The sequence below is a fragment of the Dendropsophus ebraccatus genome, chromosome 14 (assembly GCF_027789765.1).
Source record: "Dendropsophus ebraccatus isolate aDenEbr1 chromosome 14, aDenEbr1.pat, whole genome shotgun sequence".
NCBI lineage: Eukaryota > Metazoa > Chordata > Amphibia > Anura > Hylidae > Dendropsophus > Dendropsophus ebraccatus.
Window position 1 is genome coordinate 45835535 of NC_091467.1, and position 72089 is coordinate 45907623.

The 72089-nt window shown below is 41.8% G+C and overlaps 1 long non-coding RNA gene across 1 annotated transcript; it reads right to left on the reverse strand.

Annotated features, from left to right (window-relative positions):
- Positions 1 to 9052: 9052 nt before the first annotated feature.
- LOC138772993 (uncharacterized) lies at positions 9053 to 37172 on the reverse strand. Its single transcript, XR_011359859.1, has 3 exons — positions 37105 to 37172; positions 9209 to 9291; positions 9053 to 9114 (listed from the first exon to the last, which is right to left on the reverse strand). It is a non-coding gene; the product is annotated as an uncharacterized lncRNA (long non-coding RNA).
- Positions 37173 to 72089: the final 34917 nt, after the last annotated feature.

Genomic DNA, 72089 nt, shown 5'->3' on the forward strand with positions numbered 1-72089 from the left:
CCAAGTAGTCATTGGGCACCTCGCAGAAGATCACTGACACTATGTCCCACATACTCCACTTGAGGGGTAAAACACTTCTTTAGAAAACAGAGGGCTTTTCTTGAATACCATTTTACATCTGCAGAGATAGAAGAACTTATGATGGGTAAAAATACTTTGGGTGAATTGCAATTACCAGATAAAAGACCTTCTTGAGGTACACTTTCTCTGGATGAGAGGGGAAGGGGAAGGGGGGGGCAGTTTTGGAGGAGCGATTGAGTTGGGATGGGGGGGGATACATAATTTTCTGCTATTGTTTTCTTGTTACAATGCCAACTACACAACCTAACTTGGCAGGAACTGGACCTTTAGTTCTTTATTGTCATTTGATGTACCATCATTCAATATGTATCTTGTATTTTTTCGGTTCACTCTTGGCCTTCTGTCAGGTCTTCTACATACTGTTGTTGATGCTGCCAGACATGGTATCTCCTTTGTCCATTTTTCAATAAAAAAGTTTTTGACAAAAAAAAAAAAAAGTAGTCATTGGGCAGATATTGAGCAATAATAATTCATGGCTCTCTGCCTATAATCAAACTGTGCAGGCATGATTGACAAGCAGACACGGCAGTGTTTACACCTCACACTTACTGCAATAAAGACATTATTATAAACATTATTATGGCATGTATTACACATTGCCCTTAATGCTATAGGGAACATGCCGATCAATTCTTTTCAGGACAACCACTTCATATGCCAGACACATCCCTTTTAAGAAATGTTATAGTCTGAATGTAATAGGGGAAATTTACGTATGAATAAAGCACTTCTCACTAGGAGGATGATCAATGTAATCTTCTTCATTAAGCGCACAAACAGACAATGCATTAAAGGACTGGATTGGCCTTTTCATCAAATCATAGCGGCATTAAAACTCATCATATTTATAAACCAAACACAGGGAAAGTAATGCAGGTCAATTAGCATGACTGAAAAGCCATCTCATTTGTGGATTAAAGGGGTAGTGCGGCGGTAAAAAATTATTCACAGACTAACACACATTACAAAGTTATACAACTTTGTAATGTATGTTATGTCTGTGAATGGCCCCCTTCCCGGTGTCCCACCACCCCCACCTGTTATAGCACTAATAGCGATTTCTTCCTCTTTGTGCGGTATCCAAATTATATCAAATAATAGTATGAGCGCTCATACAGATTCACACAGACACCAATAGCAATTGGTATCAATGCAAAAGAATTCCGCTTTATTACACAAACAACAGTTCTTATACTAGTTATGACGTACAGGGAAAGGGTGGTTACATCATTTGGTTAATACTGGCACAATTGGCTATTTGCCTACTCGGGAGGGTCTTATGCTGATGAGTTCCTAAGTTATGTGACACCCAAGACCACTCGCTTCCCCCCTCCCAACTCTTAAGAGAACAAAGACACATTCAAGTATATATATAATGAATACCATATGGCAGTACGAGCTATACCTGAGTATACATATACATATAGATATTTTTCAGACTATATCTCTCACACACCCGTGTACCCGGAAGTGTGGTGCGCTATACTCACCTGTCACGTGCCGACACCCATCTCCGATCTTCAGCAAGTGACGTCTTCTTCGGGCAGACGGCGAACAGCTCCGACTGTTCCGAATGCCGGCCGCCCTCTGCAGCGTCATTCGATGCTCAGCCGCGATTGGCAGAGCATAACTGTGTATTGGGGTAGTAGTAGATTAGTATTAGGAGCAGTATTAGGAGTAGTAGTAGAGCAGTATGGGGGTAGTAGAGCAGTATGGGGAGTAGTATTGGCGATAGTAGTAGAGTAGTATTGGGGGTAGTAGTAGTCTTGCAGTACTGACTGCACTGACTAGCACCACACAGTACAGTATGGAGGCTGTAATATGTGAAAACATGACAGGTCTTCCAGAAAGATGGCCCCACCAGATGCACACAGTGACAGGCACACTACAAACACCATGAAGCAGGCACCAGCTCCATGTCTCTAGTGCTCTAAGGAGCCGTCTTGTTCCCCGTCTTGTGGGTACGCGGGAGCATGTTGGCCGGTGGGGACGGCCGACGGTAGCTGCGGTACTCCGTGTGCAGGAGGGCTGCGGTGCTCCGGGTGGGCGGGTGGCGGCTGCAGTTCTCTGGGTGCGGGCGTGCGGTCCTGCTCTAAACTGCAGGAGGGTCAGCTTGACCGGAGCGCCACCTCTCCCCCTGCAGGTTGGAGACCATTTTTTTTCTTTTCCTTGAAAATTGAATTTACAATTTTCAAAGAAATTGAAATCGATTCTCAAAATCTAGGAAGATTAATCGAATTAATTTGATTAATCGCCCAGCCCTACTTCAAAGCCCCGCAGACTGATTAGCAGAATGCCAGAAGGAACAAAGTGATTTGCTTCATTCCCACTGTAAATTCGTTCATCCCTAATCCCTACTATCAGAAATATTTCAGACAAGATGCTTCAGAACAAGGTCCTAAATTAAATAAATAATATATTCTTCTTCTTAGATTTGTACACGTCATAAAGCAGACTCTTGGAACTTAAGATAAAAAAGGCTTCTTTAATCTCAGAGATATAGCAATAGCAGACTCCTCCTGAAAACCATGAAACTTGTGCATCTCTAATGCCAGGCACTCGCCTAATAATCCCTTCGAAATAATGAATAAAAGTTGGTTTACTAGTAATAAGGTGACAGCAGCGCATTTATTAAAGTTAATTGAGAGGTTGTTTTTACATGAGAAATTTGTGTTCTTGGCATTCATTACTTTTACGCAAATTTTTACTGCATGTTCATTTATGCATCACGAGCGACCCACAGTTCTCTCGTCCTTGTCATTTTTCAAAACTGAAGTCAGGGGCTTTAAAGCTGATGGACAATTAATCATATTAAATGCTAAAGTTTGGCGCTGTAAAATCATTTCCCTGATAGATGGATCAGAAGAGAACATTTTTTTTTTTCTGGCGGCAATTGACTTCATGTTATGATAGTCTCAGACATCTGTAACACAAATATAAGGAAGTGACAGGCATTAGTGTTTGTACTGTTTACTTGGCGTAGAGAAATAGGCTGAGCTAGAAAACAGGCTTTGGCTATGTTCACACAACGCTTTTTCAGCTCCTTTTAAAATGACGTCCGTTATTTTGAGTCTAAAATAACGGACGTTTTTTAGCAGCCTGCCTCCCCTTAGTGCAATGACAGCTGTTGGTACATTATTTTAGTTTGGGATTACTGATTGCCCTTTGGATGTGTCATAATTTAAAAGTCCATTTAATTTAATAGTAAAAACGGAGAAAGAACAGTTACAAAAGAAGAACTGTGTGTGAACAACTAATAAAAAATGTCCGCTGTTTGGAAAAGACATCCGAAAATAATGTTCACGTTCATTATTTTGACATCCGCAGCAAAAACGTCCGTCTTCCCATTGGCTCCAATTGCCATTGCAGTCAGTTAAATCGCGGCAAAAACTGACGTTTTTGTTAATAGCGAAATCGGGCGTTTTTTCTCCATTTTTGACGTTGTGTGAACATAGCCTTTTAAAGGCTTTAAAATGTATGATGAGTAAATGTGTAAAAGTAAAAAAAAAAAAAAATTCAAACGCACAGACATATATTGTATAGCATTGCCAAAATAGTAAAGACCCATGCAATAGAGTAAACACTATACTGGTATCATATTGTGAACACTGTTAACCCTTTGAGGACCAGACCCAAAATGACCCAGTGGACCACGCAAATTTAATTTCTGTGCTTTCTTTTTTTCCTCTAGCACTTTCAGTTTTCTATCTACAGGGCAATGTAAGGGCTTGTTTTTTTTTTTTACAGGAGTAGTTGTACTTTGTAATGGCATCTTTTATTTTACCATAACATGTGTGATGGAACCCCAAGATTAATATTTATGAAGATTTAAATTCGTGAAATGGTAAAAAAAGAATGCAATGTGGTAACGTTTGGGGGGTTCCTGTGTCTATGTAATGCACTATATGGTAAAAGCGACATTACACCAATATTCTATAGGTCAGTCCGAACAAAACCATATGCAGGTTTACACAGATTCTCTAATGTTATAAATATATTTTTTTTTTAATGAAATCCTTTTTTCCCCCCAATTATTATTAATAAAATGGGCCTATTGTGACGCTTATAACGGTTTTATTTTTCCACGTATGGGGTTGTATGGGGTGTCATTTTTTCCACCATGATCACTAGTTTTTACTTATACCATATTTGTGAAGATTGGACGTTTTGATCACTACGATATATTATATGTTTATTTATTTTTATATGTTTTATTTATATAATGGGAAAGAGGGTTGATTTGAACTTTTATTGGGGGAGGGGCTTTGGGGTAGTGTAATAATGTTTTTTACTTAATTTTTTACAAATTTTAAGTCCCTTTGGGGAACTTTTATATACACTTGTGTGATTATTCACACTGATTACTGCTATGCCAAAGGCATAGCATTGATCAGTGTGATAGGCGATCTGCTCATTGAGCCTGTTTGTGCAGGCTCAGTGAGCAAATTGACGATCGGACCGTGTGGAGGCAGGTGAGAGACCTCTGGGGGTCCGTTACAATGATCGGGACCCCCACAATCACACTTCGGGGGTCCCGATCGTTATATCACAGGGGACTCCCCCTGTCACTTACACTTAAACGCTGCGGTCGAGCAGCGATAGCGGTGTTTAAGGGGTTAGTGACACAATGCAGCATGATCGCTGCAGCCTGTCATTAACGCTGAGGTACCAGCTGCTCACTGCAGCCGGCCCCCACCTCCTATGAAGCATGCTCTGCTCCACAGCGCGCTTCATAGGTCAAGGCGTACAGGTATGATTTGTGCTGGTTGAAAAAAACAGACTAAACACAGGAATTCCGGCCAGTACAGAGAGTCACCGCTCAATGTGTCCCTCAATCACATGACTTCTTTCTCTCTGTGATCGCTCAGATGGCCTGGCATACACAGGACTTCCTGTTTTCTGACTGTTTCCTGTTTTTTGAGAAAAAAAAAAACTGTCAGAAAACAGGAAGTGCCGTGTTTTCCATGATAACTAAAAAATAATGAATGTATATTGCAAACTTGGTTTATATCACATCTACTGTTGATTTAGATTTTGAAAATTATAACGACAGTGACACTTTAAGTAGAGCTGCACCACTACCTATGAATTACTGTGATGCTATTTTGTTTGACAAAAAGTTTTTTTTTTATCTCTTCAAATTATTTCATCTTTTCTAGCTTGCTTTTACAGAATCTCATGTTATAGAATGACTGTGGCGTCCACTTATGGAAACGAGAACAACAAGCTACTCTATTATTTCTGGCTGGATACAAATAATGTAACCCTTTATAATTATATATGATAAACTATCAGTGTTTCGATACCACAATGACTAAAAATGTTCTCCTAAATAATTGTTTATTCTCCATAGAGTCTGCAATGGCCGAACACAAATGTATCTTCAGTTTGTATCTTCAGGCAAAATGGTCCTTATGTTTTTTTAATGGGCCTATAAAAATATATTTTTACGGCAGGTCAGGAACGCGCCTATACATTCCTCGCACAGGCCAGCAATGTAAATGGTATTAGGGTCATTAAAGATGCTGTGACTTTTCCGAGAGAGAACCATACTTGTACACACCAGAGTGAGCATTTCAAGGACCTGTACAAATGCTATAATGACAATGCCATTTCACTGTACTCTGGAAACGAAAAGCAGCGACGCAATTATTGTAGAAATAATCATGCTTATTTATAGAGCACTTTATGTCAAGGCAATTTCATCTGCGGAACATTATGTACACATACACAAATGAAAACAAATAAAGCATGTTACAGTCACCTAGTGAAGGCCTGCAGCGCTCCAATGATACCGGCAAGCTACTAGGAGGGATTTTATTTTTCTTATTATTATTATGACAGACTTAAGTTTTAACTCGGAGACAAAGTTATGTGTTTACTTGTTTACACAGAGCATTATTGTATGTTTTTATGCTCAAGGCTCATGTGTTTTGTAGGCTCTTTCTTCTTCTGTAGTGTACTGCTTTTGCTTTCCTGAACAGAATTATTGTTTTTTTATTATTAGGTGGCTCATAATTAGAGATGAGCAAACCGCACTGCATAAACCCAGGTTCGTTGAGAACATTGGTTCATTACAGTTTGTAAAAATGGTGGCCATGTATTTTACTGTACAAAAAAAACAAAAAAGAGCCTGTGCTTACCTGCCCATGCTCCCCCAGTGTCCTACTATGGGTCTCCGGTTTCCCATGCGGAGTCCACTGTTCCACAGGACTTCAGCCATTGGTTTCCCTCCCTAAATTTCCACTGTCTCTCCTGTGTTGTGCATTGCACAGGCCAAGTTTAAGAGAATGCAACCCTAGATTCAGTAGCGTAATTTGGTGGGGGCAGAGGGGACGGCCACTCCCGGGCCCACACAGGCAGGGGGACCACTGAACATTTTGCCAGTTAATGCTGTCCGCAAAAGCTATTGCTTTTACAGACAGATTAACAAATGTTTATTGGCTGTAGGTGGCCCCCTGGCCAGCAACCAGTGCTCCTGGGGGGCCCACACGACTACTGAATGTTGTGTCTGACCATTTAGCTGTATACGCTTGTATGCGAGGAGAACATACAGTTGAATGCAGCAAGGTGATTGACAAGGTGAGGAGAGCATTGGCTCTCCACCCTACCAATCACTATTGTGGTCACAAAAGGCCATTCCGTCCCTTAGAGCTGTGGTACATGAGTGATGTCACTTGTGCACTCACAGAGCAGGGAGAGAGTTGGCATGAGAAGATTACAGTACTGCAACTAAACGGCAGGTAAGTATATGGCTTTTTTCCCATAGTTAGGTTATGTTCACACTGAGCAAATACGGCAGAATTTCGCTGGGGAGCTTTCTGCCATGAAATCATGCCGTGCTCAGTTTCCCGCTGTAAGTGAATGAGAGGGCGCGCACTCCTCCGCTGCCGCCGCTCTCCGCTCAAGAAAGTGACATGTAACTTTTTTGAGTGGAGAGCGGCGGCTGCGGAGGAGCGCGCGCTCTACCATAGTCGGGCTATGGGACACTGAGACAGGCGGGATTCCGCCTGTTTTACTCTGTGTGAACATATCCTTATAGAGGAGGAGACCTATAGGGGTTGGGGTATGGGATGTGCTGGCTAACTGAAAAGGGGGCACCTAATTTGAAGATACAGTCTACTCACAGTGGTGGGGGTGGGGGTGTCTAACCACCAGGAGGATTACTGGGAGATTACTGCTGGGGAAGGGGGTGGCTGCATAAGGGAAAACATACCAGGGGATTACCTACATGAGATGGTGCTGGAGGGGATGCCTACATGAAGGATACTACCTTTTTTTTGAAGGTGTGGGTAGGGATTGCCTGCATGGAGAGGTCTAAATACTAGATAGATGCACAGATGGGAGTCTAACTTCTATATGAGGGCACAGAGGGCCCAAACTACTACTAAAGGGAAACAGACGGAAATAGTAACTATATTGGGGCACAGAAGGCCTAACTACTATATGGATGCACAGAGAAGCTGAACTTTAATATGGAGGTACAGAGGGGCCTCACTGCTATATGGGGGTGCACAGGGAGGGTCTGTCTTCTATATGGAGGAACAAGGGGGGATAATCTACTATGTTAGGGTATATATGGTGGCCTTTTTACTATATGAGAGCATAGAGAGACCCTGCAAACTATATAAGGGCTAAAATACATAAAATACTACATGGAGGCATAAATTGGCTGCTCTCATATACCCTCTACACCATGATTATCCGGGCTGATTTCTACTATGTTTCTATGAATTAGTAAAGTAATTATTCCATTTACTGTTTCTAGTAAAAGGCAGCTGTGTTTTTGCAATGCTGGATAACCCCTTTAATTTTTACATGGTCATACAGTATATCTGAAATGTACTGTAGAAAGTCTTTTCCACTGCTCTCTGTCCCTGTTCACTATAAATATTGTAGTAGAAAATACCCTTTATTATTCGAAAAGCATTGTCATCTACTGAGGTTCCCTATGGGTAACATAATCGGTTGGGGGCCCACTGAGACTCACTCGCCCCCCAAGGCTGAACCCCTAGGTACGCCCCTGCCTAGAGTTTTTCCCTTCAGCTTGGTTGCTAGTTTTTCAAAGGACCTCCATCAGGTACAGTATTCTGTTATCATGTCCTATATGGACCACACCACCCTTTCCCAGTAAATTGTCCACCTTTTCCACCACATGCTAAACCTTGGCAAACCATTTGGTTGAGTGAAATTATTCCATCTGTCTTCCTGAAGCCATAACTTAGTTGCTGGGCAAGGGCTTGTGTTTTGTAGGATAGATTGACATGTTTTTTGGTGCTTTTTTTTGTTCCTCTTAGGGACTATCTTTTTTCTCATATTATAAACGGCAATAATTCTGTATTGCAGTGTTTTATGCCAGTAAGAGCAACACTGACAGGCAACACATCACATTAGGACCTTCCCAAAGGCTGTTGGCTCATCTCCCTATTCCTGTAATTGTCCTATTTAATTTATCTTTTTCTAGGCCTAACTTATTCACCAGGGCCCCAATACAAAATCTATAGCAGAACTCCTACCATATAATATTATAATACCACACCATATAATATTTATAATACTAAGGTATTCCTATGAGGAAAAAGATCTTTGAATCCCTTTGGGCACCAGGGCCTGAGTATAACTTCTACATCTGCACCCGATATATTTATACCCCTGGTTATGCCTACATACCGTGTTCCCCCTGAAATAAGAAGTTCTCCTAAAATAAGACACCCCAGCTACTTTACCCTCTAGTCTGAAGTAAAGAACCCCCCTCAAAAAAAAAAAATAAAATAAGGCACATCGTACTCTAAACTAGGGCACCCCCTTAAAGTAAAGGGCCCCCCAAAAGTAAGGCCCCACCCGCACCCCCGCTACCTTAGACTCACCTGATCCCCTCATGGACCTCCTAAACCGGCACCGCAGGCAGCCTGGTCCATGGCTCCCACGTCTTCCACACATCCCGCCACAGGTCATACCGCAACCGCGCTGACCGCCGCTGATGTGCTCTTCCAGTAAGTATTCCGGGGAGGTCGTCTTATTTCTCTACTTCCACTGGGGGGAATATAAGGCAGCGTCTTATTTTCGGGGAAACACGGTACATTCGCGGGCAGGGTCCTCATCCCCCATGTATCAGTTTGCCATTTACCTTTATGTAATGTGTGTTGATCTTCTATTGTTCCTGTTTGTTACCCCCTATCTCTTATATAGAGCTCTGGAATTAAGGTCACTCTATAAATAAATAAATAATAATAATAGTAAGAAAACCAAATCCTGTTAATTAGCTTCATCCAGAAACGGCAGTAATGTCAGATCATAAATAATTTGCAGTCCATGTGATATAATCGCTCCAGCATGCAGAATATGAAACCTTTCACGTACTGTATTTGCTGCAGTTCACAAGGAGCATCCTTATAGTAAATCATGAGGGATCGTCTTGATTGAGAAGCAGAGGCGATTCCCCTATTACTCCAGACCAATTTATTGTCTGTGCTGTCAGCTTGTAGAACAAGCAGTTCAGGCATCACTAAACCTAAGCCCAGTGCCTAGAAATGAATGGATTCTATTGTTTCCAGATAAATTCTCCTTTTTATAGTTGATATCACTTTGTACTTTCACTGTGAGGAGCTATTAATATTTATTAACGCTTGTAGACAGGCTGACCACAGACATTTAAGCATTACTTACGGCTTTTGTGGCACAATTACAGCACAGTCCCAGTTGCAGCAGAGTTGTAGCCTATCAATTTGGCTGTCCCTCAAAGGACCATAAGGTTTTTCACAGCTGAAACTAGTAATACATCCCGCAGGATGAACAGATTATTAAGATAAGGAATTCTCTAGGATAACCAGGTGGAAGCATTCAATAAAAACACATGTATCCTCTAACCATATGAATTGTGCCTATGGAGCTTTGAGTACATGTCCTTCCTCCTACTGCAATGTTCTATTGTGTATTGACCAATATTTTTATGCTTTTTATTGTGTCAATCTATACAGATGGATAATTTTAATCATGGAGAATTCGACAATATCAGTAAATAGAATAAATAGGTTTGTAACATTACACCTTTCTAAGCTTTACAGCAAAATCTATTGTGTTCCAACTACTGTAGTAAAAAAGGGGGAAAAAGGGAAAGGAAATAATGTACTGTACACTTTAAAGGGGTACTCCAGCAAAAAAAAAAATAAAAAAAAAATTCCAGTACTTATCAGCTGCTGTATGTGCTGCAGGAAGTGGTGTACTCTTTCCAGTCTGATACAGTTCTCTCTGCTGCCACCTTTGTTCATGCTGGATCTGAACAGAGCAGAAGAGGCCAAAGACAGAGGTGGCAGCAGAGAGAACTGTGTCAGATGGGAAAGAATACACCACTGTCTGTAGGACAAACAGCAGCTGATAAGTATTGGAAGACCAGATTTTTTTAATAGAAGTAAATTACAAATCTCAATTTTTTCGCAATTTTTGACACCAGATCATTTGAAAGAAAATAGTAAATCAGTAGTGAGAAAACAAATAGGGGGAGATTTATCAAACTTGTGTAAAGTAGAAGTAGTTCACCAGTTTGATCAATCTCCCCCATGGACATTTGTTCACAGTTTTGGCATAATCCTCACCCCCCCCCCACACACACACACACACACACACCACCACCACCACCAGTGGTGTAGCTACCATAGAGGCAGGGAAGGCGGTTGCTATGGGGCCCGTGGAGGGAGGGGGCCCAGGGAAGATAAGAGCCTCCTGTGTCCTTTTGCTTAACCCCTTATTTACTGCAGTGAGTAAGTGACCCAGTGTTCTCTAACATGCTGCAAAACAAAAAAGAGTTAATACAGAAGACAAGTAGCTCTCTGCCTGACTACTCTGATAACCTCTGACCTCTACTCTGATGACCTCTGAGTTCCTGCAGAGGTCAGGGGTTATCAGTGCAGGAGTAGCAAAGAAGAGAGCTAATTGTCTTCTGTATAAACCCTTTTTTGTTTTGCAGCATGAAAGAGAACACTGGGTCACTTACACACTGCAGTAAATAAAGGGTTAAGCAAAAGGTAGTCTGCTCTTGCACCTATGTATATAACCATAGGATTCTTCCTCTGGCCACTAGAGAATCACCGAGTATGTATATATAGGGGAGGGGGGGGGCCATACAGTTTTTTGCTATGGGGCCCCATGAATCCTAGCTACGCCCCTGACCACCACCACCTACATGATGAAGATGACAGACAACGGACGGGGACTGGAGTAGTGTAATGGGGCAGGTGGAACAGGAGAGGTAAGTAGATGTCATTGTTTTCAGGCACCTCCTTCCCGCCAATTGTAAACAAAAAAAAGGGGGTCCTGGACTGAGTACCCCTTTGAATATATGTTTTTTTTTTATATGTTATTGCACACTGGCTGAAAACAATATAAACATTAAGCAAGATATCCCAGCAGGCCTTGAGATTAGAACAACAACAGCTGTAGGCCATAGCTGTACTACAAGTAGCTGTAATATATCTATAATAGGGATGGCTCAAACCTGCCGAGGTTCGGGTTCGTACGAACCCGAACTTTCGGCAATGATTCCTGATGTCTGCCTGCTCCGTGGAGAGGGTGGATACAGGGGGAGGACCGCCTGGAAAACTGGGATACAGCCATAGCCATAGGCGGGAATAGCGGGAATCTGATGCCGAGCATTCGGGTTCATACGAACCCGAACCTCAGCAGGTTCAGACCATCCTTAATCTATAAGTATTAAGCAAGAAATAAAATGTGACTGAGGTATGGATGAGTACCATATTTACTCTTAGCATTATACTTTTTATTCATCTCATTAGTTTCACAATTGCAATTTTAATAGAAAATAAAATGTTTGATTCCCACTTTTTGTAAGGCCTGAACCGGCAATCCTCCCATATTATACTGCAATCCTATTGTATTGCAATGTATTATGACACTGACAGGCAACCTATTAGACCTTGCCTGCGGCACCTGCAATTGCAGGTTCAGTCAAGCGTATCTCTACACTGTGAGAAGGATGAGCGGCAGATACTTGTTCATAGCCAGTGGTTGCTAACAAGGGTTGGCAGAGGGAGGCGATCCCTTACTGTACATTTAGACAGCGTTTACTAACAGAGATATAAACCCTATCAAAGGTGATATAACTGACAGCAAGGAGCTATAAAAAATTATAGAAAGCAGCTGACAGGTCATATGGGGCTGAAAATCTCAGGGAATCTCAATTTCATCTGTAAATGGCATCCCCAAGAAAAGGAAAACAAATATACCATTGAATAGACCACCATGGAGTGTAAAAAATAAGCCCTTAAAGGGGTTATTCAGCGAAAATCTTTTTCTTTTAAATCAAGTGGTTTCAGAAAGTTATATAGATTTGTAATTTACTTCTATTTAAATATATGAAATCTTCCCATACTTATCAGCTGCTGTATATCCTGCAGGAAATGTTATCTTTTCAGTCTGACACAGTGCTCTCTGCTGCCATCTCTGTTCGAGACAGGAACTGTCCAGAGCAGCAGCAAATCCCCATAGAAAACCTCTCCTGCTCTGGACAGTTCCTGTCTCGGACAGAGATGGCAGCAGAGAGCACTGTGTCAGTCTGGAAAGAAAACACGACTTCCTGCAGGACTTACAGCAGCTGATAAGTACTGGAAGACTTGAGATTTTTAAATAGAAGTAAATTACAAATCTATATAACTTTCTGGAACCAGTTGATTTGATAGAAAAAGATTTTCGCTGGAGTACTCTTTAACCTCCTTAGACTGAGAAATAATTTACAATTAACCCTTTTACTACACTAGACCAACAGGGATGAAGACATCTGAATCATTCCCAGCTGAGCTTAATATAAAGTTTTTATTATTATTATTATTATTATTATTTTTATTATTCGCAATAAGTTGGTTAGCATAACTTATATTATTAGAAATATCATCATTTTTACAAGACAGGAACGGGAGTACTGAGCAAAATATCTAAACCCGTCTTCCCTTATATTTTACCTTTCACTAAACAAATAGAAAAGCAATTTATCTTTTTAATTTCGATCTATTCAGTGTGGAGAGGTAAACTTTTCAGTGGAAAGACTTCACTTTTTGTGCCATTAACTCCTATTATACAACCATTTGCCGTGGCTCAATGAACAGAGTAGATTTTGACAATCAAGTACCTAATCACTGAAGCGCAATATTGAATGAGTGCAATGTAATAAGTGCATTTCATGACAGGCTGCTTTTATGTAGTTATACTAAGGGTGAATGCTTGTTTAAATCATTCAGTGAATGTGTTTTTCTACATGGAATGTGTCGAACTTTCCAGAACTCACTATTGCTAAAAACAATGAACGCCAAGATTAGAGTAAAAAAATATATATCTTTAAATGAAATCTATTTTTATGTCAAATTTTCTACTGTTTTTGAAGTCACTAGCGTCTTTACAACCTATTCATTTTCTCCTCATAGTTATAATTCAACACATATGTGGAATATTTCTGCGTGCCCATGTGAGATGAAGGGAACCTACGTGAATTAGAACGTTTCGCCGTCACCGGAGCCACACAAATACATAAATTGTTGAATTTTATTACACCTATTCTTCAGACAAAAATGAGTGAAGTACCAATGTACATGCTATCATGACATGAGATGAGATGGTAAAGAGGTTTTCAGATAGAGAACATGAAGTGTGTTTTAATTAAAGAAAATCTTTACAAATTATTGACTCGTAGGTAGAAGACTGGTGAGGAACGAACATGTTTGTATGTTCATATGAACATGATGCTAATTGTTCGTGTTTGGCGAACATGAACAATTTGTTCAAAGATTAAAATGGTTATAACGATCATTTTACGCATGTGCGTAACACTAGACCAAAATGTACAAAATCTGAACGCAAATGCGTACACAACTGCGTAATTGACACTTTGCACCTGATAAAGTTTGGTTCACACTGCGTTTTTGCAATCTGTTCAATGTATCCGTTTTTAATTGATTACTTTTAACAGACAGAGAACGTAGTCAACGCTACTTTTGTGTTTGTTAAAAAAATACGCATCCTTTTCACAACATTTTATTTTTTAAAACAGAATTCAATGGAAAAAACGGATCAAAATGGATGACACACAATGGCATCCGTTTTTTCTATAAGGCTATGTTTACACTACGTAAAAGTACGGCCGTTGTTGCCATCGGCAAAAACGACCGTACTTTGCATGTGTATGCACATTGCCTTTCCTTCTATGGGATCCCGGCCAGAGCGTATACACATTGTATATGCTTTGGCCGGGTTCCCATGCGGCGCCGCAAAGAACTGACATGTCAGTTTTCTGCGTCCGCAATTCAGTGAATTGTGGCCGTAGAAAGACCTGTCAGTTCACACAATGAAGCAAGTGGCTCCGGACGCTTGCTTCATTGTGCGCTATGAGAGTTCTGATGCACGCGCGCTGATGTGCCCGCATCAGAACACTGCGGCCGGAAAGATCATCAGTACCGGCCGGGATGATCTTTGCAAGGACTGACCGTTCCGTCATGGAAACATAGCCAAAAACGCATACGTTAAACGGATTGCAAAAACATAGTGTGAACCCAGACTAATCTGTATGCATGTGCGTAAACTGAAATGAACACTTCTACTGTACGTTTGTTATTTGTTTGTGAATGTTTGGCAAACACCAATCGATCACAATCAGTTTTTTTTTTATGTTCGTGTTCGGGATCCAATCCGAACATCGGGATGTTCGCTTATCACTATATAAGATCCCTCAATATATGTTCGAATGGGCTTAGCAACGTCAGATGTGTGTTGGAGGTGTAAACATAGGGTGGGTACATTATTGCCTATTTGGTGGTCGTGTCGACAAATAAGATATGGATAAAGGTGGAAAAGGAACCAAGGTATATTCTAGCAATAAAGTTAAGATTACCACTGAAATTGTGGCACTTGAGTTAGACTCAAAAATTATATTTAAAGGGGATAACACACTACTAGCACAGTTGATAGCAGCTGCTAAACTTTTAGTACCTCTTTACTGGTTAAGCGCAGTGATTCCTACAAACCAACAATGGCTGATAAAAGATAATCAAATCAGTAGATTAAAGGAACATCATATACCCATCCTAAGTATGAAAGGATCTGAGCTCCTTGGATAGCCTATAGAGCTAGGAATGAGACTGGATAAGAAAACAACATCAAATGATGATCTATAAGGGAAATATTGTCTCTTACACTTCTGAGTTTTTCAAATCTTTTTCTTGTTTTTTTTTTTCTTGTTTCATTTACCTTTTTACCTTGTTCTTTCTTTTTAGTTTTTTTTTTTCTTCTTTTTTTCTTTTTCTTTTTTGTTACACTTTTTTTTTAATTCTCACTTGTTCAATGTGTACTTTCTATACATATATATCAAAATCCAAGTGTCTCTTTTTGAATTATTATATAAAAGCTGAAAAATGGCCATATAAATGCTGAGTGTACTTGTTATATATTATGCAATGTTATATGTATATGCTATACATACATATATGCATATATATATATATATATATATATATATATATATATATATATATATATATGTGTTGTTATGGAAATTGTTGATGGACTAGTCTGCTTCCGAACGAGAAACTGTAAATACGTTTTATGTTGACATGAAAGACGATTAAAATAAATAAAGAATTGTAAGAAAAAAAAAACAACTGTATTACAACAGATATACCACCTACAAGTAACATATGGATAGAGTAACATCCAGGAATCAGGAAATGAAACATTTGACATTAGAATCATTAGTATCATTAGACATTAGTATCATTAGATACTTAAAGAGGGGTAAGAAAAGAGTGAAAAGAAGAGAAGAGAGGGTAATGGGGTACAAAACATACTAATTGCATATCAGGCACATAGGTCTAACAAGGGTTATTACTGTCAAAGGGAGAGGGGAGTTTAGTTATCACTTATGAGGCTCCGCAGGACACAGAGCTGTAAGCTGCAGCCATAAAAAAGCTTGAACTGTACTTCGCTATACTCTACCATGTATCTCCATCACCCATGAGGCTCTTCAGGACACAGAGCTGTAATCTGCAGCCATGATGGAGCCTGTACTGTACTTCTCTGTACTTTACCATGTATCTCCATCACCTATGAGGCTCCTCAGGACACAGAGCTGTAATCTGCAGCCATGATGGAGCCTGTACTGTACTTCTATTTACTCCACCAGGTATCTTAATCTTATAACAATTTTTAGCAATGATTTTTTTCTGACATTTTGCCACCTATAGAGACAAAAATCTCATACTCGGAGCAGGGAATTATGCTGAAAAACTATTTCTGATCTAAAAGAGACCAAAAATAAAAATGCCATATGGGTATGAGTGGTATCAATGTGGGTATGAGAGGTATGAATGTGTAATGAGGGGTATGAATATGAGTATGAGGGGTATGGATGCAGGGCCGGCCTTAGGGGTGTGCGACCTGTGTGCTTGCACAGGGCGCCTCCCTCCCGGCTAGCTGGGGGGCGCTTCGGGAGACAGAGAGCTGCTCTGCATATCTAACTAGAAATAAAAGTTAGTTGTGCTGCCTGTCTGCCGGAGCGCCCTCCTCCCCAGGCAGCACAACTAACTTCTATCTGTCTGCCTATTAGGGCCAGGATCCGGGGCTGCAGTGTGTGAGGAGAGGGACCTGGGCTGCAGCTGCCGAGGATCGCACATTCTGTGGCTCAGTCTAATGATTTGCCTGTCCGATCTACACTCACCAGCCACTTTATTAGGTACACCTGTCCAACTGCACGTTACCACTTAATTTCTAATCAGCCAATCACATGGCGGCAACTCAGTGCATTTAGGCATGTAGACATGGTCAAGACAATCTCCTGCAGTTCAAACCGAGCATCAGTATGGGGAAGAAAGGTGATTTGAGGGCCTTTGAACGTGGCATGGTTGTTGGTGCCAGAAGGGCTGGTCTGAGTATTTCAGAAACTGCTGATCTACTGGGATTTTCACGCACAACCATCTCTAGGGTTTACAGAGAATGGTCCGAAAAAGAAAAAACATCCAGCGAGCGGCAGTTCTGTGGGCGGAAATGCCTTGTTGATGCCAGAGGTCAGAGGAGAATGGGCAGACCAGTTCGAGCTGATAGAAAGGCAACAGTGACTCAAATAGCCAACCGTTACAACCAAGGTAGGCAGAAGAGCATCTCTGAATGCACAGTACGTCGAACTTTGTGGCACAGAAGACCACACCGGGTGCCACTCCTTTCAGCTAAGAACAGGAAACTGAGGCTACAATTTGCACAAGCTCATCGAAATTGGACAGTAGAAGATTGGAAAAACGTTGCCTGGTCTGATGAGTCTCAATTTCTGCTGCGACATTCGGATGGTTGGGTCAGAATTTGGCGTCAACAACATGAAAGCATGGATCCATCCTGCCTTGTATCAACGGTTCAGGCTGGTGGTGGTGTCATGGCGTGGGGAATATTTTCTTGGCACTCTTTGGGCCCCTTGGTACCAATTGAGCATCGTTGCAACGCCACAGCCTACCTGAGTATTGTTGCTGACCATGTCCATCCCTTTATGACCACAATGTACCCAACATCTGATGGCTACTTTCAGCAGGATAATGCGCCATGTCATAAAGCTAGAATCATCTCAGACTGGTTTCTTGAACATGACAATGAGTTCACTGTACTCAAATGGCCTCCACAGTCACCAGATCTCAATCCAATAGAGCATCTTTGGGATGTGGTGGAACGGGAGATTCGCATCATGGATGTGCAGCCGACAAATCTGCGGCAACTGTGTGATGCCATCATGTCAATATGGACCAAAATCTCTGAGGAAGCTTCCAGCACCTTGTTGTATCTATGCCACGAAGAATTGAGGCAGTTCTGAAGGCAAAAGGGGGTCCAACCAGTCATTAGCATGGTGTACCTAATAAAGTGTCCAGTGAGTGTATGTACACTCTGCACAGGCACTGAGACTGGGTAGCAGTAATACATATCCTGCAGCTACTTAGTGCCTGTACTGTAGTCATGTATTTTACTGCTGCCAAGCAGTCTCAGTGCCTGTGCAGACTGTACATAAATCGGACAGGCAATAGCTAGGCTGCTCCTTATCAACCCTGACAGCTCCCAAGGACCCCTGCACACTGGCTGCTCCTGTAGCTCCCAGAGCTGCTACAAGTGGATAGAAAGTCTTCAGAGAAACTTTATGTAGGGGACAATGGATCAGGTAACGATCTGCTGCTCTGTCTGTAGCAGCCACCACATCCCCCATGTCAGCCCTGCATTGCCTGATCTCACTGTGCCAGCAGCCTGCAGCAGAATATACCCCCAGAGATACCAGCTGCTAAAGACTGGCAAGATGGCAGCCCATGTCACCAGCAGGGGATCACCTCATCTCCTCTGACTGCAGGTCACCCCCTCTGATCACTTGGTTATACAGCCCCAATAGTCTATCTATCTATCTATCTATCTATCTATCTATCTATCTATCTATCTAAATTCAAATATGCGGCAGCACTCCAAGAATTCCAAAAACAAAGTGAAAATTTATTAGCACTCCATGCAAAAATACAGCGACGTTTCTGACTGCACACCGCAGTCTTTTTTCAAGCTCAAGTGAACACACTACCCATACCGGTATATATACGTGATACAATCAAGTGATCTGACGTGAAAAAAAGGCATCAACAGGTGTGCTAGGATTGACACATAGATCCATATGTCAAAGAATATAGTGATAATAGATACAAAATCATAGTGTATAGTTTCTAATAAACTAATTACATAAATTCAAGTGTATGTGAATATAAAATAAGTATAATACAAAATATCAGATGTAAAAGAAATCAGGATTGCTCGCTCACCGTTAACCGACAGAAGCCGTATGAGGCTGAAGGCTGTGGAGCGCACGCCTAGATGGAACGCAAACATTGTGCGTGTACGTGTAGGCTGCGCATGCGCAATAAGCATTGTATTACGCCCACCCCTATTCTGACAGATCAGTACAATGGGAACGCCCACAAAAACAAATAATGAGAATAAGTCCATACATAGGTAAATGCCAGGGATTATCAGTGTGTCAAATCACGTGTTGAGCAGACTTCATGGCTTCTCCCAATATTGCGGGGGGTGAGAGAGCAGGACAGTGAATCCGTCGGCGCTCTCCCTCCACTATCTTCCGCCACCACCAACTAGAACTCCACAGCAGCTCAAAGCTCCGATTTCATTCCTCAGGTAGGGCATCAGACAAACCCGTAGGGACCACTCATCTGAACACATATAACACACACCCTTCTGCTAGTCACCCGGACTTGAAAAATATTCAGATACGGTCTGTCAGGGGGATCATCAAAATGAATTCGGCTTTCTGTTTTCCTTCTAAGGCGAGCGTGCATCCATGATTTCCACAAATAGCTTGATGTCAAATCTGAAAAATGGAAACAGATATGTACAAGGTAAGTATATTGTATATAAAAAAAACTGTACAAATATTAATAAAGTGTTTTTCTCTGTGTTCACCTCCCATGTCACAAATAGCCAGACCAGAAACACATCACAAGAGTCCGAATTCACCACTAATCCGCCATCTCCATAATAGATGCCATTATCTAGATCAGTTGCAATATTTAGGAAGGATCTTATAGTCAGCATTGAGGCCCCTAGGTCTCAGCGTATCCAACCTAAAGATCCATTCCAACTCCTTACGTTTCAATTTCGAATGTCTATCTCCTCCGTGGGGTAATGGTGCTATCTGGTCAAGCACCAAAAATCTCAAATCACGCTCCGTATGACCAGCCTCCACAAAATGTTTGGGTACAGGGAGGTCCAATTTACCCTTCCTGATTGTGTACCTGTGTTGGGTGATTCTTGTCCGCACATCATATGTTGTCTCCCCAACGTATAATAGTTGACATGGACACATCAGTAGGTATATTACCCAATCAGAATCGCAAGTGAAATACTTGCGAATATCAAATGTTTTGCCAGTTCTGGGGTGTGTGAATTTATCACACTTAAACATGTATTTACAATTCACACACCTCCAGCAGGGATAAGAACCCGTCTTACGGTTATCCACCTGTGCAACCATACGGTCCCCGGTTTTCACCAGCTGATCCTTTAAATTCCTAGATCTCCTATAGGAAAGCAAAGGTTTCAGCTGGAATTCCGGGATATCAGGAAAAGTATCCTTCACAACTGTCCAATGTTTATGAACTATTTGTGCAATGTCACTACTACATGTGTTATAAGTAGTGACCAGTGGTATCCGTGACGGCCGTGCAATTTTTGTTGTAGCAGATAGAAGACTACTCCTGTCAAGTGTATCTACACTCCTACAATGTTCATTGACCACACATCGTGGGTAACCCCGTTCAATGAAGTTGTTAATCATGGTGTTATATGCCTTACCCAATCTAGCTTCATCCGAGACTATGCGTTTAGCCCGTAAGAATTGACTCTTCGGCAAGTTCCGCTTCATAGTCGGAGGATGACTAGATTCATATCTCAACAACGTGTTGCGATCAGTGGATTTAGAAAAAATGTCCGTCTGCAATTTTCCTTCATGTATATATACTTGTGTATCCAGAAATGACACCGATGCATGTGAATGTGTCATCGAGAACGTGATATCACTATCCACATGATTTAGGAAATGCAAAAAATCAAGCAGTTCATTCTCTGACCCTGTCCACACGAGGAAAATATCGTCTATGAACCTCCACCACCCCAATAAATGACGGGAGTGGTGTGATCCATAGACGAATGTCTCCTCCAATGCCTGTACAAACAAATTAGCATAAGATGGGGCCACATTGGACCCCATCGCCGATCCCATCAACTGCAGGAAAAAATTCCCTTTCACGGTAAAAAAATTACACGTAAGAACCAACTCAAGTAACTCCAAGATAAATTGTTGACACTGTTCAGACCACTCAGATCTGGCCAAGACCCCTCTAACCGCTGCAATCCCTTTCTCATGTTTAATAGACGTATACAGACTCGTGATATCCAGAGAGGCCAAAATTGCTCCCTCTGGTACCACGAGTCTGTCAATTTTATTGATAAAGTCCGTGGTGTCCCTTATGTAGGACCGCATCTGAAGAACACTCGGCTGTAACACTTTGTCCAAAAAAATGGAAGAACGGCTCATGAGAGAGTCACGGCCAGACACAATAGGTCTGCCTGGTGGGCATTGAAGATTTTTATGGATCTTCGGCAAAGTGTACAGCCTGGGGACCTTAGGATGCTCGGTCCACAGAAAAGTCCTCAGTTTCTTATCAATGATGTGATTGTTGTATGCTACGTCCAATATGACCTTAAGTTTATCCTTAATTAATATTGTTGGGTCTTGAGTCAGTGGTCTGTAAACAGATGTATCACTTAGTTGTCTGCTGATTTCATTGTCATACATAACTGTGTCCATAATGACAATCGCCCCACCTTTATCGGCTGGTCTGATGGTGATTTTGTCATTATGGGCCAGCTCAGTTAAAGCCTGTGCCTCCTCCCTCCTAAGGTTTGGATGTCTCAAAAAACCATCCGGAGTGTTCCTACGCAATCGGTCAATGTCAGTCTTAACCAGGTGAGAATATGTTTCAATAGCATGTACCGTCTGTGTGGGTGTGAAATCACTTCGGTTATACAAATCAAACTCATTCAATGACATTTCAGCTTCACAAGGTGTCACTGGGTTATCAGCTATGGTCTCACCCCATACCCTTAATTTTAACCGTCTAAAGAATTGAAAAAGATCCAACTCCAAATTAAACCAGTTAACATGGGCCTCGGGGCAAAAAGAAAGACCCTTACTTAACACAGTCACTTGATTGTCCGATAACACACAAGACGATATATTTACCACTGTCGTAGATTCAGTTAGTTCACTTTCGATTCGTCCTTCCGTTTCTGCGACCCCTTGTTCTGTGTGCGTGTTCTGGATACCTTGGTGGTTGTAGATGCCTTTGGTGTATCGCCTCCTCCGACTGCCCCCTCTTCTGGTAGGTTTTTTCCGTCCGTCAGGGGGCGCTGCTCGAAAAAAGGCTTCCTCGGTGTATTAGGGACAGTTGCATTGGAACTTTGAAGACGATCCTTGCGTTTCTGATTCTGATTCTGTCCATCTTTATTCCACGCATATAGATTCCCCGAAATATAGTCCTTTTCATCCCTGAACCATTTCCTCTTTTTGGTCTCTTCTATATCTTTACGATATTTACTCAAATAATCATTTTGTCTTTGTAGATAGGCTGCATATTCATCCGGAGTCAAGCCTGCCTCCAATGTCCGCTCCAATTCAGTACGTCTATCAGTCAACAAAAGTAAGTCTTTTTGTAGAAATTTAATATTAAGCAACAATATGTCTTGACCATAGCAATTGGATATGTGCTCAAACATACGTTTAAACTCATCATGAGACGTGTTCAATGAAGGTCTAAGCTGGGATCGTAGGCCCCTGGGGATCCGTTTGTATCTATAATATTCACCCAACGTAGTGAGGTGTAGCTCAAGTCCAACAATCTTTCTAGTTTCCATTTCGTACTCACGTTTAATGTCAATAAGAGCAGGAGTACGCAGAAATGTGGGATCTCCCGTCAGACCTCCCATGATGTGTCTAGCCTCGCCATCCGTGAACACAGGTGCATGGGTGTAGGTAGAATCAGCCGGTAAACCAGTCGTAGCAAATGAGGAATCGGTGCCTGCGTTAGGATCCATTTAGATAATCACACAAAAGTCGCAGCACTCGGTAAAAAATGTAGCTGGTGGGTGCACTCCGCGTACCCCGATCCAGGTGTACTCCAATATAAATTCAAATATGCGGCAGCACTCCAAGAATTCCAAAAACAAAGTGAAAATTTATTAGCACTCCATGCAAAAATACAAAAATCCATGCAAAAATACAGCGACGTTTCTGACTGCACTTATTCTCATTATTTGTTTTTGTGGGCGTTCCCATTGTACTGATCTGTCAGAATAGGGGTGGGCGTAATACAATGCTTATTGCGCATGCGCAGCCTACACGTACACGCACAATGTTTGCGTTCCATCTAGGCGTGCGCTCCACAGCCTTCAGCCTCATACGGCTTCTGTCGGTTAACGGTGAGCGAGCAATCCTGATTTCTTTTACATCTGATATTTTGTATTATACTTATTTTATATTCACATACACTTGAATTTATGTAATTAGTTTATTAGAAACTATACACTATGATTTTGTATCTATTATCACTATATTCTTTGACATATGGATCTATGTGTCAATCCTAGCACACCTGTTGATGCCTTTTTTTCACGTCAGATCACTTGATTGTATCACGTATATATACCGGTATGGGTAGTGTGTTCACTTGAGCTTGAAAAAAGACTGCGGTGTGCAGTCAGAAACGTCGCTGTATTTTTGCATGGAGTGCTAATAAATTTTCACTTTGTTTTTGGAATTCTTGGAGTGCTGCCGCATATTTGAATTTATATTGGAGTACACCTGGATCGGGGTACGCGGAGTGCACCCACCAGCTACATTTTTTACCGAGTGCTGCGACTTTTGTGTGATTATCTAAATGGATCCTAACGCAGGCACCGATTCCTCATTTGCTACGACTGGTTTACCGGCTGATTCTACCTACACCCATGCACCTGTGTTCACGGATGGCGAGGCTAGACACATCATGGGAGGTCTGACGGGAGATCCCACATTTCTGCGTACTCCTGCTCTTATTGACATTAAACGTGAGTACGAAATGGAAACTAGAAAGATTGTTGGACTTGAGCTACACCTCACTACGTTGGGTGAATATTATAGATACAAACGGATCCCCAGGGGCCTACGATCCCAGCTTAGACCTTCATTGAACACGTCTCATGATGAGTTTAAACGTATGTTTGAGCACATATCCAATTGCTATGGTCAAGACATATTGTTGCTTAATATTAAATTTCTACAAAAAGACTTACTTTTGTTGACTGATAGACGTACTGAATTGGAGCGGACATTGGAGGCAGGCTTGACTCCGGATGAATATGCAGCCTATCTACAAAGACAAAATGATTATTTGAGTAAATATCGTAAAGATATAGAAGAGACCAAAAAGAGGAAATGGTTCAGGGATGAAAAGGACTATATTTCGGGGAATCTATATGCGTGGAATAAAGATGGACAGAATCAGAATCAGAAACGCAAGGATCGTCTTCAAAGTTCCAATGCAACTGTCCCTAATACACCGAGGAAGCCTTTTTTCGAGCAGCGCCCCCTGACGGACGGAAAAAACCTACCAGAAGAGGGGGCAGTCGGAGGAGGCGATACACCAAAGGCATCTACAACCACCAAGGTATCCAGAACACGCACACAGAACAAGGGGTCGCAGAAACGGAAGGACGAATCGAAAGTGAACTAACTGAATCTACGACAGTGGTAAATATATCGTCTTGTGTGTTATCGGACAATCAAGTGACTGTGTTAAGTAAGGGTCTTTCTTTTTGCCCCGAGGCCCATGTTAACTGGTTTAATTTGGAGTTGGATCTTTTTCAATTCTTTAGACGGTTAAAATTAAGGGTATGGGGTGAGACCATAGCTGATAACCCAGTGACACCTTGTGAAGCTGAAATGTCATTGAATGAGTTTGATTTGTATAACCGAAGTGATTTCACACCCACACAGACGGTACATGCTATTGAAACATATTCTCACCTGGTTAAGACTGACATTGACCGATTGCGTAGGAACACTCCGGATGGTTTTTTGAGACATCCAAACCTTAGGAGGGAGGAGGCACAGGCTTTAACTGAGCTGGCCCATAATGACAAAATCACCATCAGACCAGCCGATAAAGGTGGGGCGATTGTCATTATGGACACAGTTATGTATGACAATGAAATCAGCAGACAACTAAGTGATACATCTGTTTACAGACCACTGACTCAAGACCCAACAATATTAATTAAGGATAAACTTAAGGTCATATTGGACGTAGCATACAACAATCACATCATTGATAAGAAACTGAGGACTTTTCTGTGGACCGAGCATCCTAAGGTCCCCAGGCTGTACACTTTGCCGAAGATCCATAAAAATCTTCAATGCCCACCAGGCAGACCTATTGTGTCTGGCCGTGACTCTCTCATGAGCCGTTCTTCCATTTTTTTGGACAAAGTGTTACAGCCGAGTGTTCTTCAGATGCGGTCCTACATAAGGGACACCACGGACTTTATCAATAAAATTGACAGACTCGTGGTACCAGAGGGAGCAATTTTGGCCTCTCTGGATATCACGAGTCTGTATACGTCTATTAAACATGAGAAAGGGATTGCAGCGGTTAGAGGGGTCTTGGCCAGATCTGAGTGGTCTGAACAGTGTCAACAATTTATCTTGGAGTTACTTGAGTTGGTTCTTACGTGTAATTTTTTTACCGTGAAAGGGAATTTTTTCCTGCAGTTGATGGGATCGGCGATGGGGTCCAATGTGGCCCCATCTTATGCTAATTTGTTTGTACAGGCATTGGAGGAGACATTCGTCTATGGATCACACCACTCCCGTCATTTATTGGGGTGGTGGAGGTTCATAGACGATATTTTCCTCGTGTGGACAGGGTCAGAGAATGAATTGCTTGATTTTTTGCATTTCCTAAATCATGTGGATAGTGATATCACGTTCTCGATGACACATTCACATGCATCGGTGTCATTTCTGGATACACAAGTATATATACATGAAGGAAAATTGCAGACGGACATTTTTTCTAAATCCACTGATCGCAACACGTTGTTGAGATATGAATCTAGTCATCCTCCGACTATGAAGCGGAACTTGCCGAAGAGTCAATTCTTACGGGCTAAACGCATAGTCTCGGATGAAGCTAGATTGGGTAAGGCATATAACACCATGATTAACAACTTCATTGAACGGGGTTACCCACGATGTGTGGTCAATGAACATTGTAGGAGTGTAGATACACTTGACAGGAGTAGTCTTCTATCTGCTACAACAAAAATTGCACGGCCGTCACGGATACCACTGGTCACTACTTATAACACATGTAGTAGTGACATTGCACAAATAGTTCATAAACATTGGACAGTTGTGAAGGATACTTTTCCTGATATCCCGGAATTCCAGCTGAAACCTTTGCTTTCCTATAGGAGATCTAGGAATTTAAAGGATCAGCTGGTGAAAACCGGGGACCGTATGGTTGCACAGGTGGATAACCGTAAGACGGGTTCTTATCCCTGCTGGAGGTGTGTGAATTGTAAATACATGTTTAAGTGTGATAAATTCACACACCCCAGAACTGGCAAAACATTTGATATTCGCAAGTATTTCACTTGCGATTCTGATTGGGTAATATACCTACTGATGTGTCCATGTCAACTATTATACGTTGGGGAGACAACATATGATGTGCGGACAAGAATCACCCAACACAGGTACACAATCAGGAAGGGTAAATTGGACCTCCCTGTACCCAAACATTTTGTGGAGGCTGGTCATACGGAGCGTGATTTGAGATTTTTGGTGCTTGACCAGATAGCACCATTACCCCACGGAGGAGATAGACATTCGAAATTGAAACGTAAGGAGTTGGAATGGATCTTTAGGTTGGATACGCTGAGACCTAGGGGCCTCAATGCTGACTATAAGATCCTTCCTAAATATTGCAACTGATCTAGATAATGGCATCTATTATGGAGATGGCGGATTAGTGGTGAATTCGGACTCTTGTGATGTGTTTCTGGTCTGGCTATTTGTGACATGGGAGGTGAACACAGAGAAAAACACTTTATTAATATTTGTACAGTTTTTTTTTATATACAATATACTTACCTTGTACATATCTGTTTCCATTTTTCAGATTTGACATCAAGCTATTTGTGGAAATCATGGATGCACGCTCGCCTTAGAAGGAAAACAGAAAGCCGAATTCATTTTGATGATCCCCCTGACAGACCGTATCTGAATATTTTTCAAGTCCGGGTGACTAGCAGAAGGGTGTGTGTTATATGTGTTCAGATGAGTGGTCCCTACGGGTTTGTCTGATGCCCTACCTGAGGAATGAAATCGGAGCTTTGAGCTGCTGTGGAGTTCTAGTTGGTGGTGGCGGAAGATAGTGGAGGGAGAGCGCCGACGGATTCACTGTCCTGCTCTCTCACCCCCCGCAATATTGGGAGAAGCCATGAAGTCTGCTCAACACGTGATTTGACACACTGATAATCCCTGGCATTTACCTATGTATGGACTTATTCTCATTATTTGTTTTTGTGGGCGTTCCCATTGTACTGATCTGTCAGAATAGGGGTGGGCGTAATACAATGCTTATTGCGCATGCGCAGCCTACACGTACACGCACAATGTTTGCGTTCCATCTAGGCGTGCGCTCCACAGCCTTCAGCCTCATACGGCTTCTGTCGGTTAACGGTGAGCGAGCAATCCTGATTTCTTTTACATCTGATATTTTGTATTATACTTATTTTATATTCACATACACTTGAATTTATGTAATTAGTTTATTAGAAACTATACACTATGATTTTGTATCTATTATCACTATATTCTTTGACATATGGATCTATGTGTCAATCCTAGCACACCTGTTGATGCCTTTTTTTCACGTCAGATCACTTGATTGTATCACGTATATATACCGGTATGGGTAGTGTGTTCACTTGAGCTTGAAAAAAGACTGCGGTGTGCAGTCAGAAACGTCGCTGTATTTTTGCATGGAGTGCTAATAAATTTTCACTTTGTTTTTGGAATTCTTGGAGTGCTGCCGCATATTTGAATTTATATTGGAGTACACCTGGATCGGGGTACGCAGAGTGCACCCACCAGCTACATTTTTTACCGAGTGCTGCGACTTTTGTGTGATTATCTATCTATCTATCTATCTATCTTCTGTCTATGTCCTATCTATCTCCTGTCTGTCTGTCCGTCTGTTTATCTTCTATCTATCTATCTATCTATCTATCTATCTATCTATCTATCTATCTATCTATCTATCTCCTATCTATCTATCTATCTATATAGAAAGGATACTCTGCAGCACTCGAAGTTGCTTCAACAAACGTGACGTGGATTTATTTGAACATCGTTTTCACAGCAAACAAGTAATAAAGCAGACACGACGTTTCGGCGTACCTAACGCCATTTTCAAGTGGCGTTAGGTACGCCGAAACGTCGTGTCTGCTTTATTACTTGTTTGCTGTGAAAACGATGTTCAAATAAATCCACGTCACGTTTGTTGAAGCAACTTCGAGTGCTGCAGAGTATCCTTTCTATATACCTCTTTGGTCCGCGGTCCAGGACCCGTCTGCAGGCACCCACCATGCTGCCTCAAGGTGCTGCCTACATCCCTAGATATCTATCTATCTATCTATCTATCTATCTATCTATCTATCTATCTATCTATCTATCTATCTCCTATCTATCTATCTATCTATCTATCTATCTATCTATCTATCTATCATTTATGATCGCACCACCCAAAAATGATCAATAATCAGTAAACACTTATGAGGACACTTAGGGCCCTTTTACACGGAAAGATTATCTGACAGATTATCTGCCAAAGATTTGAAGCCAAAACCAGGAATGGATTTGAAAAGAGGAGAAATCTCAGGCTTTCCTTTATTACCTGATCTCTGTTTATAGTCCATTCCTGGCTTTGGCTTCAAATCTTTGGCAGATAATCTGTCAGATAATCTTTACGTGTAAAAGGGCCCTTACACAGCTCTGCTACAATAGTGTGTCAGTAATACAACACAGCCGGCATCCATAAGTGATAAGCTCCTGTGTCCATACCATCAATCCTCTGTTATTATATGGCCACCCCTCCATGTTACTAGCATGTAATGGCCTCTATCTGCATTGTTTGGTGCCTGTCTCTTCTCCGCTGCCATAGACATTAGTGGGAGCTACAGAAAAAGCATAGACAGCTCGCACAACTGTATTTGGAATCCCATTCACCTCTGGCCACCGCTACGTTATGGGAAGCATATTGGTGTTTGGGCAGTGGACTGTAATGGTGGTATTACTGATTTATTATTGAGTGATCATGGTATTATGTCAAGTTGCAGCGGTTTTATCTGTTTTGTGCGCTTTGTTCAGTAACAATATGGAGGTGATAGAAATGAGCGGATTTATAGTACAAAGCAAATTGCTTTGTTAGCTCTGCAATCTGCCTATTAGCCGGCTGCCTTTGAAGTGCCTGGAAAAGCTGGGAGAAGTTTCCCAGGACTGGATGCAGCTTTTCCAGGCACTCGGTGGAGCGGCACAGACTCCAAAAGCAGCAGGGTAATAAGCAGATTGCCAAGCTAACAAAGCGATTCGCTTTGTACTGTAAATTCGCTCATCTCTAGTGATAGTTTATCGCTGTATGGCAGTAAAATACGCTCTTGGTATATTGGTACTGTATGTACAGTATATAAAGATTTGTGTGTATAGGAAATATGTCATTGGTTTAGAGGCCGAGGAGGCTATGGTACGCTATTTCTGAATAAACTGAGTGTGTCCGTTTTGCTGGTGCAATATTTTAGCATTTGAGGCCCCACTTTTCATTTTGCCCAGGGCCACACTTTGCCTAAAACCGGCCATGCTGCCCAAGCGCCCCTGCCGCCCTCCTCCCCCCACAGTGGTTAGCTTCTCTTCTCCCTTGTGCACAACGTCCATCCAATCAGTAAGGGGACGTGCGGTCCGGGTGAAGACATGCCATGGTCGGCGCTCTGGTAAGAATTCTCGGCTGTGGCTGGGGGCTGTAGTTGTGTGGGAGGCTGGGGGTGGTAGTTGTGTGGGGAGCTGAGGGTGGTAGTTGTGTGAGGGGCTGTAGTTGTGTGTATGGAAGAGAGGTAGCTGTGTGAATGGTGGAGGGGTAGTTGCTTGTATGTTTGGGGGGTAGAGTAGTTGTGTGTATGGCAGAGAGGTAGTTGTGTGAATGGCTGGCGGGGGGTGATGGGTGTTTGGAGGGGCGGAAGGCTCAAGGAGCTTTATGTTACCTTAAGGGGGGGGGGGGGGGGGAAGGTTTCGCACAGGGCACCATTTACCCTAAGGCCGGCCCTGTATGAATGTACATAAAACCATAATTTAGCAGAGTTCAGTCTGACCATATGAGCTTGTTGTATAAGTTATTGCATTCGTAAAAATAATAATAAATGAAATGTCATCATTTTACCATAACAATTTCTCATCCAAGCAGCCGACACTGAAGGCTCCGAGTGTGATAGAGAAGATCTGTTTCTAGTGAATTCTTATCATTATCCTAGAGCTGGCGATATAATGAACTATATGAACTAGATGATCTTCTGAACTACCCTTTTAAGTGAACTAGATCAAAGTGAACTAATCCCTAAAAAGAACTACTGTAGATTTCCCATCACTACAATATAATAGGGCTCATACACACAGCCATATTATGGCTCCATTATGCACAGAGCTGTAATAGGGTTCTATTAGAGGCTCATAAGCCATCTACTGTAACTGTACGCCCATAGAAGAGCTATCTAGCCTTTGTACATTATAGTATAGGTTCTGTATTCATGGCTTAGCCATGTGCTTCAGCCCTGAGGGCTATACGCACTCAATAAGCCATTTTATGAAGTTGGAATAATGACTAGTGTCCACAGTCTAGTACTGAGCCTAATTCATATGGGAGCTGTAAATTGCCTGCTGTTCTTTGCATAGTTATTTTCCTAGGGACACACAAGTATAGGCAGAAATAGCTTGAAAAAAAAAAAAACATGTAGATTACAGAAGAGTGTTACACACATCTCTATCTGCAGTCGGACACAGTCTATCGGCATTGATTAAGATGCTCTGTCATGTAAGGTTTATAGCAGCTTTTAGGCAATATTTCATTTTTTGACCATTTATAAATGCTACATAGAAAATGTAAAGTTACAGCTGACTGCCCGGCCTTTCATCCTCTAATAAGAACAATTATTCTTCGAAGTTTCATTTAATCAATAACATAGTTCTTTTTATTTTAGTTCCTTTACCCTATTTTACTTATATAAACTATGCACACATTTACAGCATGTTATATTATTGCTCCTATACATGTACATGGTCACTTTTGATTTAACAACATCCTTCTATTTGATTGCCTAAGCGAATAACAATTTTTTTTACATTTTATTTATCAAAAATGACTCCTTGCCCTAGAGAAAAGGTATTGTAAAGTTGGGACCGTTTGGCCTATCAGGAGCTGGTGCAATGTGCAGGAAACATAGAGAGAGCCTGGGTTGTGTACTGTACCTGCAATCTGTCATCCTCTGTCTCCTACAGAGGGTCCATACTGTGCCTAAAAGGTAAATTAAGGCTTCTATCTCATCTTTGACCTCTGATACAGTTCTATCCCCTGTAAAAATACCTATTCCTCCTTTCTCCAGCACTATATCATGGGATAGCAGAGAGGAGTATGTGCTGTCCTATGATTGGCCAAACATTATATATACAATATACTTATCACACAGGTGATAAGGTGATTTTTGGGGTATCATTGATATTATTGAGTGCCTGGGAGAGCACAGCTATTTCTCAGGTGCCTGAACAGGATCAGCCTGTTTGTCAGCAGCACCCACACCTCATTTTTTTTTTTATTAATCTGGCCATTCAAAGCATAGCACTACTCTACTCCTCTCTGCTATGCCAACATACTGTTGAAGAAAGTGTACTGGAATTAAAGAGACACTGTCACCCCCTTTTTGCATTATGACTTCTCTACACAGATGTAAAGGGTAAATTTTGCAGTTTTCATACTTTATTTTATATAATACATCATGGTGCTTGTTCCAGTAAAAAAAACAATCTTTTATCATCTGGGGATTGTGCTACCTGGGAGGGGCTTCACGGTTGCAGCACCACTTAGCCCTGCCCATATCGGCACCATAGGACCTGCCCCCGTGAAGTCATCTGCGCATAGACCCCCCCCCCTCGACAGCCACTGGAACAGGCCAGCTTAAAGGTCTAGGCCTCATCCCTTCTAGGTCGGCCCATACCAATGCGGTGATGGGACCATAGTGGCAGTGTGGTTGTGGCTAAGTGGTGCTTCGGCTGTAAAGCCCCGCCTAGTTAGCAACATCCGCAGATGATAAAAGATCACTTTTTACTGGAACAAGCACTATGACGTATGATATAAAATAAAGTACACCGATGTAGAGAAGTCACAATGCAAAAAGGGGGTGACAGTGTCACTTTAAGCAGGCTAGCATAGTGCTGGGGGAAGATTTACACAGTGCAGTTCTACAGATGGAATATGGGGTAGACAAGGATAATTAATGCAAGTTGCTAGATTAACAGAATGGAAAACTGCAACAGTAGAGAAAGGGTTACATCAAAATACCATCCCTGGTCTATAGCTCCGCTTGTAGTCATGTGAATAATGTCCTGCTGTTACTGCTGATGTTGATAAATAGTAAAAAAGAGGGTGAGAGAGGGTTACAGCAAAGACAGGCCTATATCTCAAAGTAGTACTGGTCCAAACAGTGTTTTGCTGCTGATAATTATGACACGTGCACAAAGAATGGATGCCTAGAACTTTGTGGATTGTCAAAGATAAACAAAGGTAAACAAAGACTTCATTTTCAGGCACAGCATGGACCCTCTGGAGGGGGCAGACAGGCTTGGCTTGCATGTACAAAGTCTAGGTGCATTCCACCTCAAAGCACAATCAATAGACATTGGATGGAAGCTTAGTGGCTGGGTTAATGGGTCATTTTTGTTAACTTAAGTAAATTACAAATACGTGAGGTATCACATAGGCATCAAATGGCGGAAAGTCTTTGAAATTACAGTGACCATTTAAGGATTGCAATTTCTCATGAAAGCTCTTAAACACAATAACACATCATACATAACATTCCTCTAGTCTCCTTTCTTAGTTCACACTTGACAGAAGGTCATGGCTTTATGTTGCTATGAAAAGCTATAATCTCTTGAGATGCATCACGGAAGAGATTTAATGTTTCAAATTCGGACACAAAGCGTTACACATCTCTTATATGGCTTTGTCTTCTCCATTAAGCCAACCTTTAAAATGAATTATGACCAGATCAAAGGTCAGTTTTGACGTCATCATAAATTAACTTAGAAGTTCTTTAAGGTGAGAAGGAAGAGTCTCATAAGAAGGCCCTATTACACCAACAGATTTTTCAAGCCAAAGCCAGGAATGGATTTGAAAAGAGGAGAAATCTCAGTCTTTCCTTTGACCTGTTCCCTGTTTATAGTCCATTCCTGGATTTCAAAATTTTTTACTACTGATAGGGGAGAGTTCTTTCCGAAACGCGCATAGCACGTTAAGACAGAAGCTACTACTACACCTATCAACAACTGCATCCCAACAACTACAATCCATAACCTCCGCAGACAGACCTCTTTAACTTCCAGACTCTGCTACCATCTGCTGCCGATCGTGCGCGCTGTGGCCACAGCACGCTACTCTGCTAAAAAACTTGTTAGACTAAGTGAAGATTACAACTACACTATTGCTGCATTGTCTCCACACCCAGGAGAGACACATTGTAGCCTCTAGTAACTGACTGCAGTGAACAGGTCCTGTATTACAAGCTGTTTGCTACTCTGCCTATGTATGAATACACACCAGACTGGTAAGCCATCATCAACTAGCTGTTGCGTCTTCTCTTTTGCATATGGATCTGTTATAGACTTTTTATTATCCTTATGGACTTTTAATGTGGACTCGATGATGACCTTATTGGCCTTTTACTTTTGCTAATTATACAAACACTATTATGTTCTACATTTGCTAGTTTTATATATGTAATTTATTAATAAATCCACCATTTTGGTCATAGTATGTTTTTTTCCTCAAGGACCCTCTCAGTTCTATATAGTTTTCGTTTTGCACCCAATGTGAACAGGGTCACACATTTGAGAGTTACTCGGTTTTAACAGTAGTAACAATAGTGGTAGGACGCACCGGTTTCTTACTCATATATTACTTGTGCCTACCGTAAAGGCTTCACCAACCATTGTATTTTTGTATCGGCCCTACATGCTTCCCCTGCTTGCCCGATGGGTGGGCTCGGGAGGGGCTCGGCAAGGCGGGGAGGAGGTGGGGCCGCCTCCTGTGTCGCATTTATCATGATTTACGCCAACTGGCAGGAGTATATCATGTTCCAAATCTACACCCGCCGGAAGCATGCGTCTCTTCGGCATCCTAAGTTAAGACAGTTGGTCTAAATAAATTACGCTTAAATTACGCCTCAGCCGCTGACAATTTGAACCTGTTATTATAACTTGCACCAGACATGTGCAAGAAACAGATCTGTCATGCTCAGGACTTATGTCTCACCAGTGCACATCCTGGCTCGCTTAACAGTGTAACTAGCATGGAGCAGTGGTAGACATTTGCATCTTACTATAGTGAAGTCATATGGACAGCTCTTACACGCCTATGTCTTAATTTTTTGAACAGAATTGGTATAATTACAGTATTCCTAATTCCAAACCTAATTCCTATCCATTTGTTTGAAATGGTTAAGAGAAAGCTGTTTGCGACTAGTTGCATTTTATATGAGCCCGCCAGTCGTCTGTACTTCTGCTTGTCAAATAAATGAGCAGAATTCCAGCAACTGTTTTTCTCAGGAGTGAGTTGGCTTCAGTGACATATGGATAAACATTTCATCACTATAAAACTTTGTCACTGCCTTGTCAGATCATATGACCTAGTTTTCCTCTAACATATTTTATAAGAAGCTGTTTTTGGAAGTCAGAAATCCCTATTTTGTTGTGATGACAGCTAAAGACATTGCTTGTCAGTCAGCAGAGGTACTTTGCAGAAGGAAGATCGCTTTAAAGTACATTTCAGGTGTGCCTGTGAGAGAAGGCTTTCTAATCCAAAGCCAAAAATAAAAGTATATCTGTCAGGAGAAATAAACAAATGGGAAAAGTTGCAAAAAAAAAAAAAAAAAATAGGGTGTAAAAACAAAGTGTGTTCAGATACATGTAGATGTGTACATTACTTAGAAGGTAGCATAGAGTTGCATTTGAGATTATTTTTTGTTTCTTTTCTAGAAGATAATCTTTAATATTTTTAAAATTTTACACAAATTAAACCCTAACCCTAAGACATCACAGAAGACATGACTAGAAAATGTGTACTGTAAATAGATACTGTCCTTTCAGACAGTATCAAAAGGCAAATACAAGAATCTTATCACACAAAAATCTTATTGAGCTTCTTTACGTCTCTTCCCTGTTCCCCTCTACACTGTCATCCTCTCTGAAAAGCAGCTCAAATCTGTCCTGTATTTTAAAGACAGGCCTGTGCTCACTCTGTGATTATATTATACGCTATACGCTGAAAGAAGTGTCATGTCACTTCTTTTAGCAGGTCGCGGAATACGCCGGCCCATAGAATGGTGTCTATGGAGCCGGCGGAAAAGCGCGTGCCCGTGCGGGCGGACAGCTGACGGAATTCCGCGGACATTGTCCGCGAGAATTCCGTAGTGTGAACCCGCCCATGGAGTCTGCCTAAGCCAGACTCTATGAGTTGATCACTAGACCACCGACAGAGCGGAAAATGATCAGCCCCTGACAGTCACACTGCAGTTACACTTAAACACTGCAAACAATACTTACAGTATAGGCTCGCTTCATAGAGCCCCTGAGTATAATAATGTGCCAGGACCTCATGATGCGGGAACTCCCTACTTTTTATTATGTCCCAGGATGTCATTTTGTGGAAAGGGGTTAAGAGATATTTTAGTTATGTAAAAAAAAATGTATTTCCAGATGTCACATTTGAAACATTCTGTATTCTGTGAGTATTTTACTGTAGTTGTCACATAACTCTGAATATTAAATTACAACAGGCAGCTGGCACATTGTAAACTTAGTGCATAGGCAAGAATACAGAAATGGACAGTATACAGTTAGGGAGCATAAAGTAAACAAAAATTATATATTTATTTACTTACAGTATTTGGATCAGCAGTTAAAAGAACCACACTAAAACAGCTAAACAATTGCAGGTGTTGGTACGGTTCAGCTCTTTCCTTATCTCTACTTACCTGTTCTCACTTCCCCAGTGTCCTCAGTCTCTGTTCTCCGGTATCCCCCACAATCAAAATCAAACTCAGCTAACCACTTACTGAGGGACAGTGCTGCAGTCAGTGATTGGCTGAGTGGGCTGTCACTCTTGAGACATCCCGCTCAGCCAATCAGTGACTGGCTGAGACGGGACATTGCCATGGCCAGTAATTGGCTGAGTGACTGGAAGCAGCTAGAGACACCAGAGAAACAGTCCCCTTGTGGCCAGGAAGCCAAAAATCACATGGAAAGAGTGGAGGTTGTTACAGCTGCAAAATGGTAGCAAACTTTTCAAACTGGTAGCAAACTGTTTTTTATTAAGATATCCAATAAACAAAAGTGTGATGGTCAGTTGTCCATACACCTTTGCTGGACAATTGTATATATGTGGTTACGTGTGTATACGTGGTTAGCGCCGAACCTGAATTTCTTCTTAAAATACTGTTAATTTAAGAGCATGTTACTAGAGCTATGGGGACCAATGCTGATCCATAATATATAAGGTTATACCGTCTCTCATTGTAATTCATTCATATTACATGATGTTGAAAAGATAAAACCAATAAGCAGAGCACACCATTTTTGTTTTAAAGGAATGTATACTTTCTGTTTGATGTTTGTAATTTTTTTAAATAATGTATGCAAAAACAATAAAAAAAATTCCCAAAAAAAACCCCCTATGGTAAGGGACACAGATTTCTACTATTCTGACATACTGTTATTTTTTACTCATGCTTGTACAATGGGAGGACAGTCAGGACATATACTGTGAACTAAAGTGAGAAGCTGAGCTCACTTCATATGTGGCGCATGCTAGATGTATTTTTACAGCCGGCTCTCTTCAGCCTGAACGCAGCACTTTAACCTCCTAGATGCCATGAGGTCCCTAACCTCTGAGGGCCTGCTCCTTGCTTAAGGCAGAGCAGTTCAGAGTAGTGAAATCAGCTAGAGCAATTCAGCTTAGTTTGAATGATTCAGTCAGTCTGTATTTAGTGTGTGAGAATGTAAGAAGGACCTTACAGTCCATGGCAACTCACATTGCTGCATATATGTGGAAGATCTGCTCCCCACAGCTGGGAATTGCAGCACAAGAAGTTGTGTACCCCGCTGCTAAGAACTGCACATAAGCGGGAAGATTTATCAAACATGGTGTAAAGTGAAACTGGCTCAGTTGCCCCTAGCAACCAATCAGATTCAACCTTTCATTTTTCAAAGAATCTGTGAGGAATGAAAGGTGGAATCTGATTGGTTGCTAGGGGCAACTGAGCCAGTTTCACTTTAAATCTTTAACTCTCCCCCAAGGTCTTCTGCCAAAGCTGCCAAACACAGCATAACACGGGGACCTTTTTTTCTATCTGCCCTGAGGGACACCAGAAACTGGTCACATTTCATGCCTTCATGGTAATTTTTTCTTTCATAAAATGAAGACCAGTCTTTACCTCTCCATGGGATAGGTGATGATTGTCTGATCATTAATAGTGATGAGCGAGTACTAAAATGCTCGGGTGCTTGTTACTAGAGACGAATATCTCCCGATACTGGAGTGCTCGTTTCGAGTAACGAACCCCATTGAAGTCAATGGGGAACCCAAGCATTTTTGCAGGGGACCCAAGTTCGGTAGAGGGAAGGTCGTGTGAAAACCTGTCAACCTCAGAAATTGATGGAAACACCACGGAAATAGACAGGAAACAGCAGAGGCAGCATGTATGAATGCCTGTGAGGCTGCTTAATCACACCATTATGCCTAATTCTGGGCAACAGCTGTGGGATACAATCTGTTGGTGGCTGCACCTATACACACTCTGTGACACCCCCTTTACACTAAACAAGCAGTAATGGACTTAGATATGCTTGTGTAAGAAATACAGAAATCAGAAACTATAGTAGAGGGCCTAATAAAATAGTACTGAGCACTTCTTAGGGGTCTGTGTGCAACACCTAATATCCCCTTTCTTCCAGCAGCCGATCACCACAGTGTGCTGCTGAAATCGTGGTAGCTGAACTGCAAGTCCCAGCCAGCAGTCTGTAGTAATACAATTTAAAAACGATTTGAAGCCCTTACAAGGGCTGTTTGGTTGTTTCGCTAGTATTCTCTGCCTACTGGAATGCTAATTCCCCCCTAACGCTCTCCTTGACCAGAAGCAGCTGTGTCCCTTATCTCTTCCAGCATGCATGTGAGCCGAGCCTCGGAGGCCGAGATTTTTATATGGCAGGGTAGGGCTGGGCGATTAATCGAATTAATTTGATTAATTCGCCCAGAAGGTTAGAATCGATTTGATTTTTTGTGAAAATCGTAAATTTGATTTTCACAAAAAATCATTGCGGGCAGAGAAGGGCAGAGAAGGGCAGAGAAGCGTGGAGAGTCAGTCGGGCGGGCGGACGGGAGGTGCAGGTGCCGGGTGGGAGATGGAGGGCGGGCAGCACTGCGTGGAGGTGCCGGCCGGGCATGAGGTGCAGGTTACGGCCGGCGGGAAGTGAGGGGGCGGCGCTGCGTGGAGGTGCCGGGCGGGCGGGAAGTGGGGCGAGGTGCAGGTCGGTCGGCAGTCCCCCAGAGCCGCGACCGACCTTCCCCAGCTGTACACATAGCGTTCCGTTCCCCTACCGGCCACACATGCAGGTCCCGGTCTCTGCAGGAGGCTGCAGGGACTGTAGTGGTGATAGCGTCGCTGCCATTACTGGAGCTGTACAGCGGGATCTTCACCCCTGATCCCGCTGTACAGCTCCAGTAATGGCAGCGACGCTATTACCACTACAGTCGCTGCAGCCTCCTGCAGAGACCGGGACCTGCATGTGTGGCCGGGGTGAGGGGAGGAGGGCTATGTGTACTCCTTTTTCCAATCATTCCCAGCTGCCCCAGCCCCCCTCCATCTCCCCCAGTCGCCCTCCATCACCCCCAGTCCCCCTTCAGTCACCCCCAGTCGCCCTCCATCACCCCCAGTCCCCCTTCAGTCACCCCCAGTCCCCCTCCATCACCCCCAGTCGCCCTCCATCACCCCCAGTCGCCCTCCATCACCCCCAGTCCCCCTCCATCACCCCCAGTCGCCCTCCATCACCCCCAGTCCCCCTTCAGTCACCCCCAGTCCCCCTCCATCACCCCCAGTCGCCCTCCATCACCCCCAGTCCCCCTTCAGTCACCCCCAGTCGCCCTCCATCACCCCCAGTCCCCCTTCAGTCACCCCCAGTCGCCCTCCATCACCCCCACTCCTCCTTCAGTCGCCCTCCATCACCCCCACTCCTCCTTCAGTCACCCCCAGTCGCCCTCCATCACCCCCACTCCTCCTTCAGTCGCCCTCCATCACCCCCACTCCTCCTTCAGTCACCCCCAGTCGCCCTCCATCACCCCCACTCCTCCTTCAGTCACCCCCAGTCGCCCTCCATCACCCCCACTCCTCCTTCAGTCGCCCTCCATCACCCCCACTCCTCCTTCAGTCACCCCCAGTCGCCCTCCATCACCCCCACTCCTCCTTCAGTCGCCCTCCATCACCCCCACTCCTCCTTCAGTCACCCCCAGTCGCCCTCCATCACCCCCACTCCTCCTTCAGTCACCCCCAGTCGCCCTCCATCACCCCCACTCCTCCTTCAGTCGCCCTCCGTCACCCCCAGTCGCCCTCCGTCACCCCCAGTCGCCCTCCATCACCTCCACTCCTCCTTCAGTCGCCCTCCATCACCCCCACTCCTCCTTCAGTCACCCCCAGTCACCCTCCATCACCCCCACTCCTCCTTCAGTCGCCCTCCATCACCCCCACTCCTCCTTCAGTCACCCCCAGTCGCCCTCCATCACCCCCACTCCTCCTTCAGTCACCCCCAGTCGCCCTCCATCACCCCCACTCCTCCTTCAGTCGCCCTCCGTCACCCCCAGTCGCCCTCCGTCACCCCCAGTCGCCCTCCATCCCCCCCTAGCTGCCCATCTATACCTGTACTACTACAGCCCTCATCTGTACCTGTACTACCACACCCCTCATCTATACCTGTACTACCACACCCCTCATCTATACCTGTACTACTACTACACCCCTCATCTATACCTGTACTACCACACCCCTCATCTATACCTGTACTACCACACCCCTCATCTATACCTGTACTACCACACCCCTCATCTATACCTGTACTACTACTACACCCCTCATCTATACCTGTACTACTACTACACCCCTCATCTATACCTGTACTACTACTACACCCCTCATCTATACCTGTACTACTACTACTACACCCCTCATCTTTACCTGTACTACCACACCCCTCATCTATACCTGTACTACCACACCCCTCATCTATACCTGTACTACCACACCCCTCATCTATACCTGTACTACTACAGCCCTCATCTGTACCTGTACTACTACACCCCTCATCTTTACCTGTACTACTACTACTACACCCCTTATCCACTATACCTCCACTACTAACCACACAAAGAAGATCTCCTATACTATATGGGGGCCCAGAATGGCACACAGGGGGCTTGTCTACTACAGGGGAGCACTGTTACAGTGAGAAGCAATACAGTTGTCTCAAATGTCATTAAAATAGTATCTGATGCTGCAAGGACAAAACTATTCTGTTTATTTAGCAAAAAGGAAAAAAAATTGAGATTTAAATCGAGAATCGTCCAAAATTTTTAAAAAATCGAGATTTTATTTTTTGGCCATATCGCCCAGCTCTATGGCAGGGTCATCTGATCTGGCCAACCAATCGCTGCTGTCGACATGTATGGGTCCCACGTCATCGCAGGATGTACCAAAGAGTCTCCTGTATGTTTATTGGCTGAGAAAAAGCCCCGAAACTTACAGGAAACGGATGATGAGATTTTCTCGAGTATCGCGAGATGCTCGTCCGAGTAACGAGTACCATTGAGTACCCTAATACTCGAACAAGTACCAAGCTCGGACGAGCATGCTCGCTTTAAAGGTTCCCCAACCAGTCATGAGAATGTAAGTACTATTTCCATAAAACTCCATGGGCCTGAAAGAGATAGCATAGTACAGCCAGGTTGACCCTGACATGAGACCCTGTCTTGTGATCAGAGTGTTGTTTATGGAACAGACCCTTTAAAGAAACAGTCAATGCTAAGCATATACATGTGAACCTATTTACTTATACCTAGTGCAGGGCCTGTGTTACACTGTGAGTCTCTCTTTAGTGTCTTTTGAATCCCTGTGTCATGCACTGCCCCTCCAGGCCCCGCACTCATCTAACAGTGCTGCCTGGAGACGTCCTTTAATTTCTATTCCACTTGAATTAATCAGTTCTTCTTTCTCAGTAACCAGACTCCTTTTCTTTGCAAACCCAATCAGAAATAAATTTTGATTTTATACTGCCCACTGTTGTGCTTCTTCAATGTTAATTAGTTGTTATTTCAACATTTATTTCTACCCAGCTGTCACTCACGCTATTCAAAGACTGATGAACTGCAGTATAATGAAAGTGAATGCAATAAGGTTGATTGATGTCATTTGTGCAGTTCAAAGGATGGAAATGTGTTTACAAAAAGCCATTGTATAGAAATAATAAGAACCATGTCGTAATTAAGGCAGCAGGACTTCCAGCACAGTGCGGCAAACTATATCATTTACTAGAATTCTGATAACATTAATCTCATGAAAACAGACTTTCTCAATACTGTTCGAGAAAAAAAAAAAAATGTTCCAAAATGGGAAAACGTTTTATAGTCTAACTGTGCTATACACACAAATAATACATCTTATGGCATGTGGGCAGCATATTGATTGGATTGAATTATGACGACAAGGTCATGCATATGAAGAAAAAGCATCAATAACTGCACAGCATATTTTACCTTGCCTTATTGGTCATGGTGAAAAATGACAATGATGATTGACAACTTTGGTTATCAAAGTCTTTTGGGACCAGATGTGCCCTAAGTAAAAAATGTTCTACCCAAAGTCTAGCTGTCATCTGTAGACAAAATCCATCCATAAAAGACATATCATTATTTATTGGTAAGTGTGAACAAGTGTGTGGTCTAGTATCTGGATACATATATGGTTACTATCGGGAGGAAGTAATCTCTTTTTTGATCTTCATACTGTGAATTAAAGGGATTGTTTTATTGGGCAACATACAATAAATAAACAAAAAATATTTGGGATAGAGATGAGCAAATAGATTCAGAATTTGCTCATGATGAGCAAACAAATCTTGAAACTGATTTTGCAGCTGATTTAGCAACAATTCGAATAGTTGACTAAGCAAATTTTTGTTAAATTCATAAGAAAATTAGCAAAAAAAAAAAATTAACTTTCCGCACTCTGCCTCATTTAAAGAGCCTTTTCATAGCGTCAAGTGCAGGCAGGGCTCCACAAATGATCAAAGTATTGCATGGCCCTTTCATTTTAACATTGTCAGCTGTATATCCTCCGTTTACACAGGGTCATGTACGGTAGACAATGATTTTTCAACCTGCACAAAATATTTGATTAGCTGATGAACAGATTTTTTTTTATCAGTTTGTCAGGTGATCACTTTACCTTTTACACTGATTACTTATCAGCAGTGACCTTTCCTAAGAATGCTCATTTAGCCTTTGATCGGCCCATGTAAAAGGACGTTTTAGAACAAATATACATTACATAATCAAGTAATTTATTTGAATTCTGCAGTGCTAGGTGTGACGGTTGATGTATAGTGCATCCACTGGCCTCCACAGGTGATTATCTAAGCCGCATCAGGGAGCGGAAGAGGGCGCTGATCTTCACCAGAGCTCAAGGCAAGGCAGGATGGGCTTGCTGCGGCATGCGACCCCCAGGTCCCCACCCCTTGTTACAACTTGCTTGCTTAGGTGGTGAGGTGGAGTGAAATGTGAGGCAGAAGAGTAGTCGGGGACAGGCAAGTCAAGGGACGGTAGCAACAGGAACTGGTTTACAGTAATGGAACAACAGGCTGGGAATGCTTTCTCAATAAGCTAAGGGCACTAAAGATCTGGCACAGGTTATAGAAAGAGGCCAGATTTATAGACAGGGGTACGGAAAGAGAGGAACAATAATTAGGGCACTGGCCTTTAAATTTAAATCCCAGAAGGAAGGGCCACTGATGCTGGCTCGCAGAACAGGAAGCAAGAGCTGGACGGGAAGGAAGTCGGGCGCCACGGCCCGAGTTAGGGAGGAGGAGGGACAGGGGTCAGGGACAAGAGCTTGGTCGCGGCAGATGGTACGGGTCATGGTGGTGACACTAAGAAAGTCCAGCCATTGTAAGATTTCATATGTAAGGCTAAGGCACATCACCCTCTGCAATCCTTGTGTCTAAGCCATTGTCAGAGCTGTTTCTCTGGAAAGACACATTTTTGTTTACTCAGATACGATTTTATTTTATGAAATAAAAGATGTTTGCTTGAAATCTACAGATGTATTGCCTAACCCGAGGCTGTGAATTTACATATTAACCAATGAGTACTGTAATCCTGGATAGAATAGTAAACATATTATGATTTCAGAAATGGCTGTAAAAGGTAGCCTTATTTTAAATGCTAAGCAGGAAAATCTTAAAAGTAATTTTGTGTGTTCATTGCCTTTGAAAAGAGAAGATTTAAATAAATTCCATTTAAACCATTGAAGTATTCATTATTTTCAAGGAGAAAAGATGTATGCAAATTGTGGGACATTCAAAGTACATATATAATAAACCTCCTAATGCTATTTTTCACTGTAAGTAGTGAAGTCGTTATTTAATAGTTTTTATTTAAATTTCTGTCTGGGCATACATTATTATTTTTCTGCACAAGATGGGACTATTAGGCTGGATACCACCTGGGCAGAAACTTTTAACTAAAATCTGTATATGCCATGGCCCGGTGTGCTGAGATGGCAACAGCAGGTGGGCTCTTTCACTGGGCCACCTGTCACAGTGGCCAGAAGTGACATTACCCACCCCCGGACACACGGTCACTGGGCTTTGTAAAGGGTAGAACAATGTGTGGGTGCAGATGCAGCGGGGAAAAAAAACAAGGAACATCTTAATATACTTAATATCTTCAGTGCAATACAGGTTAAACAGCTTTGTAGGTGCAGATACAAGTGTAGGTTGTGCTTGAGGCCATGTTCACACATGTTAGACAACGTCCGTTGTTTAACACAGCTGTGTCAAATAACAGCTGTTGTCTTACCATGAGTGAAGATGGCCTTAGGTAGTGGCTTAGATTACAAATAATACAAAGTTGAAGTGTAGCTTGGCTTGAGGTAGGTACAGGGACTGTCTTGGGGGCGTTACCTGATTAGTGCAGTACTATTGTACTGTATGAAAAGGGACTTAGTATTGCCGAAGAGGAAATTCTCATACCCATGGTTATAAGATGTGAACTGAAAAGAAGACCGCCTTTTGCCAAACAAGTCTAGAGACTGTCAGGTTTGGTAGCATGAGTCTAAGGCTTTAACCACTGGGTAAAGGTTACCCCTCAAGATTACCCAAAAGGGCCGAGCAGATGTCAGTGGAATACTTTGGCTTAGGCTCTTTGTTCCACTGGGGATCAATCCTTGACTTTATAGATTGTCCTGATTTGTTTCGAGGATCCCAGGCATAGGCAAGGTTGAACCCAGGTGACAGTTATCCGACCTTTGGGCTTAGCAGTGCATCTTATCTTGAAAGTCACTCTCTGACAAACTGTCTCTTTGTCTCTCACCAACTCCACTACTGACTAGAGGATCCTCCCACCAGGAAATAACATTAGGTCTAACCTTCTGTTGATGGGGAACATACTAGAAAGAGGAGAAGAAAGACGTGTAATGTAATGTAATGGAGAGTGTGTGTGGTACCTGCACCAGTGATTGGAGAACAGTGAACACAGAATAAACAGCAGTTAACCCTTCACCTTTAACTGTGCTTAGAACAAACAGGGGAGAGTGAGACACCAAGTGGTGCAGAAAGGCACCCATCATCCCAGAGTGTGACACCTGACAGAGTTATCTTTGGACAGGTGGCAGATAAGATGCAGTTGTACACCTGTACAGGGACACTTCATATATTCACATGGCACAAAGTTTTACATCCTGTACTAATATGTCAAAAGTGGAAGGATAGAAAGTACGTCTATACTTTGAGTTAAATTAACTTTTCTGACTCAGAGGTAGCGCCGTCAATTTTCTAGTGTCTGAGGTTCAGCTTTATTTGCTTGAATAGGAATAAATTATGTGATAATAGAAATGTTTGAAAACTATAGTGGTCAACGGTCAAGTCAGACTTTTGGAGACGATATATGCCTGGAGAGGATTAAGAGCTACAATACCTATAGGTGCAGAATTCACAATACTTAGAAACTGGTTTACGTATGAAGCTCTATGGGCTATGGGAAGCTCTGATGCGGGCGCGCGCTGATGCACCCACATCAGAGCTCCGCGGCCGAAAGATCATCCGGCCGGTACTTAAAGTGTCACTGTCGTGAAAATTTTTTTTGCAGAAATCAATAGTCCAGGCGATTTTAAGAAACTTTGTAATTGGGTTTATTATCAGAAAAATGCATTTTTATCATGAAAAAGCAGTTTGAAGCTCTCCCCCCTGTCTTCATTGTTCTCCTATGGAGAGAGCTAAAGAAAAGACCAAAACAGGACAACAAAGAGTTAATCTACAAATCCCTCACCCGTTATCTGTTCTGACCATCACCAGTGACCTGTCTGAGCTCAGATTACAGCTGTCACCCAGCTCCGTGCCTGTAATCCTCTGTTATCTGCTTTCTGCTGCCGGCTAACTCCCTCCTTCCTCCTCCCCCCTCCCCTCTCCCTAGAACAGACAGGGGACGTCTCCTGCAACAAGTCACAATTTTCAGATTTTTTGGAGTGGATGAAAAAGAGGAAGGAGGGGGGGACCTGGGAAAAGGCTTTTTACATGCAGATAATGGCAGATTTGGCTAATAAACCCAATTACAAAGTTTCTTAAAATCGCCTGGACTATTGATTTCTGCAAAAAAAAAAAAATACGACAGTGACTCTTTAAGTACCGGCTGAGATGATCCGACTAGAGACCTGCCATTCCGTGACCTGGCCGGGGTCACGGAACGGCCGGTCTCTTACGTAGTGTGAACATAGCCTTAAGCTTATCCTAACCTTTTTTACTATTAGTTACACAAAGCAAAGTATATGTTAAGTCAGAGTTCAAACATCATAAAAACTGCTACTTAGCTTTAGTCAAATCTTCAGTATTTTTCTTTATTTTACTTTATGAATAAAACTTTGCTTATAAATAAACAAAAAACCAATGATAAAGAGACAAAAATCAAATAAACATTTGAACCTGTTAACTACTAAAAGATTTCCCTTTCCCATGCCAGTCCCAGATTGCTGTGTCCTCAAGCAAGCTTCTATTTAAAAAAAAAAAATCGGTATGTCATAAATCTAAATTGGCACTATTGAAAATTTACAAATTCACTGTTGGCCCGCCCGTCAATGTCGTAAGTGCGATGACGTCTGTTGGTACATTATTCTAGTTTAGATAGACTAATTGGCCTTTGGGTGTGTCTTTAATTGAAAAGTCCAACTGTGTGTGAACAACTAAAAAATAACGTCCACTGTTTGCAATAGACGTCTAAAAATAATTGACATGATCATTATTTGGATGTCGGAACAGAGAATGTCCATCATGTTATACGCTGTGTGCATTGGACGTCCGTCATTTATTGACTTCAATTGACTTTGAATTACATTATTAGATTACAATAATGGACGTCTTTTTAAATAGAAAAGGCGGCCACCTTTTCTCTTTTTTGACGTTGTGTGAACATAGCATAGCCCCACCCAGATCGTTATATGAACAGTCCTTTATAAATCCCAGGATTAGGGATGGGGGTTTATCTAAAGCATACAAAGCATTACATAAGGATCTCCCTACTATACCCTCTTCAGTGAAGTAGGAATTGGAGCTTAAGAGATCATTTACTAAGAAGCAGCAAGCACATGTGTTTACTTTCACAACTAGAGTTTACAATGGTATTACTCATCGAGAATTCTCGAGGAATCTTCTGCACTGATGGTACCTCACCCCTTACCACCTCTCAAACAGTTTTCCTAACACATCTCCAAGTTGTTGCAGGTGTCAAGGAGGAATTGGCAATTTAATGCAAGTATGGTGGTTGGGCCTGAAGTTAAATCCATAATCTATTGCAGCGGATATCCTAGGTCCAATTCCCTTGGGGACCAGGTATGGCACTACTGAGTCTGAGACCTCAGACTTCACAGTGATTTCTTATATAAGAAGGGCTACTAGGAATAGCATTGAGTAAAGGTAAGCAAAATTGTGGCCATAGTTAGCAGCAACTACCACAAAGAGAGGTCAATTGCAATATGCATGGGCACTGTATCCTCTATGAAAGGTGCTTCTTCTAGTACTTCCAGCACCCCCTGCTGAACGCACCACAGGACAGATTTTGTATTAAAAGCAAATATCCGATGGTACAAGAAGCTTGGGGGGGGGGGGGAGAGATTGTGGGTACAGAGTAGTTTTAACGCCTTAACGACAGCGGGCATAAATGTACACCCCCGCAGGCTGGGCCTTAACGCAAACAGGCGTACATTTACGCCCGCTGTTTCCCCCGAGCGCTGTGTGTACACGCACAGCAATTGGGGAAGATAGCCTGCTATAATGTATAGCAGGCCATCTCTCCTCGTTGGCACGAAGGGTGGTTAACCCCCCCCCCCCATGCCGACGATCGCTGCTATTGGCTGATCAATTTACCACTGGAGGCGGCTGAAAACATGGAAGAGGACACTAGGGAACACAGACAGGTATGTATAGTTTTTATTAAGTGAATTATTTAAAAAGAGGGTTTTTTTACTGTACAATTCACAAACGCCCCAAACCTAATTTTGTAAATGATCTGCTCATTTGTACATTTACACATCTTTGGGTCTGTACTTTTTATTTTATCATCATTTTCTGTCATTCTGTTTGACTTTTTATGTTTCACTTTGTATCTTAGCACTTTGTATAATTATATGAAATTTGTAGAGTTTTAGTTGGCAATCTGGAGATTTTTAATGTCCTTTTTTTTGGGGGGGGGGGGGGAGATATCGTAACACTTAATTCTTTATCAATTGTTTCTTCATATACAATTGTTTATTGTGCCAGATTAAATCAGGAATTAGCTGGGAACCAGTACTGTCCAGTGGGCTTTACAGCGAGGGTCAGTGAGCATTGTTAGGCTATGTTCACACAATTTTCCTTGTTCACACAATTTTTTTGTTTAGCTGTTATTTTGAGGCAAAAACGCGGAGTACATCAATACTCTTTAAAATGCATCAATATGTTCACCTCAAAATGACACCTCAAAAATATGACTGAAAACAAATGTTGTGTTAACATTGCCTTATATTGTATAATACTCTGGGAGTCAACCTAATCCAGTTATTGTTACCTCTAAGATATGGCAGAGGACTGTGCCTCCTACATAGGAAGATTTGCCTATAAATTAGTTAGTAAAGAGCTGTGTCTTGTTTCATCTACTCCCATGTTTTGCACACTATATCCAGCACTAACATCAAGGATTCTTCACTATTTACCTGACTTTCATTGTGCCAGCCCACAGAGCATGAAAGAGTGCACACAGCTCTCCCACAGGCTTTGTCTTCATTGTGAGGCCTCTGGGTTGCTGCGGGTGGCTCTCCAAAGCCTGTTGCTTTTTTATCAGTATGGTCTCATGCAGGTGTATTATTTGGAACTTGGAGGAGTCATAGTAAATGTACCTTTGCAAACAGAATCTATCAGAAAAATGTGGCATGCGTCATTGTATGTTGTATATTACACTGGTGGTGTAGTGAAGTGCTAGCTCGGTGCAGTTGTACCTTTTATTTGGTAGGGTTTTTACTCTCGAACCAACAATATACTTCAGTTTATTTCTATGAATGGACAAAACAGACATGGCCGCACTTGCAAATGCCCAACACTGATACTTTAGTTTATGCTATTGAGCCGTGCGAAAACATATAATACATACAAAAACATATAATACAGTGTAAGATGCATAGTAAGATCTTCCTTAGCCACACAACAACTCTAGGCTGGGATAAAGGTAAAGTAAAGTTTATTTTTCTTTATTTTTTATTCTTGCTTTTTTTTTTTTAGAAAATGTTTACAGTCAAGTTAGCATGCACAAATTTTACCTTACCAGAATACCTGTTCAGATCTACATTTTGAGTGTCACTCAAGCCAAACTTTCAGCTTATAAAAAAAGCCTAGGAAAGGTCAAAATTGTTATCTATCAAAATAGCCTAGGACAGAGGAATAATGAGCTGCCTTAAAGTACTGGCCTTTTTTACCTTCAAAATGGGCTTCTAAATCAAGTCAGGAGAGCATTGACTGAAAATCATTCCGTTCTGTCTGCGGGAAAGGTCAACGCCTGAAATATTATGGGATAATTTTGTTCTGTTTTATTGTAAAGCAAAACACAGCCTTGAAACTTAACAAACACCACATATTTACTATCAGTCCCCTCCCATCCTCCAAGTGGCCACTTGAATCATTGTCACCAATCGCATTGTCACACATAAATATAAGGGTAAAGTAAACATTTTGTGTATAATTTCCCAATCTATGAGAAGTTATCAAATGGTAAAGCAGCTTCTTAAACATTGTTTTTTCATTCCATTTTTGTGCTTCAGCCACAATGAGTTTATTCTCCAGAGAGAATTCAGTAATAGCCTTGCTTGGAAAGTTGGAAATTGTGTAGCTTTACTATCCCTTATTTAGCTTCTTTTATTGCTTGGGAAAGAAGAAAGAATATTTGTCTCATCTTTTTTTTTTTCCTGTATGATCCTACAAAGCAGTAATTTCCATTGTCCTTCATTATGAAACAGCTTAGATTTTAATTGAAATAGTTTTTATTATTATTATTATTATTATTATTATTATTATTATTATTATTATTATTATTATAATCATTTCTGTGTTTCTGTAGGTGTATTTACTGCTACTTTGTTTTTGAAGTATAAGGGATTTGAAGAATTCTGTATATAAATGTGTCTACTTCTCATTGTAGACATTGATGAGAGTGGTGGTGCCTTAAACATTCAGGGAATTTATCAAATCCCATTTAAAGTTACCATGAAAATTATTAAACCCTCACTGCAAATTATGTTTATTTTCAAAATTTACAACTAATAAATGGTATCTCAATAGTGAACACACAATTATTCGGAATTATTAGGAATTATTCAGTTCTTTTACTAATGCCTATAGTATTTAGTATATCTCACTTTTTCTGGTATGACCAGCTGCAAACATAAAGCGAATGTACCATCATGACCTCCAGTTCACTAATATTATTGGGCTTACATTCTGCTACTGTCTTCTTTAAATTTACCAAAGATTTTCTATGGATACAAGTCAGGCAACTGTGCTGGCTATTTCAGAATCTTCCAGAAATTCTGATGAAACCAAGCCTTAATGGATTTTAGGTGTGCTTGGGCTCACAGTCCTGTTGGAAAGTCCAGTGATGCCTAAGCTTCATCTTCCTCACAAAAGGTATAATGTTTTCTGCTACTATTTCTGGATACTTACCCATCCATCTTGCTCTCCACATACTGTAAGTTTCCAGTGCCAGAGGAAGCAAAGCCACAGAGCATCATGAGCACTGATTTAATTCAGGCAAGGTGTTCCTTTCACTGTATGTTTATTTTTTTTTTCTCCCTTATCGATAGGCCTGAAAAGTTGATGAACAGTTTTTCTTGTGCTTTTGAGTCAGTAGAGGTGATCTCTTATCCTAAATTTTTGGAACACATTATTGACATCACAGTCAAGAATGCCCTTGCCAGTCTAGAAATTTCACGTGTCTTCTCCCATGTACACGTAAAGTAACTAATGAAGCCCTTGATAAGTTGCATCAGGTGTAGGGATGAGCGAACATGTTCGATCTGTTTGATGATCGGAATGGTTCTAACAATCATTTTCGAACGAATGCGCAGGCAACTGTGTAGTTTACGACTTGCACCTGATAATCTGTACACATGTGCGTAGACCAAAACCTACGCTTCTACTGTATGTTTGTTTTTTGTTTGTGAGTGTTCGGCAAACACCAACTGATCACGAGCATTTTTTTTGTTATGTTTGTGTTCGAGATCCGAACCGAACATCGGGATGTTCGCTTATCACTAATCAGGGGTGCTTTAGACAACATCTGGCTTGCAGATTTGTGCTCTTATGAGGTATTTCATGCAGGGATGGAATAGTTGTGAGTGGCATTTTGTGTTCAATTTGAAGAAACCACTTGTTACATTTGTTGTGATTATTTGGTTAGAAATGCCCATATCTTTAAATCATTAGTAGTTTGTGTGACCTTTGTATTGCAAGAAAAAATAAAATTCATGAGTGTCTTTAGATCCCTGGTTTCCTAACAAATTGAGATCCCAGAGGGAATTACATAATGCGGCACTCCAGACCACATCCACAGCATACAATGTATCACCGAAAAATGAGTGTGGGTACTGTGGTGGAGATTTATTAAGGCTGTGCCTATGTATGTCACAAAGCAGGCACAGATTCTTACCTGCTAAATGGCGTACACAAGTCTTAACTACCTCAATGAGTGGGCAAGTGGGTGCAGCAAGGTGGGGAAGAGGCATAGCCTCCTCCTGTGCCTCATTTATAAAGGTTAACACCTGAAAAAAGGCGTAAACCAGGCAAAAATCTACACCTGCTCCAGAGTAGGTGTAGATCTACCAGGCAAAAATCTACACCTGCGTGATAGTACGTGTAGATCTATGCATAATGCCACAGGGCCATTTGACTTTGCTGAGAGGCATAAGCTTCTTAGTAAATAAAGCTGGGCAAAAGGGGGAAGGGCTTCATCTAAGATTGGCGTATGCCAGTCTGGATAGATGTCCCCCTATGAGTGTGCTTTGTTCCAAAGTGTTTCTTGTGACATGTTATGTGGCCACCTTCCCATTAGAAAAACTTGCCCTTGATATTACATGTCAGCTATAAAGGTGGCAGCCTTTGACATCACACTTTCTCCTATGTATATTGTAGCTTCTGTACAGTGAACTGAACACATACATTTATGTTAGGGACAAATAGGGAGAAGCAGGCTAAGAGTGAGTAATAAAAGGTTGATTAGTTATCATGACAGATGTAGAAATAATGTGAGGGTATTATTGTAAGCTGCATAGCTGTGAAAGGGCTCCTTCCCTTTTAATTTGTGTGCCATAACACCCTGTTTACAGCTCTCCTGTGTGAAGTTAACCCTGTGAGTCATCTGTCAGGTTACATCAGGTGGCCTGTTTTAAAAACGTGTCTGGCAGCAGAATAACGTTCATTGACAATAACAATGATTCTGCTGCCAGACATGGTTTTACAACAGGCCACCTACAATAGGAGTTTTTTCTGCTTAACAAATGGTGTAATGACCAGGCACTTTTTCTTAAACGTTACATGTGTCCAACATGAAGTTAATTAACCAATATAGGACCTCAAATAGCCAATATCCCTATGCCTAAGAGCAATACATATAACCTACAACTAAAAGATGCTGGACAAAATACTAAATTTATTAAAAATCTTTATTGTTACATACAGAAGATACCTTTTAAAAAAGGGGAATATTTGTGATTGGCTCAGGGAGGATTGAGGAGGCGATGGCCAGCTGCCTAGCCAAGATGTGATTGGTATCTAGACATATAAAGGAGACAGGCGACCTGATTGCCATTACCCTTGATAAAGCTTGTACAGCGAAACGCAGCGTTGGGTGAGTGGTAGTACTGGGCAGGATTATTTTACACCCAGAGGTCTGAAGTAGTATATATTTTTTTGTGATATAACTGTTTTGTGATACATATTTTTTTCTTTATTTCTTTTATGGTTTTTTGACATTGCACTTAGCTTGCACTTTGGTCTGCACTTGCAGCATTGTATATTTAGCATTATCATTCTCAAACTACACTTTCTGGTTGCATGCTCATTCTGTACCTCTGTGGGTCAAGTGATACACCATCATTTGTTCAGTATATAGAACATACTATATCCATGTTTTCTGCCTTGTATACCATCTGATGTATGTGTTGTATGATCTTTTGCTCCCTTTTTTAATATGTTTTTAAAAGGTATCTTCTGTATGTAACAATAAAGTTTTTTGATAAATTTAGTATTTTGTCCAGCATCTTTTAGTTGTAGGTTATATGTGTCCAACATGGCATAACTTTGTTTAAATGGACATACATAACTGCCTAAAGGGTACAATCCACTTAAGGCTCTCTAGCTGACCCTACTTGGCAAGACGCTCATGCAGGGTCAAGAGATAAACTCAATCCTTTCACTCAACTCAATCATTGTTGGGCACCTGTGAATGTAGAGGAAGGACGTGGCAACACACCACCCCTGTGGTCCTCACATAGGAGTGTACTCCACCACCTCCCCAGGTCACAGGTTATGCATACAGTCTGAGAGGTAGTCCCTTTTCAAAGAGCTCTTGGCAACAAGCACGGTACGGCCATGTCTAGGTCTTTTACAAATCCATACCTTTTATATTTGTTGAACTCTGGCAGAGTAGCCTTCCTTTTAACTGGACATGCTTCAATTTGATTCAGTGCTTCATGTCTCCAAATATTCAACTCCTTCTCCTTCCTCTGTCCCAACCATGTAAGATAGCTCAGGGGTGAAGTAGAAGGCAATGGGGCTGGTGCAGGAGAGGGTGAGTTAAGGGAGTTTTGAAAAATTATCCTGCTGCACCAACAAAACTGTACCTTTTAAGGGGAGAAAAAGAATCCCAGGTATGAAAACTAGAATTGATTTTCTAGGCTTCAGATAAACGTTTTTAGCATTTTGGAGAATTAATGAAGTCCCAAGTTTCAGAGCTAGGGTGGGTTAAATCATACAATTTATAAATCTAAATATTCTCATTGCCTTAAAGATATATATATTTTTTCTAAATGTTTATGTTTTCTCCCAACATCCCTTATTGTGGCTCAGAATATCACATTGTAAATACCGTGTAGAACACAACACAGACTTTAGTATCAAAGAACTCTCTATCCAAGAAACTTTTTAAGGTTTTGTTTTCCTTTTCCACTCTGTTCTTGTTAAATAGCTACTTGTAGGACTGCACCAACCAGAGCAAATCATGACAAATCCTCAAATTGGTAGAATTATTGACTTTCTGCTTCCAAGAATGTGTCTGAAGTTTAAAGCCTAGAAAAATGGAAGCTTCATAATGAGTCCCAAAGGAAACTGACATTGGAAAATTGAATTTTTACGAGCACACTGGAACCACAACCATATGAATAATAATATTATTAGAACTTTCTAACAAACAAACTATGTAAGATGAGGAGTCGTTACCTTTAGATCATCAGTCAGATCAGATAATATTTGATCTAGTTCTCTTTAAATATTTCATACTGTGAGAATCTTTTTTTTTTTTTAATCTTGAGAATTTGTTTGGCACCTTGAAGATTTATTCTCACTTACATACACCATATTGTAATGTAGAAACTTATTTGAAACTTTTGTAATAATTCTGTTCAATAAAGGTACAGTATGGATAGTTTTACTGCTTACATAACTGTGTATTCATGTAAGCACTTTGGGACATATTTCCCTTTAACAGCTTTATTGGGTTAGTGACTTCTTGTGATCAAAAAAGTGTGCATACTAACAAGGACCATGCATATCCTTGTTAGTACATAGATAGTTAGTCCCCTAAGAAAGCCAAAAACCTTGCTTCTTTTACTTTCTTAAATATTCATGATTTAACAACAACACTGTAGTTGTTTGTTTGTTTGTTTGTTTTTCAATAATAAAATAAATCCTCAAAAATATAACTTGGCTAATAATTGTGCACACAATGAGGATAAACTATAAAGGGTTTTGCGCACACACAATATTTTTGTCTAATTTCTATTTTTATTAGATGCAACTTTTTTTAATCTGCACAACTTTAATCTTTTTTTAATCTGCACAACGTTTTGTGATTATTCTGAGGATATCTTGCCATTATTTTTATTTACAAATTTATGAATATTTAGTTAAATTAGTCCTATTTGGCTGGGTAAAAAAACAGATGAATATTTTGTAGAAAAATCACACTTTCTTAGACTCAATAGTATATGTCCCCCAATGTACAGAATCTGCTTGCTTTTAGGATGCCTTTATAATTGATTGAAGACAACTACATCTTTAAAGGGGTAAACACAGAAAAATAAAAGCATCTAGGGGGTTTAATAAAGTGCAGTGTACTGTATGTCTTTTTAGTATTTCTTTTTTTATCTTCGGATATACATATGTTTATCCCAGCCATGTTTAAAAGTTTTTGTAGATTTATCTATTATCTCTTCTGGAAGTTTGTTCCAAGCATCTACTACTCTTTCAGTAAAGTAATATTTTTGCATATTGCTTCTGATCTTTCCCCCAACTAACCTCAGATTTTGTCCCCTTGTTCTTGTTTCAGTGTTTTTTGTTTTTTTAATTAAAACACTTGAACCTCTTGAACTTTATAGAGGAAAGTATTTTTAATTTTTAAAAAATCTAAACTTAAGAACAAGAGGACACAATCTAAGGTTAGTTGGGGGAAAGATTAGAAGGAACATAAGAAAATATTACTTTACTGCAGCATCTTAAGAAACTATAATATCGATTACAATTCTAAAAATTCTATGTTTGGATTGTCCACACTGTATTTTTATTTAGTTTTTGTAAAGTTCTAACTAGGTCAAACAACTAGAGAAGTATAAAGATTTTGCTTATGTTTTTATACTGTTTATTCATTTAGATCACACTCATAATATTTGAGTTAAAAATCAAATGTACAAGAACTGTGGCTTTAAAAAAAATTGATTAATAGAGAAATTAGATGTGCATTTCCAGGAGAAAATACATAGTGCTTGAAAAGAGCACCCTTTAACCCCTAGACGATCCTGGGCATACCTGTACGTCCAGGGCCGCCTACGGGTGCCACGGTCCCGGGTGCCGCATGTAGCCTGGGACCACGGCTATTAGTGGGCACGTTCCGATTGCCGTGCCCGCTAATTAAGTAATCGGATGCAGCTGTCAAAGTTGATAGCTGCATCCGATTACCTTATGCAGCCCTTCCCTGGTATCTAGTGGGGTGGACGTTGTCCCGGATGAGAGATCCACACGTCCGGCGCGGGCCGGGATCAGCGCCGTAATGGCGTTGATCCCGGCTGGGCACTCAATTGCTTCCGGCTGCAGCAGCCGGAAGCAATCCAGTGCCTATCTCATTGATCTATGCTGTATAACTATACAGCATAGATCTCAATGAGAGATCAGTGTGCTTATACTAGAAGTCCCCCAGGGGGAATAATCCTAACCTCAAGGGAAATAACCCTAACCCCAGTGGGAATAACCCTAACCCCAGGGGGGCTTCTAGTATAAGTGTAAAAGAAAAAAAAAGTGTTATTATTGTGTTAAGTGTTAAAAAAACCTCCCCTAATAAAAGTTCGAATCACCCCCCTTTTCCCATGTTATAAATAAAAATAAACAAATAAATAAACAAACATGTTTTGCATCGCCGCGTGCGTAATCGTCCAAACTATTAATTTATCACATTCCTGATCTCGCACGGTAAACGGCGCAAGCACAGAAAAATCCCACAGTGCAAAATTGCACATTTTTGGTCGCATCGAATCCAGAAAAAAATTGTGATAAAAAGCGATCAAAAAGTCGCATATGTGCAATCAAAGTACCGATAGAAAGTGCACATCATGGCGCAAAAAATGACACCTCAAACAGCCACTTAGACCAAAGGATAAAAGCGCTATAAGCCTGGGAATAGAGCGATTTTAAGGACCATATATTTGTTAACAATGGTTTAAATTAGGGATGGTCCGAACTGAGTTCAGTTCGGGTTCGTACGAACCCGAACCCTCGGTAATGATTCCCACTGGCGGGGGCTACATGCCCTTAAACTTGATACACATTCACAATGACAAACCCCATTTAAAAATCTGTCCAGGTGGGATCAAGTGAGTAGACAACCCTCCCCCAGGATACAATTAAAATGTGGAGAAATAATCCATGTGCTATAGAAAAAAAAATTCTGCATGTTTTTGAGTTGCTGACACAAACAGAGCATAAAGGACGCATGTGAACAGCAACCAACAAATTTGTCTTCAAAAAGCCAAAACAAGCAGATTTACAAATACTGGTAACATGATTATAATAAATGTAATCATACAAACATGCAAATTTACAAATATTGGTAACATGATTATAATAGATGCAATGAATGTAATCACCTACTGACCAAAAAAAACCACATTCAGCATATAATGCATCCACCAACTATATAAATATTCAGTAAGTGAGGATAAGATCATGTCGCTGATTCAGTCCATTAGGGACTCTGGGGGCCAAAACGAAAATCCAGTAACTTTCTCTATTCAGGAGTTTCCGTTTGTATTCTCCCCCTCTTATTGGACGGGTGACTTTTTTAATGCCCGTAACACGTAATGACTCTGTGGACCCTGAATGGACAGTACGAAAATGCCTTGTTAGCATGGATGCATTCGCTGTCAGGCTAGATACATCTGAGATATGGCGCCGAATGCGTTCTTTGAGAGGCCGCGTAGTGCAGCCCACGTACTGAACCTGACACACATCACAGGCTGCCAGATACACCACATGTGATGTGTTACAGTTAATGTATGAGCGTATACTGTGTTCCTTGCTAGTTACAAAAGACTGAAAATTGGCCCCAGTTTTTAGATAGCCACATGTAATGCATCTGCCATGACCACACTTGTGACAACCCTTGTGTCGTATCCAAGCACTTCCTTCTTCATGCTGCTTACTGGAAAAGAGACTTGGTGATAGTTTAGAGCCAAGGGTGGGGCCCCGTCTGGATACCACTCGTACTCCCCCACTGACTATCTTGTCTAACAAGGGATCCTGCCTGAGAACTGGTAAATATTTGTTAATCATTTTTCTGATGTCATTAAGTTGGCGACTAAAGGTGGTAACAAATGTGGGTATGGAGGCAGATGCTTGTTTGTGCTTTATGTGACTAACAGCAGCGTTATCTATCAGATCATTTCTGTTTAAAAAAGGTTGCTCTGTTATGTGCCTGTTCACACTGTTTAACTGTGTAACCTCTAGACAACAAATGTTTTTGTAGCTTCTCTGATTCCGCAGCAAAAACTGTGTCATCTGAGCAGTTACGCCGTAAACGGTGCCATTCGCCATATGGGATGTTGTTCACCACATGGGGGGGGGGGGGGGTGGCAGGATGTGGCTAGTAGCAGTGAGTTTCCTGCATTTTCCTTTCTATAGGGGGAGATGTCAAATCTATTATTCCCTATCTGGATATTAATATCCAGAAAGGAAATCTTATCTCTGCCAAAGGTGGAAGTGAAGCTCAAATTCATGTCATTTGAATTAACATACCGTAGAAATTCCGAAAATCTGTTTTCTGACCCACGCCAGATGATCAGCAGATCATCTATGTACCTGCCCAGCCAGACTATCTCTTGGAAAAAAGCATTTTGCGGTGAAAAAATGTATCGCAATCCCCATACCGACATATAAATGCCCGCTAGGGAAAGTACAATTAGTGACACAAAAAATAAGGGCTCATGTGGGTCTGTAGGTGTAAAAATGCAACTGCTATGGCCTTATATACACAAGGAGTAAAAAACGAAAATGCAAAAACGAAAATTAGCCCGGTCTTTAAGGGGTTAAGGTTTGAGCTGTGCCGATTAGCACTGTGGCTATGTATCTTTGGTGATTCCAGCTCATATAGCATAAAAATAAAACATAAACAGACTTGTGATGTCCTGGGGTGGATACATTGATAGAGGAGAGTCAGCTGTTACTTATAGTGCTACAACTTCAGTGAATTAGATGTCACAGTGGGTGAAGTGCACAATTTTTCCCAAGTGTCTTCAAGAATCACCACAAAAAATGTTAAGGAGAGGGGCTGCCCCATAAGTGATAATCCTTATTTCTTCCTAGCTACCAGTGCTACTGCACTCATCCGATGGGATGCGGGGTGGGGGGTGGGGGTGTCCAAGCTAAAATTTTGCACCAGGGCCCATCAGCCTTTAGCTACGACCCTGCTGCTACTTAAAGGAATCTTCCAGACTATGTCATGGGGTTGGCGAGCGCATGGAATTAGCCGGAGGTTATCAGCATATTGTGAACGCGTCCCAACAAAGGGCACAAAAGTTATACACATAGCACAAGTTATTGCACAAGTATGCAAAGCCTCCAGGAGGTCTAGTGTGGTATATTGTATTGGTAACTTAGGATGTGCTTTTGATTCTTGTTTATAATTTGAAAAACGTATTGAAGCTCAAACTTCAAGCAATACTAAAAACTGTTTAATCGCAGTGTAAATTTGCAGTGCTTTCACAATATGGGAAATTATGTTTGCAAAGTCCCAGGAGTTTGCATGTACATAAACAACTCCTATTATATTTTAGTACATGTCCCTTCAAAGTTTTCCAGGCTTCATAGCTTACAAATATCATCTTATTGAAACAGTTCATCAAAATTCACTGAAGATTCCCTTAGCTGCATCGGCCATAACTCACACCAGCTCTGGTAGGGGCCTAGTATTAATCTTTAATGAAGTTTGATACTTATATTATATACCATTACAGATTACTAAATTCTTTAAAAGTTATTTTATTCATTTAAAACCTTATTTTGTTCTTTTGTCTGAAAAATCTGAAATACTTTTCAGTTCTGAAAGTTTTGTTGATTTGTGTTACACCATGTAACAATTTTCCAAAGATTTTTTGTTGCCAGTTGTTAAGTGTGTTTTCCTAATTGTTTGTACCCTAAATGAATAGAAAAAAAGTTATTTTTCCCTGTAAACTTTTCTTTTGTGGTCAGCACAATGATATTTTTAAATCTATTTTTAAGGATTTTCGCCATATTTTAAGATACTCAAGAAGCTTCTGGAATTGTTAGAACTATCAAGAGGTTTCTAGAACTGTCCAGAATTATCTAGAACTTTCTGGTACTGTACAGAATTGTAGGTAGCTGTATAACTACAGTTATATAGGGTCACTATAGCCTTCTTCAGTCATCAAGATGGACTGTGCTTCTGCAACAATGTGGCCCTTCTATTTTTCAATTACCTTATCTTTTCCCTAAGGTGTCTGAAGCAAAGATCAAAGCTGGTGTCTTCGTCGGACCACAAATCAAGAAGATCATAGAGTGCAGTGAATTTCCCAAGAAGCTGAATAGGAAGGAGAGAACGGCTTGGAACAGTTTTGTTGCAGTGGTTCGCGGCTTCCTCGGCAATCATAAAGATGAAAACTATGTACAACTGGTCCAGACTGATAAAGAACTATGCTGCAATGGGCTGCAGGATGTCACTCAAAATCCATATCCTTGATGCTCATCTTAATAAGTTCAAAGAGAACATGGGAGCTTATTCAGAGCAGCAAGGCGAGCGATTCCACCAGGGCCTCGACCATTATGAACTTTAAATGCCGTAACCAAGGACAATATAAGAAGAACATAATGGGCAACTATATTTGGGGATTGATGTGTGAATCTGATTTGCAGTATAGTGGTAAATTTTGGAAAAACACACACTTCTGAACAGTTTTTGGTAATAAATACTGTATAAATGAGAAGATGCAAAATCGTCTGTTTCTATAATAAAAAATCATAATTTCCGTTGCTGTGGTCAAAAAAGCTAAGTTTATGATTAATGTAAGCATTTTAATTAGTTTTAGACATAAGCAATTGGAATATAACATTAAAAAACTGGGAACAAAACTTGTGTTACATAGTGTTAACAATGATTTTAGGGTCAGATCTAAATCACCGATCAACGATGAACAAGTGATTTTTCAGTCATTGCCTGCAATTACACTGAATGATTATAATTTAAATTTCAATATAAAGATTTTCCGCACAATAATTATTCTGTGTAATAGAAATAGTGGCTGCACATGGGGGGCGTGGCTAGCAGCTCATGGCAGCGGTCGCACACTGAGAAGCTCCGCTCCGTATCCAGGCCCGTAGCGGCACAAACAGGCAGTTTCCCCGCAACAACTGCACACGAGTGGGTTCTCTGGACGCCAGAGAACACAGACATCACTCATGATGGCCAGAAAGAAAGCCAAGAAGAGCCCTGTGAAGCTGACACAGTTCTTCCCGGCTGCAGAGGGGTCTCAAAATGGCGCCGCCGGACCGCATGTTACCAGGTCCCGGCAGCAGGAGCACTCACTCCCAGCATCCCCAATGTCCGCAGCGGAGTCACTCACCTCGGCCTCTTCCTCGGCGGACAGCCCGAGATCGCCACCGCAGACAAACTATGCGACAGGTGAGACAGTCGATGTACAAACTAGGGGCAACGGCGCACATAACAGCCCATCTAAAATGGCGACTTCCTCCCAGGCAGGAACAACATCTAATACTGCAGCCTCTTGGGGCGCACAGCCGGCTCCGCTCACCGAACCCCTACTAAGAAGCCTCATGGCGGAACTGCGTGCCTCATTACAAACAGACATAAAGGCAGCAGTAACCTCACTGCACCAAGAAATCACATCATTAGGATCATGCACATCACATATTGAGGGGAAAATGGCGGAACTCACAGCCTCCCACAATATTGTCGTGGACTCTACTAACGCTGCTGAAGACGAGATATAAGTTCTTAAAATGAAAATTGCTGATATGGAGGATCGCTCCAGACGCAATAATTTGTGATTTCGGAACATACCAGAGCTTGTAAAGACTGAAGAGCTACATGATTTCCTAATAGACTACTTCACAGCATTGCTGCCCCAAGCAACAACCTTGGACCTGACTATAGACAGGGTCCACAGACTTCCCAAACCCAAAAATCTCTCCTCGGAGGTACCAAGGGATACTATTGCCCGCATTCACTTTTTCCATACCAAGGAGAGACTGATGGAAGCAGCCCGGCGCAACCCAGAGATCCCTGACAGGTTCAGACAGATATCTATCTTTGCTGACCTCTCAGCCCTTACACTTGCCCGCAGACGAGAGTTTGGTCCTGGAACTAGAATCTTACGTGAGCGAAACATCCCATATAAGTGGGGATTCCCAGTCAAGCTCATCATTACATATGGAGGGGCTAAGCATGTGGCCTCCACCCCAGCAGCTCTACGCCGCCTTTGCACCGAGTGGGACCTAATGCCACCAGAAAGAGGGACATCCCCAAGGAGATCAGGAGATCCCCGAGAAATCCCTGAAGAATGGATCACCGTGACCCATAGGAAGCGCAAGACTGTGTGACTGGTCTATTATCTATCTATGCCACTGATGTAGTGGAACACTACCAGCAAGCTGAGGATGAGTCAAAATCATCCCCCTTTGTTATTGAGCTAACAATACTGACAAGCGATTTATCTGGACATCAGTAAGTTTCTGTTCTGTTGTGGGGAACGACCCAAATTTTCACATATGGCCTTACTATGCAAACTCATGTTGCCTCTTAGCTCACGTACTTTCTCCCCACTGTACGTACACGTACACTACTTACCACTTTCTATACCTGTTTACTGGTGTTTTTTGTTTAAGGTTTTAGTTCTCCTATGTGTCTGCTCGGAACGTGATAGGTCCAGGTTACCCAGTAAATCTCCACAATGTAATGATGATGATGGGGATAATCCTGAAGTTTATATGTAGTCGGCCAGCATCCACCTCTACATCTTCTAATGGGTATTAAAATTTTATCCATAAATGCCAAGGGGCTTAATTCACCCTTTAAGCGTTCCATGCTATGGGCAGAAGCCCGGCACTCAGCAGTGGACGTATTGTGTGTGCAAGAGACGCACCTCTTAAGTGCGGACTCCCATCGCCTTAAAAACAAGAGGTACCCCCATATATTCTACGCCCCTGCCCCACGTAAAAAAGGGGGAGTGGCGATTGCTATTAGAGACTCTGTGGCATTTTCCATGCAGCATGTAGAGGTGGATGACGGTGGTAAGTTCTTAATCCTGATATGCTTAGTGAACAACATACAGTACACGTTTGCAGTGGTTTATGGTCCCAACCGCAAACAATGCGCCTTTATGAGACACATTTTAAACAAAGCCAAGGGCATGGCTAAAGGCTTGTTTATAGCAGTTGGAGACTTCAACTGCACACTGTGGCCCTCGATGGACTCTTCCTCAACGGCCATCAGGACAGAACCCACTAAGGCCTTTTCTGTGGTTTCTAAACTGGGGTTGTTTGATGTCTGGCGTGTGTGTCATCCCACCGAGAAGGACTTCTCATTTTATTCTGCGCCCCATAAGATATACACGCGCATTGATTATTTTTTGACAAGTAAAAACGTACTCCCATTGGTAGAGAAGTCAGAAATCAAATCCATCACATGGTCTGACCATGCCCCGGTGACTCTGCACTTAAAAGAGAATTATACATCACACCCAGCCTCTCTTTGGAGATTAAATAATTATATTCTCCAACACCCAGAATACTCCCCTAAAATCTCATCTGGAATACGGGAGTACTTTTCGGTGAATGACACGCACGACATATCGTCCGGTACCCTATGGTGTGCCTTTAAGGCAACGGTGCGAGGGCTATTCATATCACAGACCTCTTATGACAGGAAACTGAAGCAGCAAAGCCAAATTGACCTACAGATGAGAATAGCTGACCTGCATAGATTGAATAAGCTCTCGTTCTCTGCCCCAAGAGCATTAGAGATATCTACATTACAGGGACAGCTACATGCGCTTAACCTGCACAAATATGACCTAGCCCTTAGGAAACTTAAGATGACGTACTACCACCAAGGTAACAAAGCAGGAGCAGCACTAGCACGACAGCTCAAGCAGAGAGAGGCGAAACTGAGAGTCCCCTTCATTTTGGACGATCAGGGTAATAAGATCTTTGACCCTCAGGGCATGGCTGACTGTTTTGCAGCTTATTACGAAAAATTGTATAATTTAAGCCAGGATGGTAGTACGCCTCAGCCAGTGGAGGAACACATGGCGATATTCTTGAAGGCAGCACACCTCCCTAGTATCCCAGAGGAATTAACCCACTCCCTCTCTAAAGAATTCTCAGTGGATGAGATCACTGCATTGTTTAAAACCCTTAAATCCAACAAATCCCCCGGCCCTGACGGCATTACTAATGAATTCTACAAAAAACATGGCCCCTTAGTAGCTCCCTACCTCACCAGATTGTTCAATGAATTTGCATTAGGGACTCCTCCACCATCAGAAATGCTAGAAGCTGTTGTTGTTACATTACCCAAACCAGGGAAACCAGCCGATAAACCTGCCAACTTTAGGCCGATCTCACTGCTTAATGCAGATATCAAACTTTACGCTAAGTTACTGGCTTCCAGGATGGCGGACGTACTCCCCTTGATTGTGCACAACAACCAAGTAGGCTTTGTAAAAAACCGCCAAACACTTGATGGCACTCGCCGTTTCCTTAATGTGATACACGCGGCCCGTACAGGTCGGACGCCTTCTCTGCTCCTATCGTTGGATGCGGAGAAGGCGTTCGACCGAGTGCATTGGGGATATTTAAGGGCGACTTTGGCCGCCTTTGGGTTCCCTCCTAGGCTAACAACAGCTATTATGGCATTATACACCTCACCATCGGCAAAGGTATACACTGCTGGATCTCTCTCCACTGGGTTTAAAATCACCAATGGCACAAGACAGGGGTGCCCCCTGTCTCCCCAGATATTTGCCTTAGTCATGGAGCCCTTCGCCCAACATGTACGATTGTCCAGTAACCTGACAGGAGTCATGGTGGGAGGCGAGGAACACCGGATAGGTCTCTTCGCTGATGATATTATAATATCCCTTACTAACCCAGACTCATCCCTGGCGGAGGTAATGAACATAATTAACACATTTAGTGAAGTAAGCTACTACAAGCTTAATGCATCTAAATCAGTGATCCTTGATATCGACATCCCTGCATCAATGAAACACCGCATCACACAAGATTTCCCATTCCAGTGGGCCCCGGGGGAACTAACATACTTGGGCATTATACTCACTAAATCCCCTAATAAACTTATATCCTCTAATTGTACCTCCTTACTCACCCAACTTCATAATGATATAACTGCCTACATATCTCTTCCGCTTTCATGGCTGGGGCGTATTGGCACTGTTAAAATGATTCTCTTGCCCAAGATCTTGTATTTATTTAGAAATCTACCCATTTTAATCCCGATGCCCATTATACGTAAGATCCAATCCACCCTCATGAAGTTTATTTGGAAAAACGGGAGACATAGAGTAGCAGCATCCGTCCTATACCTCCCTAAACACCTAGGAGGCCTGGGCTGCCCGTGTGTGCTGACCTATTACAGAGCGGTGATACTAGACCAAATTAAGCGTTGGTGGAATCATAGTGACTCCTCAGCCCAATGGGTCCACATGGAGGCAAGGAGTGTAGGCCCTCAGAGCCTATCAGATTGGCTGTGGTCCTGTAGCTTGATGAAAACCCAGGTATGTAACCTGGCCCCACCGGTAAAGGCTGGAGCCCAGGTGTGGCTGCTGGAGAATCCCACTAGAGCACTCTGTCCCATTCGACTGAAGGATCTTCCGTTGTCTGCTGTACAGATTGCGTTGCCCAATACTAATCTTAACCCCTGGATTAGAGCGGGTATCAGCACCGTCAATGACATAGCAAATAACGGTACATTACTACCCTTCTCAGATATTGTAGCGCAATATAACTTACCAAACTCAGACTTCTTTAAGTACCTCCAATTGAGACACCTCCTTTCATCCCTGACGTTACTGTGGGACGCTCCTACTACAAAATACGAGACCTTTTTCTATAACCCTGCGATAACGACCAAAGGTATATCAAAGACCTATACTAACTTATTAGAAATGCAAAAACATGACAGACTAGCATTTCAATCTAAATGGGAAAAGGACCTTGGGACAACCATGACAGATGATCAGTGGAGTTTTGCCTTCCACCTGCCATACAGGGTCTCTCACTGCGCTAATCATTTAGAAGCATCTAGGAAACTGCTATATAGGTGGTATTACACTCCATACAGACTATCTCGGATCTACCCCACTTCCTCTCCGTTATGCTGGAGGTGCGGTAAATCTGTGGGCACATTACTCCACATTTGGTGGTCTTGCGATGGACTGAAAGATCTATGGAGTCAAATTCACAATAAGCTGGACGACATGGTTGGGTACCCTGTGCCGTGGGGTCCAGAGGTGGCACTCCTGTCAATAGGGCTTGACGATCTTCCTATCTCCCACCTGACGATCCTATTCCATGTGCTTACGGTGACCCGCACAACCATCGCGCAACATTGGAAATCGGCAGATATCCCAACTCTAACTCAAATATTAGCCATGGTCCAACATAATTATATTATGGAGGACCTAATCGCTAGACGTACCGGTACTCACGCAAATTTCCTGAAAAGGTGGGAGAGATGGGAAAGCTTATACACTACTCCCTCATGAGGACGATATGTTATATCAAAGGGATTGCCCCATACATTAGGATTTCACTTGAACCTTGAGCATCTGGAGTAAAAGTATATATAGGAGCTATTATGTTACGAGCAAGTTGATTATTTCTTGTTTTTTGTTTCATAGTTAAATGTTCTCCCCCTACCTATCCTTCTTCCCTTCCTTCCTGTCCCACCTTCCCCTCCCCCTCCCACCTTCTTTTCCCCTTCCCATACCTCCAGAGTACATGACAATGTCTTAGATCAATGGGATATACCAAATGATGAATACATGTACCTTCCTGTATGTGTTGTATTATTGGAAAAAAAAAGAAATACTTAAATAAAGTGTTATAAAAAAAGAAATAGTGGCTGCACATGATGTCTGGAGCATCACTGAGAGGGAGAAAGGGAGTAACATAACTCCTAGCTATTGTCCCATCAGCTGCAGGACCATCTGTGATATCAGCACCTCACCCTCTATATAAGGCTGTTCGGTAACGGAGGTTCTTTAAGGAGGTGGTCAGACGGCTGTGTGTGTGGAGAAGAGAGCAGATGGCAGCAGGCAGTTAGAGCAGAGCAGGGAGAGACTAACAAAGCGATATAGGGACAGAGAGAAAGGGAAAAGAGAGGATAGGAGAGCTGATTGTGGGTGATGTCAGCACCTTCCCCTCCCCCTCTATTAAGGCGGTTCGTTAGCGGAGGTGGCCAGTTGACTGTGTGTGAGCAGGATCTCAGCAGGCAGTTAGAGCGGAGCAGAGAGAGACTAACAGTGATATAAAGAGAGAGGAGAGGTGGAAATCGGATAATTGACCGGTTGATTGACATTTTTTTTAAATTGTGATTTTCCGATTTTTTTAAACTTTTACAACAACATTCCTTAACAAATTTTCCCTTCTGTAATAGTCCCAATATTGTAGCTACTATAGTTTTGGCTGTTTTAATGAAATTCATTAAGATTCAATTCACGATTCTTAACGAGTTTGACCGAAAATTCGCGAAGCTCGCAAAAATGAATTTCCATCTGCTTTGATTATCTCTACCTGACAGCAAAACTTTTGAGAAGCCCTGCTCTATACAATAGAAATTTTGGTCAAAATTGTCCACAAATGAAGAAATAATGCAGCACTCATCCAAACTGTTCTGAAAACCAACTGTGTGATGCACAGTACTTGCAGCAGCAAACAAGCAGCTTGTGGACATTTAACATCCTGTTTTGCAACCACTTGCAGCACTATCACCTGATGGCCTGGTGGTTTCCACATCAGACTCTAACATGGGTTTCACACATTTGCTTTGTTGTTCCACCCTACTCCTAGAGATAGTGCAGCCTGCTTGGATTTATATATATCTTATGAACTATGGTCTGAGGCTTAGCCTTGAATATATCTGTGCTCAGTCTAATTACATGCTCACTTATCATAATGCGATAGCAAAGCAAGGTGTGGTTGCCATGGTGACGTTTGTTCCATGACACGGTCAGATATTATCAAACGTGATCCATGCTTTTGTTAATTAAATTGCCCATTTGGGAGGTCATAATGTGCTATTCAAAATGTGAGAAATTATGTCTAATCCCTTAAGGTGTTTGTCGGTGGGAAATCAGATCTAAATGCTGTAGTTAATGCAATCATTTACCTTGAATCCAATACTCCCTCTCTAGTGTTTCTCTATCTTTCTTTCTAAATTGGATGGGGAACCTTTGGCTTTCCTTACACAATGTACTCCCAATAATAGGAAATCATATTTAGTACACCAGAGATATAACGGATCCCTCCAACCTTTTATCCACTGAAAATACTTTAACTTATTCCACCTTCTTTCCACTGGAAATATATCTGTTTTACAGATTATTTGGGGGGTTTATTTATTATCCATGTAAATTATTTAAAAAGGGATTATTTACAATTTATTTATGTACAGGGTGTAAAATATGTATTTTTATTCATAGACCCTAGATGGGTTAATTTACTGATCCTTTAAGTGGGCAAGTCCTAATGATCTGATACTGATTCAGTTCAGCAAAATAAGAATGAAAAACATTTAAAAAAATAAGTCAATAAAATTATTCAATATTTTAGTAAAACCGTCAGCAATGAATGACAACACCAATAGTTGGTAATTTAATAAACACAGACTAATAGCCAGTGTCCATAGCAAATCATGTAAAGACTCGATAAAATTTAAAAGATGAAAGGGCTAATAAGAATGTGGTGTTCAAGTAAAAATTGTATATCTGTCTAAAATGTGACTACTCGTGTAGACCCTATCAGAACAGAAAAAGTTCAGGACTGAATAAGAATTAAAATCATCCACTGTTTATGGTAGTTTCCTTGAGTCTAAGTGTGGCCCATTAAAACATGATCTTATGCATTAATATAAATTCCAATAAATATATGTTATATAAATGTTATATAAATATATGCTATTTCTCAAGCACTCCTGTATTACCCATGCTAGGCTAGTAAACCCTCTATGAGGCTACCAAAGGTGATTACAATCCTATTCCACACTGAACTCTTTTATCTACATGCCCTGAAACTTGTAGCCACCAGGAGCTTCACTACAAACAGCAGTTTGGAAAGAGCAACTATGTTGACTGACTTTGCTGTACTTTGCGGCAACCTAAAGGAGAACTCTGACGGCTAGCTCAACCTTCAGTTATCGTGATAATCAATGGAGTGGGTGGGCTGGATGATGCTGCAGGGGCCGGGCAATGCTCCTAACAGTTCACCCAGCCTAACATTACACCGACTGACAGTGTGGGATTGGCGCCAAGAAGGAAGGTAAGACACATAACTTCCTCTTCAGCGTCCCTGAGTGCTATAGGGGGCTATCAGCAGGTTAGACTTGTGTAACCTCCTTAGTTCAGCTTTAAGCCCAAACTAGCTGCCGTACGAAGGGGTTTAAAAAAACTTCAGTAAAAGTTGCAACTTGTTTAAGTTATCCTGGACTCAGAGAGGGGACATGGAGGATAAAAAAAAATACAATGCACTTACCTCCCTGACTCCAGTGCTGGTGCTCGCTTCAGGTCCGGGCCACTTTCTGGTTTTAAAGGGGACCTGGGACGGGACGTTCGTCGGGACCCCGCTACAGCCACTGACTGCGTGAGCCTGGAATATCACTTCCCAGGTCCCCTCTACAACCAGGAAGCGGTCAGGGACTGGGAGACCAGATCAGCAATATGCAGGCACCAGCGCTGGAGATAGAGAGGTAAGTGCACATTTTTTTTTCATCCTACCCATCTCTGGCACTTTTGAAAAAAATCTCCCTGTCCGGACATCTTCGGGCCCCAGGACAACTGCTGCAGTGGTACCGCAACACCTGCTCCTGCAAGTTACACCTAGCACTCCTGGGTCACCACAATATCAGTTCCTTCAAAGTATGATAAGGACACCCAGTGTTCTCTGGCTGCTTGTAACCTATGCATGTATCAATGTGCACATAGGTCAGATACAGTGTGTTGCACATCCCTATACAACAACTAGGCTTAAACCTCACTTGACACATTACAAAGGGGTGATACTAACAAATATTTACTAATTCATTTCTTATGCCATTTTGTATTTTTTACCTGCTGCAACTGAACCTGGTCTTTGCCCCCAGGGCGATTTAAATTTTCAATTGAGTTTTCAATAATCAATGATTATGTTCACAGTAACTGTGAGAGGAACAATTAAAGGGGTGATGTCACAAAGCATGGGTACAACCCATTTAAAGCGACTCTGTAACCACAATCTCCCCCCCCCCCCCCATAAACCGCTTGTACCTTCGGATAACTGCTTTTAATCCAAGATCTGTCCTTCGGTCCGTTTGGCAGGTGATGCAGTTATTGTGCTCAAAATTTACTTTTAAACTGGCAGCCTCGTGCCCTACGGGAGTGGCCTGGATTGTGTATGCATTAGGCTGGCACAACCACTCTGTCCCTCCTCCCCGCCCACCTAATCATTAGGAATGCTCCAGGCAGATTGTCTCCTATTCCCCACCTGTTTAGCCTGGCACATGGGCTGGATTGTTAAGGCACCTGTGCAATGTTCAGCATGGAGAGAATGTACCAGTGGCATTCCTAATGATGAAGAGGGTGGGGAGGAGGGACGGAGGGGTGGTGCAAAGTTAGGGCACAGATACTCCCGTAGGGGTTGTAAGTTTAAAAGTTGTTTTCTGGACAGTAACTGCATCACCTGCCGAACGGACCGCAGGACAGATCTTGGATTAAAAGCAGCTATCCGAAGGTACAAGTGGTTTGGGGGGGTCAGATTGTGGGTACAGAGTCACTTTAAGTTCATTGTGCCACTTGAAGTGGCTCTAACCTTTAAGCCTCCATTCCTTTATGAGAGAAAGAGAAATACATTTAAAGGGAATTTTTCATCTGTACTTCATATTTCAAACTGCTGACACTGTTAGGTGTCCTGCGTACACCACTGGTCAGCAGACTCAGCACCAATAATAAACCGTAAACATTTCCCTTATGTTCATAGTCTGGGTTGGGTCGCCCCTCTTTTTCTCCAATCCATACAATGCCACTATTATAGGCCACCATGTTTATGATACAAATCAACCAACATCCATGATGTAGGAACATCTTCTCTGATAAGAGTTTCCCTACTTGTTTAGTTACCTAATCCTTTAAGCCCTATGGCTTACATTTATGATGGAATATGTGTTGTGCTGTGGATATCACCTATCCGGATTTCAGCAAAGACTTTGATATAATTCCACATAGGGAGCCAAGAGATAAGATAAGAAGGAGCCCAGAGATATTGAAAGTTGGGCTTAATCCCTGGATAGTTTAGTGGCTTAACAGTTGGATAAGGGATAGATATTAGAGTGTTATTGTTGTTAAAGGTGTGCATTCTGAACAGAGACTGTCCTAGATCTTATTCTTTTTAAATTTGAAAATGACATAGGAGCATGTTAAAAAAAAAATCAAAGCCAAGGCAGCACATCCAAGAATATTAAAGAACATTTTGGCATAAAACCATTTTCAAAAAGTTTTTATACTTTACGTGTAAAATAAAGTGTCAATATTTTTGGATATGCTGTCTTGAACTTGATGCCACTGATCGTAAATGCAGAAGTCTAGTAAATGAGAAATCCGGTGAAAATTTTTAATAAAGTATTGTATTGACCCCAAAAGTTATACAAAGCACTATTATACACTTATTATGGGAAATGCTTATAAAATGCTTTTTTCCCTGCACTTACTACTGCATCAAGGCTTCACTTCCTGGATAAAATGGTGATGTCACGACCCGACTCCTAGAGCTGTGCGGGCTGTGGCTGCTGGAGAGGATGATGGCAGGGGGATGCTCAGCGTCCCTCCAGTGCCCTGTGTCCCTCAGTGTCCCCCTGCCATCATCCTCTTCAGCAGCCACAGCCCGCACAACTCTGGGAGTTGGGTCGTGACATCACCATTTTATCCAGGAAGTGAAGGCTTGATAACTTTTGAGGGGGCAATACAATACTTTAATAAAATTTTTCGACGGACTTCTCCTTTAATGAGAATTAGAGCCACGCACAGTACTCAGCAGGTGCCAAACTGAAGCTTTATCCCAAGTGCAGGAAAAACTAGCTATACCTTTGTTTTCTGGCCAGTGAAACCAATGACTGACTGTTCAGTATTCATTTGAACTTTTGAAGGTTTTCTACAGATTGAAGGATCCCGTTTTTAGTGTGTAC